Genomic DNA, 72,089 nt, shown 5'->3' on the forward strand with positions numbered 1-72,089 from the left:
CTAGTTCTTGCAATTGCAAATAAGCACCCCAAGCTCCAAATTGGGGCCCAGAAGTGGTTTTCACCAGTCACCAAATGACAAATAATGTTGCTGCATTTTTCATCTCCATGCTTTGAGATCAACACAAAAATCCTTTGGGCCTTGTTAAGCCTCAGATTTGCTCCATGCAAACTAGAGGGTTAAGATTTGCTTGAAAGGATTGGTGTACTTATACAAGGCTGGTTCCTTGTAAAATTAAATTATTTGAAAAGGTTGGAGCCTAATTTTGTAAAAGACGACTGGAATCTACACTATTTCTTTCAATAATAAAATTACTTTTTATTTTGGCATAAATTATGCTTCTAAATAAGGAAAATCTTAACTGGCTAATAAACAATTGAAAAAAATATTGTTTCACTCCCCCCCCCCCCCCCCCCCCCCCCCCACCACCCACCACCCCCCCCCCCCCCCCCCCCCCCCCCCCCCCCACCCCCCCCCACCCACCCCCCCCCCCAAAAGAGTCGATTCCTTCAAGCATAGCTTAATAGTTGGAAGGTAGATCCTAGAAACACAAATGGAAAAGTCAAAAAGGAAAACCTCCAAACCCTTTGAATATATATCCTCCTCAATAATGAAATCAAATGTCAATCAGGTTGGCAAAGCTCCCTTGTTCGATGGAACAAACTATGTGTCATGGAGCAAAAGAATGTAGTTCTATGTGGGTCAATGTTCTTCGGCCAAAAACCTCTGGGAAAAACTACAAAAGCTTTATGGAGAATTTGTCTTCATGTCTGTTGAGCCAAAACCAAAGTATGTGGAACAAGAACAAAAAAAATGATTAGGAATCAAAGGAGATAGATGAAAACACCAAAAGCATAAGAGACTATGAAGATGAAGAAGACTCTAAAGCAAAGGCTAAAGTAGAGCTTGTGGTTGCTCTAGAAGAAATAAATAGATTGAGAAAAGATAATAAAGAACTTTAGGAGCAGATGCAAGATGTTGAAGAAAAGAATCATGACCTTGATAATACAAAGGAAGAAGTTATCCTCCTAAGACTCCAATTAGAGGAAGCAAAAAAGAAAGAAGAAATTCTGACAAACCATCTTAAGCAAAGATCCGAGGATTTGAACAAGATTGAAGAAAAATTTGATCAGTAAGAAAGGAGACACGGAGAAGAAGTCATCCCTTTGAAAATTCAGCTAGAAGAAACAAAGAGAGTAGAAGAAATGATGAAGGACCAGCTGATGAAGAAAGAAGAAGATTGAGAGAGGATTGGAGAAGAAATTATCGCGTTGAGAAATGAAGTTGACAAGCTATGCAAGAATCTGAAGAGCACACAAGTGTTAGATAATAACCTCAGTTGCTAGAGGTCACCATTTGACAAATCAGGTCTTGGCTATATAGGTGAGACTTCATGCAAAGATATTAAAGCCCCAAGTCACCTAAAAGCAAAATCAAGGTAAAACCTGAAATTCGTATCCTTCAAAGCTCCAGTGATAGTGAAAGTGGGAAAAAAAATCAAGACTAATTTGAAAGAACCACTCCACCAAGAACCTATGCAAATTCTCTCAAGGCAAGTAGTAGTAAGGAAGCTATGCAAAGTCTAAGCCTTCTCCAAGGCAAAACAACTTCGTCAGATCGTTAAGAGAATGCTACTCATCCAGGTACCTAAGGATATTTTCTGGTTATTGTTATTCATGCACTAATTTCCGTCATAAGGCAAGAAATTGTAGAGCGCACTATGGCAATGATTATAAAGGTTATCATTAAAATCCTAGAAGTAAGTTTGCAGTCATACAAGATAGAGTTGCTAATGGTTATGATAGTAGAAATTACAACTCAACTACTCCATTTTTCAAGCTCAATATAGAATGTTATCAATGTCACAATTTTGGTCATATAGCACGGGACTGTAGAAGTGGCATGAAGTGGGTTCCTAAGCAAATCAAAGAACAAACGTTATCTAAAAATTCCACCAAAATTTGGAGAAGAAAACAAGTAGAGCCAAAGACAAAAAACCATGAGTTAGCTTTGCATGTTCAAGATCCAAGTCTAAATTAAGGAAGCTCATCACTACCATGTAACATTGCCATGATGAAAGAATGCCAAATGGATGTCATTCCTATCAAGAAAATGATTATCTTAATATGGAGACATAGCTGGCATGGGCTCAGATTTGTTTGGATCCTATGTTGAAGCTTCCCATGCCATCTCAAAAGTGAAGTCTTCCCTACGATATGGGGATTCTACTCATCAGAAACTAGAAAAAATAATGATATAATTATATAGCTTAAATCGATAACATGACAACAACAATTGTACTCGGCATTTCTTAAGAGTGAAATGGCTCATTTGTTAGTTGATGGTTCAACTCTAGCTGCTCTAACAATATTGAAAAAGTTATGTGACCATCTTGGACTATTGACAAAAAGGGCAACTAATGACATAGCAGAAGGAATGGAATCTATAATTAAAGAAATAGTTATTGCTGAGGAAGAAGATGATGTTCAAATTAATTGGAAATTAATTAGAGGGGATTATCATGGAAGAGATGGATATACAAGTGAAGATATTGTTACATGATCTTGGATGAAAGGCACATCATCAAAAATCCCAATACTCAATGTGCCACAAACCTTCGAGAGATTCCTAGCGCCTATTATTGTCAGTAGCACACCTATTCAAAACAACTTAAAACAAATGTGGGCTTTATTTGACTTTTGTTGCCTAAAACTATAGGGAGATAAAAAGGATTTCAAGATAAGTGATGTTGATAATGTTGATGACCCTAGCATGACAACCAAAGAAGAAGAAAAAAAATCGAAGCATATGCCCAAGGGAAGCTCAAGAAGGTTATAGTGACTGAAATGAAGGAGATAATACAGATAGGGGGAGCACAAGTCAAGAAGTGTTGTAAATATGCAGTCAATGGGAAAGACATTGTTACGTGAAGCACCCCATCTGAAGGTTGAAAGTTAGATTTATTTGTTTTGCAAATTTTTATAAGTCTATGTTATATTTTGAGTGCAAGAGGTTCTCCATTTCTAGTAACATATATAAGATAGCATAGGAGAAAGGGTTTATGGTTTCAAGACAGACAACTCCTACGCTTTGAAAGTAACTCGTGAAGGAATTAAGCAGAGAGGCAGAGCAACTCACCATGGTTTTGGATGAGCAGACAAACAAGCTCTTTAGAATCCAACGAACCATTCTTCATATGCTCAATGACAGAGATTATCTCATGAGTGATTTCGAGATCAACATGACCAAGAGTAGTTCCTCAATAAGTTCGGAAAAGACCCAAAGGAGGAAGATCTTGTTATTAATAAAGCCAAGCGCAACAATCCTTCTCGACAGATATTTGTCTTCTTTCTAGTAGAGGCCAAAGTGGGAGTGAAGACGATCAAAACATATGTGGAACGCATGAAATTTGAGGGTGTGTTTCGAGCTATACTGGTGGTGTAGTAGGCCTTCACAACTTTTGCAAGGCAGAGTCTCCAGGAGTTCTCAAGAAAATTTCATTTGGAAGTTTTCTAGACCTGTACACGCTAAGTCGATGATGGGTTCCCAAGGATTCAAATCCTTGCAGGAGAATGTTCAAAGGCCCTTCAACAATGAGAAATCGGATCTCCATTCTGCCTCCTCTTAAGGACTGGAGTTGACTCAACCTCACTCTAGTTTAGTTCACTTCACTTCAGTTCAGTTCAATGCGCATGAGCGTGCATGAGGCTACCTTGTTGAGTTATCCTTAATAAAGTGGAAAAAGTGCATGGCTCATTCCACTCAAAGCACATGGGGAGTTGAACTAGAACATATGGACCTCTCTCTTAATTCAACTTTGTAGAAGAAAATGCATGAGGTCACATTTCTTCACTCCACTTCATTCAAGGCACATGGGAGAGTTGAACTTGGGCTTGTTTGAGTTCACTCCACTCCTTGTCACTTCTAACAAGGTGCATCTTTATCGTTATGTATCTTGTACCTTGTCTCGATGAGTAAACAATCTTTTGACAAATACAAAGACAAAGTTTGACCATGTTTTTCTTCTAGCTTTTTGGCTCATGGACACAATATTTCATGTTCTATACAACAATGTTACACTTGTCATTATTGGCAATCTATCGTGAGAGGTCCAAAATTTATATTATCGACAATATAGGGGAAAATATAAGAAATTATCAAGAAACTTGAAAATTTTACAAAAAATAATTTATTTTTTTCATTTTTTTATTCTTTTAAAGCAACATCGACATCAAACAAACACAGTCACACTAATATGAAAATAAAACTACAATATAAGATGTCAAGTGGTACATCAATCATTGCTAGTAGACACTGAAATATGATATTTGTCCTAAATCCTAACATTTTTTCAGTGTTTTTATTCTTTTAAAGCAAACATCAACATCAAACAAACACATTTTCACACAAATATGAAAATAAAACTACAATATAAAATGTATAAGATGTAGATATTGATGTCTGAAATACAATATTTGTCATTTTGTCTTAGCTCCTCAGTCATAAGTTCTGACAAGATAATAGTTAAAGATTAATACAAAATCACATTAAAACAAAAATAAATGTATCTCATGAGATGACCATCATGAAGCATCTAGATTCTAGATAATATAACAATAATCTGATAATAATACTACACTGAGAAGGTGAGGCCAACAATTAGGTTTCCCTAGCCCTTGAGATGAATGTGGTTCCCATGAAATTCCTTAATTATTCCCTCTAATCTCTCTTTCTAGTAGTATCAAGAATTGAGTTCTTTGCAATAAGGATAATGTTTGGGGTAGCTATAGGGAAAATGTCCACATCATGCTCTGGGATTTTGGAAAGGTGGTATTTCAAGCGAGTGATTCCACCAAACATTTCCATTCCACAAAGCTTACACCTCATCTTTGTTCTATTGTCATCCTCACTTTGCTCACCATACTCCCACATTTGGTCCAATGGTTTCCCATTTTGTAGAGCTTTCGTTAAATTTTCAAGTTTTGGACCTACCACACAAAACAAATGTAGAAATTCAAAAGAGGGTAAAAAGAGGCAAACTCTAAATTTATAGCATATACTAATCTTGGAAAAGAAATATTTTATTTACATAAATGGATATGGTATATTGGAGTAAATCCCCACTCCAAAAATACCAGTGTTCCACGGGGTCGCGTCCCCCCACTTGGAGGTCGAGTTTCCTAGCTCCCTCGCGCTCCAGGGACTTGGGGACGAGAGGGGGATGTTTCTCCATGCTCCCAAAAAACAAGATACGGGAGGAAACTTGAAAGGGGTCGTTTCCTCCAATTGGGGTCCTTTCCTAGGCGAAAGGGGCCTTAAGGGCTCTTGAGGGGTCGTTTCCCTATGAAAAATTTGCAAATTTTTTTTATGAAACAAAAAAATCATAATTTTTAATATTTGTGGGCCGACAGGGAAGGGTTTACATTATGTTCATTTCACATTTCATTTTCAGTTTTCTCCTTCGTTGAACTGAACACTGTCACCATCGCCAAGCAGCCTTCTGTCTACTCCTTCGTTGAAAAAAACGCTGTCGTTGATGTATCAGACTTGACCTTTATATTATTCAATCTTCAATGTTCATAGTTGGAAGTGGAACATAAATATGGTTTAAAGTTTAAACATTTATAATTGTATAATTTATTTTCATTGTGTAATGTTAGTAAGTTAGTAGACTAGTAGTTACACTGTACAGTTACAAAATTACATGTATGATGTATGATTATAATTTATATGATAATGATATGAATGATCATGCTTTTTGTTTTAAATTTGTTTCAGTTATATGATTCATTGATTTATATTTTATATTTGAAAGGTTTTAAGATCCCGACGTCCCCCCATGTTTCCTAAAAATTAGTGGGGAGCTTTTGCATAGGTCGCTCCTGCGTATCCCCGCTCCCTCGCCTCCTCGTCCCCAAAACTTAGTGGAACGATGAAAAATACTCTTTTGATAGCAAAGAAAACTATGGATTTTCCCTTGTTTGCTTGATGAAAAATGGTCACAAGACTCACACAACCCTCAAAACTCAATCTTAGCAGAAGAAAAAAATGAAAATGACCTTTGAAAAAACCAAACTACAACTTATATTCGCGTTTTTTTGTAATAGGCGATAACATCGTGATAATTATGATATTATCGGAATATGTGCAACATTGTTATATAGTGATATAAAGTATTTCCTCTACTTTCATTTTATTAGTCATTTATAGTGCATTTTATTTTTCCTTTCTTACATATTTTGTTGTTTACTAGTTAAAATTGTCACATTTATTTCTAATTAACCAACCATTTTTATCCTTAGTTGTTTTCTTGCATGCCAAGGATCCATATTATGCATTGATTTCTTATGCTACTTTGCAGATTTTTAGATCATTTTCAATGCCTGACAAGCAAGGGACACCCCCCAAGATTGGCAAGAACCAATCCAAATGGAAAGGCAATCAACTAGTGACCTTTGGGATGATTTTCCTATTAGTTATCACTTCACTTTTGTGCTACAAATATTGGAATCAACGTTTTAATGTGGTGCAAATTTGTGTGCTAACAATTTGGCATTGTTTCAAGGAACCAACGTCAATCTTCAGTCATATTTTTTTTATCGGTAAAGACTAAATCTATTAAGTAAAATATAGTACAGTCAGGAATAGCAAAAAACCGGCAGACCGGAAATGATGGATTCATCAACCTCGGTTCCGGATGAAAGATACAATCTCAGAGCTACAGGAAAAGCAAAAAACCGACAGACCGGAAAAGATGGATTCATCAATCTCGGCCTCGGAGGAAAGATACAATCTAGAGCTACATCAGAAGATTCGAGAGCAGAGACTAGCTATCATGCTATTACCCCAGCGGGACAGTAACTACACCACAATGTTTTTTCCCTTTCTTTTTGTTGACTTTTGTCCAGCCATCATGGTGCGAGTGGGCTAGAACTACTTGAAGACTGGAGTTCTCTATCTTCGGGGACTCCTTCTCTGATTCAGAGGAAGAAGTCTCATGGGGACGTTTCTGGGAGCTTGCTGAGACATGGGTATGCTCCATATTTTCCGAGGGCGGGTCCATCGGCTGAGGCGTCTGATCTGGTTCTGACTCGCTTTCCTCCTTTTCCATACTTGGGGAACTTGAGCTACCAGCTGGCGGCGGTGGACAGGGAGCCCAACGCTTGGGCTTGGAATGTGCGAAGAAGCTCTTTTTCGTGCTTGCTGTCAGCGATGGGCAGGAGCTATGCAGGTGCCCTGTTAGGTGACAATGGCGGCATCGGAAGGCAGTGTTTTCGTACTCTAGAAGCTGGGTCCAGACAAAGTCCTTGATCTTGAGATTGATGTACTCCGGCAGTCCCTTGCTTAAATCAAGCTCCACACAAACTCTGGCGTATGTATAGAGACCCTGCCGCTCTCTCTTGCAATCTCCTATTAAAAAGCTACCCAAGGCATTGCCTATTTCCCTGTATACTTCTGTGCGCCACAGGTGAACTGGGAGATTTGGAAGTCTGATCCATACAGGGGCTTTAGTGATGACTGCTGAAGCTGGGTCAAAGTCTGGAAACCATGGAGTTAGGAAGAGGCCAGCTGAACCCATGAACCAAGGGCCTTCGTCAAGGGCATTGTAGCAGCGCTCGAGGTCATCGAACAATACTATGAAGTATCCCTTTGCACAGAAGAAAACCTTGCAGCGGTCAGTCCAGTTGTCCTTGATCCAGTCATACAGATCCTTTGAGCGCGGCCAGAGCCCATTGAATCTGCAGATGATGGCCCTTTCAGCAAATTTTTGGGTGTCGTCTTCAAGATCAGGGTAAGAGATCTCAACAGAGGGAACTTCCTCCAATTTGTCAACCATAAAAGGCTTGGGTTTGGGAGGTTCTGGGGTTGCGGGCTTCTCAGGGCGAACAACAGCTTTGTAGGAGTTTGGAGGAGCAGAAGAGGATTGCCCTGCTGCTCCTCCTCTCAAACGAAAGGAAAACACTAGAGAGCTATTGCTCTTTATACTGTAAGAAGAGAGAGGAAGAGGATCTTCGAGCTGTTTACCTTGGAAGATAAGTCTTTGAAGGGCTGAGGGGATCCCAAGCCTGTGCTCCAGGTTTGCTTTGAGATTTTGAACCAGATCTGTAGGGTTTACCCATTGCATGACGGTTTTGCCAGAGATCTGTGTTATTTGAATCTGAAAGGGGGTAGAGGACTCTTCAGAAGATTTCTGGAGCAGCTTGGGGCCTGAGTCTTTTGAGTCTTCCGCTTCTTGACACAGGGGGGGCTGCAGGAGAGCAGAAGTCTTCTGCCTGAAATATTTTTTACCCCAACTCGGATCTGCCGTAAAGGGATCTGTGGATCCTCTGTAAAAGCGCTGCGTCAGGGTGAAAGAAGACCAGATCTGCGTAGCCGAGAGCAGAGAAATCCTTGAACATCGCGGATCCAGGTCCATATTCCCTCCACAAACTTGATCTTCGACCTTGTCATTTGAAATCAACCCTGGCTCATGAGATCGGATCCTTTCCTTGCTAAAATGGGGCATGGCCACCATGCGTCTCTGTTTTCCATAGATGCAGACGGATCTGCCAGGCTTGTGCAATTCGTTCGCAGAGGGGAGCGCATCAAGACAGGTCTGGGTGAGGATCGGTTGTTTTATATTGAGAACCTCTGGATTAAAGGCTGGTGCCGCCTTGAGGGATTCGATCTGCGCCCTGAAGAAAGGGTAGCACTGCGAGCTCTTCTTGCTGTATCTTGAAACGTTTGAATCCTTTCCCTTAGTGAATCCGTCCCAAGGCGAGAGGGAAGATTCAAGCATAGAGTGGCCAGCGTTCAGGCTTCTGGCCGTTCGTGAGCAGGGCAGACCTTCCAGAGCTGCGGCAGCGCTGACTGTGGAAACCCTAAAGCCGTGAGACGCATCCATCGCTCCGCTCTCAACTCGTTCAATCTTCAGTCATATTAATGACATGGGTGATTTGTTTTAATTGCTATATTTTATTTTTTACTCATCTAGCTACTCCATCTAGTGTAGAATCGGATCATATTGGCTAACAAGAGGAAATTCTCATGAGGAACCAATGTCAATATTAAGTCATTCTAATGACATTGGTGATTTTTTTAATTTCTATGCAACTCCATCTGATGTAGCATCAGATCATATTTTCTAACAAGAGGAAATCTATTCTAGAACACAATATGGATCACCACCTGACAACATCCATTTGCAACTCCATTGCAGAAAGATCATGATTGATCATGGATGTTGAATACATACAATTCATGTGGGATAAAGTTTGGAGTTTTCTCACATTAAGAAGAGAAAAGGTGAAATTGAGTATCATGTCAGATTCATCAATACATATGATAAGAACCCCTTGCATTCTGACCAAAAAATCATTATGGTGGATTATACTTTTGCTTGTGATTCAATGTATTGCACCCTCTTTTGGAGTCAAAACCCAACAAATTTAGGGTAAGCTTTCTTGGTCACCTGAAGAGTACAAAAATTCTTGGAGGCCGCCAAACAATTGCAACAACTTCTTGTTTGTTAATTTTTGGTATGTTCTATGCTTAAGAGCAATTTACTTCGATTTTCTTATTAGCCCAATATCAATATGCAGTTTAGCAATCACATCAGCATGATAGTAAAATGTAGATAGAACATAAGCATAAACAATAGAAAGACAAGAGGACACAAGATGTGGCACCAACCAAGGAAAAACCCCAATGTGGGGAAACCCTTGATCAATTCTTCTTATATTCTTCAATAGTTCAGTAGAGAGAGAGAGATAGTACAAATATACAAATCTGATATTTTATGACAACAACAACAAACCCTAACCAACAAAGTTAACGCTAGTCAAACAAGCCAGATTTCACCTCCAAATCAGCTCGGTCAAAACCCAGTCAACTCGGCCTCCAACAACAAGATGAAACAATCCAAAAATCTTGATCAAATGTTGGTCAACTATAGTCAAACCTGTGGCCAGCCCTAGGACAGTCAACGCTAGTTAATGCAGGGTCAAAGTTACCTTGAAATTCGTGTCCATAACTGCAGCATACCAAGGAGAAGCTTCCTCACCCAATCTACAGTCAAATCAAGTTAACACAAGTGGTCAGCGCAACAAATAAGTCTTCCTACAGCTTGGTCAAACTGGTCAACGCAACCCTAAACAGAAATGTCCTCCTTCCTTCGCACATGTGAGAGATGTTGCCCAGATCTGCGTACCCAAACAAGTGAGGAGAGACAGATGAGTGAAGATGAGATGATGTCCAAATGAGTTTAGGTCTCCTCCTTGTATATGCAACATTGAGGATAAGATGGGGGTAAAAATACCTATTTTTCTTGCTGGCCAACCTTGACAAATTGTCAATAATACAAATAAATTCATATCTCCATATATACATGTTGGAATCGGATGATCTTTAGATCAATCCTACACCTCTCAAAGAGAGGAATCCAAGAAAAATATCAGCTATCATAAATAAGGTGACCCATATGGAGTTTGGCCCTAGTTGCCAATTTTAACATTGTTGTTGTAGAAGAATATGATGATGAAACCTTGAATCTTATCAAACTTGCATGATAAAGAGAATGGAAGTGACTCGTGCTTGGATAATCATTTACTAATGGTTGCAAAACTCGAGCCATATGTAGAGTTCCAAGAAGATGAAGTTGAAAAGCCAAGTTTAGTAGTAGTGATTTCCTTGGATTTTTCCATTAAAGATGATAAAAAACAACAAAAAGAACAACAAATCAGCCATGTTGATCCGTAAACTGCCATGGATATTCCACTTGAAAGTTTTTCAAAATATATATGATAAACTTATACTGAAACCCAAAATTTATACTATGAGGGTAACAATACAATCAGTCATAAATCATAATAACACAAAGATATGAAATGAGAAACCCTTATTGGAGAAAACCCAGTTGAAAGGTGAGGCCACTCTGATATCTCATTCACTAGTGACTTATGGACTACCAAGAACATTAATCCTCTCTATGTGCTCTCTCTCTATCCACTCTCATTTTCTCTACTCATTTATGGAACAAAATGCACTCGAATATAATGGAACCTCTTCTCCTCCTAGTGGCATGATTATAACATAAATCGATACCCAACAAGTGCTTAAGTTTGACTACTTCAAATCTTAAATAGAATTACAATATTGAGCCTTCTAAAGTCTTCTTTGTTATGATCGTGTGGCTAGCCCCTTTTCCATGAGTAATGGCACTAACATGGAATCCACTTAAATTATGGTGGTCAAAACAGGAAGGGAAACCCCCAAGTGGCATAAAGGGCAATCGAATGGGTAGTAGAAGTAACACCAGGAAACTTCCAAAGAATGGAAGAAGTAGAAAAGAGGGAAGGACAAAAAGTTAGCAGCCACAACACACCAATGTAACAATTCTAGCAACCATTGCAACCGTTGTAACATTGATGGTCACACAAAGGAGAAATGTTGAAAATTACATCTAGAGCTCAACTCGAAAAACCAAAAGAAAGATGTTAAGAAGAAAAATTGCATGGCCACTAATTTGAGCAACCAAGTGGAAAGCAACTCGGACATGGATAAGAAGATTCTTTGTACATTAGTGCAAAAGGGGGTGAATCTTAGTAGCCTTCAATAACAAGAAGAGAACGAAACGAGTAGTCTCTTCCATATAAAGATACAAGTCAAGAAGACAAAAATTGATACTATGCACAAATCAAGATGACAAGTGAACTTCATAGCAACAGATCAAGTCAAGAAACTAGGACTAGAGTTCCATGACCATCCTAACCCATATCCATTAGGATGGGTCAACAAGAAGCAAGAGATAAAGGTAAACAAACGGTGTAGAATCAAATTTGCTATTAGCGTTGATTTTATTGATGAAGTAAAGTTGGATGTATTTCCACGTAATGTATGTGGAGTTGTGTTTGGGAGTCCCTATAAGTACACGCAGGATGTGATCATCTTGCAGAGAGCCAACTAATACCGCCTCATGAAGGAAAAAAATTCCTTCATCACCAACACCCACAAGGGCAAGTCAAAGATCTCATTGGTAAGTGCCAACTAGGCTAAGAAATTGATTTGTTCTAGCAAGAAGTATGCTTTGTTATATCTAAGAGAAAATCAATTTGTAGAAGAGTCAATGAGAGCTAAGTCATCACTAGATGGGTGCACTAAGGAACAAAAACAGCAACTAAAAGAGTTGCTACAAGCATACAAGGGTGTGTCCCACAAGCCTAAAGGGCTACCACCCAAAAGGGAAGTGGAGAACAAGATCCAGATATTATCAGACTCTTCATTGCCAAACATTGGGTTATACAACCAATCCATTATAGAAGCAAATGAGGTGAAGAAGAAGTTGTAGTAGCTACCAGAAAAAGGTGTCATTCGACCAAGTACCTCACCATGTGGGTTACCCATCATAATTGTACCAAAGAAGGATGGGACTTGGCATATGTTTATTGAATAGAGGGAGTTAAACAAACCTACGCTCAAGAAAAGGATAGATGACATGTGGGACCAGTTGTAGGAAGAAAAATACTTCCCCAAGTTGGACTTAAAGTCAGTGTATCACCATGTTCGAGTCAGAAAAGAAGATCATTGGAAGGCTACCATCAAAGCCAAAGAAGCTTTTTATGAGTGTTAGTTATGTCATTCGGCCTATGTAATGCACCAAATATGTTCATGAGATTAAAAATGACATACTGTGCCCTTTTATAAATTCATTTGTTATTGTTTATTTGGATGATATATTGGTATATTATGCTACATGGGAGGAGCACATTTCACATTTGATGTAACTGCTAGAGACATTGAAGAAGTACTAGCCACTGGTAAAGCTCAAGAAATGTGTGTTTGCACAATAGTTTTTGGTGTTTTTAATATATGTGATTGGTGAAGAAGAATTGAAGATAGATCCTACCAAGATGGAGGCCATCATGAAGTGGTTGGTGCCTACCAATGTTTCTTAGGTCAAAAGTTTCATTGGAGCAGCAAAGTACATGAGGAAATTCATAGCCTCGTTTTCAACAATAGCAACCACTCCACACCATAACAGTGAGTGGTAAGAGCTTCCAATGGGGAAAGGGTTAGCAAACAGCCTTTGAGGAGTTCAACAGGAAATTAGTCAAGTATCAATTATGGCATTATCAAACTTGTAATAGCCCTTCAAAGTGGAGACAAATGCAAGTGGATATGCTATGGGAGCAGTGTTGATGCAAGGAGGAAGGCTTGTATGCTATCATTATGAAATATTTCATGGGGTGGTTCTCAACTACCCTACTTATGACAAGGAGCTCTATGCCCTAGTACATGCTATCAAAAAGTGGAAACATTATCTAATGGAAAAGGAGATAGCAATCCACACAATTCACCAACCACTACAGTACTTGCAAGCCCAGAGTAAGCTACAACAAACCAGGTATTACAAGTGGATGGGGTTTTTACAGCAATTTCATTTAGTGATCAAGTATAAGGAGAGCAACACAAACAAGTTGGCTAACATGCTTTCAAGGCCACCCACATCAAAGATCACAGCTACATTATAACCAAGCCACTAGAGCATTTTGTTCCATAGATGAGCAAAGTAGCTGAGAGGACAAAGAGAGAGCAAAGTAGTCTCACCTTCCAACTGATTTTTCTCCCATAAGGGTTTCCCAGATCATATCTTGGTGTTATTATGGTTTATGAGTGATTGTATTTTTACCTTTTCTCTATTTTCCACATTTTATATATAGCATGCATAGGCAAAATATCAGTAACTTAGTAAATCTAGTAATGCAAGGAAAAATTAAACCTCATAGTATAGATTTCAGATTCTTAGTATAATTTTATCAAATTTGTTGTGACGTTTAATGAAATAACACGACACTTGATTGCTCATATTATAACTAGACACTTCATGGATCATACCACCAAGCTTGCAGCAGCCTTCATGGTGGAGATAGATGAGAGTGGGTATGCTATGGAAGCAATCTTGACGCATGTAGGAAGGCTTGTATGCTTCCATTCTGTAGTATTTTGTAGTATATCTATGCCCTCATACAAGTTGTGAAAAAGTAGAAGCACTATCTGCTAGGAAAGGAAATTGTAATCCACACAAAACACCAACCACTATTTTACCTACAAGATAGAGAGTAAGCTACTGAAAACAAACCCTCTTTGTTTGCTCTCAATTTATTCACTCTCAGCTACTCTGCTCATCTATGGAACAAAATGCACTTGAATAGAATGGAACCCCTTTTCTTCCTAGTGGTCTAGTTATAACATAGCTCAATAGCCAACTAGTGGTTAAGTTTGACTCGTTCAACTATTAACTAGAGTCACAATATTGACCCTTCTAGAGTCTTGTCAATCATGATCACATGACTAGCCCCTTCCACGAGTAATGGGGTCGATGACATCCTCTTGAACCATGGTGGTCAGAACAAGAAGTTCAACTTTCAAGTGGCATAATTTTTGCATACGAACTCAAGTTGAGGCCTTTATTGTGCCAGTGGAAAGGTATATGAGTGTAGAACAACCCCAAGGGGTTTGGCAAAAGCGAAAGATTTTGGACCTCAAAAAACTTCGTTAAATGCCTCGAACTACCTCCCAAAGGTTAAAAACCCCAATTCACCAAACTAGGACCCATTGATAAAATAATCGTGTGAGTTGATTCCTCCAATTTTTTCACTCTTAAAGCAGCAAGATGGATGACAAATAATATAATTATCCAATCCATATCATATCCAAAATTTGATCAACAAGAGACCTTGTTAATTCCTGTCCCCACTAGGATTCAAGGACAATCCAATCAAATATCATTATAGTAGGAACAATATTTAATCCAAACAAAAGTTGACTTCTTTCACAATTGCATTCATATTTTATTTTTCAAGAAGATCCTCTACCTAATCATTGTTTGGATATCAGGGTTAATCATGATCCAATTGAGCTGAGGATGATGGAGGTGTTACAATAGGCAGATTCTAAGAGTTTTGGCTCTTATACTTTCATGTTCAATACTATTGAAGAACCATGTTCCAAACAACAACCTTCATAAATTTGCTCAGTAGCAAATACATCACGGCATCTTTCTGACTTATGAGATTTCATGATTGATTGCATTGGAGGGTTGACTATGTTGTTCTTTCTCATCTCATCAATCACTTTGTTGCATGGTTACATAGATCATGTGAGTATAATTATGGCAGCTTTGACAAACCTCCAAAATAAGAGTTCTTGAGTCTGATTTAAGAAATTTAGAGAGAGAGATAGAGCAGTGAAAATTTGGGTTTACAAGTAGTAGTTTTCATCGATCTTAGCATTCAAATTTTCTTTCTGTTGTTTTTGTGCTTTAAGACAGCAAACAAGGTCTTCTATTTTCCAGATTTCCCTTTTTCCAACTAAATTCGTGTCCTAATTTAAAGTGTTAGCCCTTTTTCTTGTTTTGCGTTATTATACTCTTCTTTCCTTGCATAATAAAAAGCCTCTTAAGAGGCAAGCATGCATTATTAGTTTACTGTCCTTCATTAGATCGTTTAATTTGAAGTATGATTATCATGTCACCAATTCATCTTATATGTCCTCATGCTTTTGTCTATGTCACCGTTGAATGAAGACATCAGGTTTCCTTCGTGTGAAAATTGTGTTTGATAGGTGGGTGGTGTTGAAGAGATAATAGGATGAACCTTGAGTCATATTATTTTCTTGTCTCTTCAAATTGTATTCAGTCATTATCCTTAGTCAGTCAACTCCTCATCTAGTCCTAGGGATATGCCACCTTTTTTTCTATTTCTAGATTTTTGTTTTGTGTTAAAGGAAAGGTTTTTCATCAGTGCCTTCCTCGTAGCGGGTCATTCCACATCAACTTCGGCACACTATATAAGAAGTGATCCAAAAGCTTAAGAATTATGATGGTCATAAGCCTCATTTGTGATCATCTTGCATTTTCCAAGGTTGATCATCATATGGTCTTGGTTGAATGAGCATTGTCAATGTTCATTTTCAAAAGATTATTCACACATGCAAGTTGCACTTGTACCTTTGGGCCCATTAGCCTCACTGGAGGTTCTTTCACACCTAGCAAGTCTTTCTGACTAGGTGGCTCTCTCCCATGTTTGACGTCAATGCATTTTCCAGTGGGAGAAGCATACATGATGGATGGATCGTAGGAAGCAATTCCAAATGGGTGTGTATGGGTAAGTCCTTTCAATCAATCAATCGAGGAACCATGCATATTAACTCCATAGCCCAGTTTTACAAATTGGATTTTCACAAGGATCATCATCTATAGCTACAAGTGTAGATATTTTGAGGTCTCAACATCCCTCGAGGGGATCTCCTCCCCTTGAGTAACTAATGTTAAACCTCAAAATTTGCCCCTTAGAAATTGAAGGGTTAAGAACTAGCTCTCAATAAATTAGTGTTCAAAGTCGGCGTTTAGAGCTTGTTATTAGAGTCACCTTCCACATAGGTAAAAGATGGTTCTCCTAGAGATTAGATACAAGAATTTTGTGATTTTAGCTCAGTTAAGAGAAAGAGATTTCACAGCCACTTTCATCAGTTCCAAAAGACACTACTATTTTTAGCAATTAGATTTCAGAGGCTTGCATGTCAGAGGTGATGGCATATTTCAATTGCTTGTGAGCAAATAACTTTGATGAGCTATTTTTGGGCGACATGCGAAACACTACTATTTTTAGCAATTGAGGTTACACAGCTCACATGGTGATTCTGAGCACATATTCAAACTCCTTGTAGAAAATCGAATTCAACAAGCCTAATTTCATTGACATGAAAGGACCTATTTTTAGGTGTGCTACATTTAGCAAGGTTCCCTTAGCAATTCCAGATATTTAAGGGGATTGTTATTTTTGGTATGTTTATTTATAGCAAGTGGTCACCATGTAGGGTGACAAGTGGATGCACTATGTGGCAGTGACATGGAAGCCACACAGTAGTGATGTTGCACATGTGCCATCTCATCTTAGTGCGCCTTGTTGGACTGGAGTTGACCCAACCTCACTCTAGTTCAATTCACTTTAATTCACTTTCGTTGAATGCACATGAGTTTGCATGAGGTTGCCTTGTTGAGTTATACTTAGTTAAGTGGAGAAAGTTCCTAGCTCATTTCCACTTCACTCTACCTCACTCAAAACACATGGGGAATTGAATTAGAATATATGGACCTCTCTCTCTCTCTCTCTCTCTCTTCACTCCACATCATGGAAGAAAACACATGAGATCACTTCTCTTCACTCCACTTCACTCAAGGCACAAGGGAGAGTATGACTTGGACTTGTTTAAGTTCACTCCACTCTTCATCACTTCTAAAGGCACAAGGGTTAGGCACATGAGAACTTCTCCACTTCCACTCACTTCATTACAAGTTAACCAAGGCATATTGCATGAGGGAGACGTCTCCTTTAAGGTGAGGAGAGTTCTATAAAGAGGTCGAATGGCCATTGTTTGGTATAGTTTTCTTGAGTAGTCAACAGAGATTATTTTCCAACATTTCTTTCTTCTTTTCTCTCTATCTATACTCATTGCAGGGCACTTTAATCACGATTTATCTTGCATCTTGTCTCTATGATGTAACCAGTCTTTTGGTGAATAAAAAGACAAAGTTTGACCATGCTATTCTTCAAGCTTCTCGACTCATGGAGATGATATTTCATGTTCTATGCAGTGATATAGATAATTTTCCCTCTACAATCATTTATGTCACATTCTCTTCTTTCTTTCTTTCACATTTTATTGATTACTAATTACAATTCTCACATTCATTTCTAATTAACAAACCATTTTTATCCTTGGGTGTATCATTTCTTGCCAAGGACCCATATTATGTGCCAATTTCCTATGCTAATTTGCAAAGTTTTAGATGATTTTCAATGCATGACAAACTAGGGACACTCCCCGGAAATTGGCAACCACCAATCCACACAAAGAGGCAATCAGCTAGTGACCTTTAAGTTGATTTGTCTACTAGTTACCACTTCATTTTTGTGCTCCAAGTCTTGGAGTCAATGTTTTCTTGTGGTGCAAATTTGTGTACTCACAGACCTGTGGCTTGTAGAATAGTGTAAGGTCTATATCAAATAGAGTTTTACTAGTTACCACTTCATTTTTGTCCTCCAAGTCTTGGAGTCAATGTTTTCTTGTGGTGCAAATTTGTGTACTCACAGACCTATGAGTTGTAGAATAGTGTAAGTTCCATATCAAATAGGGTTTTACTAGTTACCATGTCATTTTTGTGCTTCAAGTCTTTGGAGAATGTTTTCTTGTGGTGCAAATTTGTGTACTCACAAGCTTGTGGCTTGTAGAATAGTGTAAGGTCCATATCAAATAGGGTTTGATCAAGTGGTATTGTTGTTATAGAACCTTTTCATGTAGATGTAACCAAAATTTGTCACTTATCTAGATATGATGCAAAACTTGATGTCAAATCTTCAAGAGCTTCGCATTTTCCCTGTTTTTAAATAAGGATAGCTTTTCATATTAACTAACCATTCCACAAAATTGGTGGCTTTCTCCCATTCTTGTTATTCATAATGAATACATAGAGCAATGGGAGCCACCAAAAGCTTCTATTGTGCAAGTGGTTGAAACTAGTTTTCTAGAATCACTGATTACTCATAGAAGATTTCAACTTCTAAGTCATTCACACAAGGATTATTCCACAAGAAAAATGACCGTCATTTTTCAATTTTTTGCTTCTTGATTTTTGTGAAGAAGAGAGAACATTGATATCATTAGTGTTACCCCTCATATCACATGAGAGGTAAATTTGTAATTTTCATCACATAACAAAATTTTCATGGTAATATACTCGGGTGTTGGTAGACTTGAGGTGTATATCCTATGTCACATGGCTTGAGTTTGACAACAATTAAGTTCGATTCAAATTCAATTTTTTTAATAAGATTCAAATGAGGCTTAATATTAAGTTCAACTTTAGTCGATATAATATATGTTTTATTAAGAGTATGTATTTCCTCTTAAAAGCTCATAGGTTCAACCCAAGCAGGGATAGAGTGTACACCTTACTCGACTTTATCAAGCAACGAAGTCTATTTCTCCCTCCATGTTGTCATGATATTATTCAATTTATATAAGTTGATTAATTTTTTAATTATATAAAAATTAAAATATATTGAAGCTTATATTTATTTCATAAAATTATATTTAAATTTATATATAATACATAAATCATAAAATAAATATTTATATTATATACCATATATATTTATTTAATTAACCACTTCAATAGTCATGCAGCGAAAAGTTAGTGTTTTAAATTAATAATTTAAAGCGCATAACGAAACATTAAACTTCTCTGTCATTCCGCTGGAGGCCATACACCTCTAGACACTACGACTTGATATATGGAAACAAATAGTAGTCATGGACATCAGTGGATTATTCAATGACCCGATATATGCAAACAAATCATGGTCACAGACATGGGTGGATTGTTCAACAAAGTTACATGCAAACATATGGCACCACATTGACCATAGTGCCCCTTTCCCATGTTCTGCGGCATTTTATTTTACAACCAGTAAAACATAGCCTGAATGTCAATTATTTAATAGCAGCTAGGTAAGTCCACAAATTTACCCATTGAAAAATTATGTGGCTCCTCTATGAACATGTGGTGTTGCTACTCAGTATACGCAAACTTGAACAAACCTAATCGAATTTGAACATTTTTTATGTTCGCCGAATTTCAAACCTTATAGTACAAATTCTACAAACCTTGTGACATAGTGTACATCTTCAATTTTTGCTTCGTGACAATTCCTTTTGGTTATGGATCCTCTTACATCGTCATTGTGTTGCATGAGATGTTGCACATTGGTTTAGTGGTTTTGTCTTGATACCTAGTTCTCTCTTCATAGTTATACTTAATGCTAATATGAGTAGTTGTGACATACTCCTTCAATGCTATGATAATTGTGGACGGTCCATACTCTTCTTTTCATATTGCATGCCTTGTTTTGATGGATCAATGTGTCTGATGATGGTACTTGCTTCACATAAGCTATCTTGGCATTATTGGTATTGTTCCTTGCATGCTTGTATGGAGATCTAACCACTAATATAATATGATGACATATTAATCGCCCTAGTCCTTGAAGTGTTTATTATGCTCCTATAATGATGTTTGATGCAATAGACAATTACTCCTATAGAGCACTCACCCTTTTGCCATTCATGCTGCTTGATGTTTGTAATGGAGCACCCTAAGGTTTCGAGGTTGATTTGGCATCATTTTGGCACACCTTCATAATGATCATTGGGGAGTCCTTCACTCCTCCCACTAATGATTTCATGTCACATACATTGCAATTTTTGAGAAGCTATAGCCTAGGGCATTATGTCATTTGTGTTGGAGAATCAAGTAGGACAATTATTAAAACTAGTGTTGTTAAAATCGCGATATTATCGTTTTTTCGTGATTTTTTCCGAAAAAAAGATAAAATCACGAGTAGTACTCAGACCTTTTATTTTATAGGTGATTTTTTCGGGAAAAAATCGTGGGGAAGAAATATTTTTTTTAATTTTTATTTTTATTTTTTTTGAGGAGGAGGTGACTCAAGCTACCCCTAGAGGATGTGGTCTACCTCCTGTAGCTCCTAGTTCTTCAGCTTCTAGAGCACAACAGACTCCATAATCTACTGCGGCCTGCCAACTCCACCGACATCTACATCTAAAGGGGCGAAGGAAATCAATAGTATTAGACTTTAGTTATTTGGTTCATTTCATTGTATATGAGATTATGAATCATGATATGAGATACATTATTATATTTTTTGTTGATATTTTGAGGCTGAGTTGGGACTCAGGAGTCAGGACTTACTATTTAGGACATGATTCACTGTTATGTGTGATTTTAGCACTAGAAATGATATTAAACATCTTACATATTAGTTATTTTATCGTATTTATGTGTCAATGTATTTATTTTATGTTGTAGATGGTTTAGATATTAAAAAAATTGAAAAAAAATGAATATCTTTGTACCAAACGATTTTTTCCCGATTATTATGGATTTTTTCCCGATTATTACGATTTTTTTCGATTTTTCCCTGGCGCTGATATTATGCCGATAACGATTAGTGCAACATTGATTAAAACAATTATCCCTTCCTTAATAATTTCCTGTGAACTTTAGTTAACTTCTTATTGTTCTTTATTAGATTCTCTTTATCAAACAATTATTAAGACCATAAACCATGAAGATCATAAAAGACAATGGACAAAAGAAGTAGGCTCCAAGCCAAGGCAAAAACCTCCAAGGGGAAAACCTAGAAAGAATTTCTTCTCTTCTTATAGAATCAGATTAAATGAGAAATCCAAGATCCAAACTCTAAGACCAAGACCTCCCTCCAAGCACCAAGTCAGCCCTCCACCAAGTCCTTAAGCAAGTCAAACTCAACGAAAGTCAAACCTCCAAAATTTTGCTCCAGTCAAAATTTTCAGCCCTCTACCTTAAGTTTGATTTTCGAACCTGGAATTTTCAGCCTACCAGCAACAGTAAAAACCCTAGTTTTGCACGTGTGAGAGAGAGTGAGCACAAAAATGAGTTTTTTCTCTAGAGGTCATATAGTCCTCTCCTAGGCTGAATTTTCACTAGTAGACCGACTTGGTCTTGGAGGTCATTTTGGCTTTCTAGACTCAAAAATAATTTCTCTTTCTTGTTCCAAATTACCCAATTGGGTCTTATACATATGGCAAAGACTCTCTTGACTCAACAAAACCTAGGAGCATGAAGAATATGCTTGACCTAGATGAAAAATCAATGAGCATGAAACCCATGCTTAAAATAATAATTTTTTTCTTCTTTTTACAAATATACACAATGTCATAAGTACAAAGGAAATTATTAACACTGAATCTAGTTACATTCTCCAAAAACATATTTTGGGGGTTGCAACAAGTGCCTTGGGCATTGTCACATGCATTGAGAACTATGAATCTACCTAGAGTGGTGTAGGAGAGTTGTCACAAATTTCTTACATTGTGATCTCTCCTCATTCATTAGATATGTCCCAATTTAGATGGATATCAACATTTTGGCACATGGTTTAGGTGATTTTTAGCTTTTATGGATAAGGATTGATGACATAGCACTGCTTGATGAGAGCACCCTAGCCTAAGGCGTTTGAGGTGTCTATCATAGCCTTATGGCGACATTTGATGAGATAGTAATTTTCATGGATCACTCCACCTTTTCATGATTTTTCAAGTTTCTATGCTACAATCGAAAGGGTCAGCCCACTCCATGTTGTACAATGAGACTCTATTGATAGAGTGTGAGGCTTGTTGAAAAGTGTAACTAGGTTCGGTCTTCATAATGACATGTAATTATGATTTTATATAATGAGATGTAAATAAGAAAAAAAAATTATTATATTGACTTGCTTCATGGGTTTCACGAGCAAAGGGATTTTATTTTTGAGTAAAGACTCCCATTGAGAGTCTTTAGGATTTATTTGTCATCTAGTCATAAAATATTAGAGTCATTGTCATGTAATCAAGTCATGTTACACTTTGTAAAAGGTCAATATTGTCTATGTAAAGTATCCTCCAAGAACTTGTCATCTATCCTCTTCAAGTCGGCCTACAAACAATGGAAGAACATGTTAGATGAAGTCGGCCTAACTCCAACAATCAAGTCAGCCTAAAGATCATGTGGAAAGGTGTACAAATAGATGTACTCAGCCTCCATTCAAAGCAAGCAACTAGACTTGCCTTATACAAGACAGAAGTGGGAAAAGAAGTGCGAAGAAAGGTGCGAAGAGAGGGAAACAAAAGAAGTTTATTTTGGGCATACGAAAAGGAATTCTTTTGAGCATATGAAGAAGGATTCTCTCATGGGATCTACGAAGTAGAGTTTCTTCTGGAAGAGTGAAGAAAGGTATCTTCTGGGATAGTGCAAAGAAGGATATCTTCTGGAGCAGCAAGAAAGGATTCTTTTGGGAAGGTCGAAGGAAAAGACCTAGAGACCGAGATTCTCTAGGGGAAGCCGAGAAGGAGTAGTGAGAAGGATGGAGACTGAGTTTCTCTAGAAGGAGCCAAGGAGAGCAGTTCAAGATCAAGAAGAAAGACGTAAAGCATCAAGGTTAGTGACAAGGTTCTTGAGAGGATACTAGAGTCAAGGGTCTGTGTCATGGTCTTGGTACTTATCAATTGAAGATCTAGAAGCAGAATTTTGATCAAGTTTTCATCCCAAGAGGTTAGAGGTTTTGGCCTAGTTGAGAAGCCTACATACTGTGTCACTTGTCTTTTATTGTACACATTGGTAATTGTCTTGATGAGCAGAACACATTATTAAGCTAACAAAGAGAAGACTATAAGTTAAGTAGTAAAAGTACATCATAAGCAATTATCAAACAAAGAAATTGTTAACTTTGAATGCCCTAGATTTCTCAACAAGGCTTCATTGTTATATTTTGATGATATAGATTACACTTTACAATGGACATATACTTCATTCCCTACACACACATATGGAAGCATTTCTTACGAATCAAGGCTATTTTATTAATAGAGAGGGGTCATTCGATGCATGTGGAGTTTGGGTTCACTATTGACATAGGCCTTGGTTCATGGCATTACTCTATGGTACTCAACCCCATTCTATGAGATCCACTTGATTTATGAATGGTCTTTACACTTTGGATCCATACATACCATTTGAGGATTTTATTGCACATAATTTAAGGGCGGCTACACCTTCGAGCTTGAGTTTGGCACACTTATTTTGAGCACTCCATCATTTCAGCCCTCTCTACACTTTTTGTCTGTGAAAATGAGGACATCCATTTGATGAGGTTGTTTGTACATGTCTCCATGTTACTTTATTGAGGGCATCCTACTCTCTTGATACTATATTCACACGTGGGATACATCTCTTAAAGGGCGCACATGTGGAGAGACACTCATTTACTATTTTTGGAGGTTGTTATATGGTCAATCCCTCATCTAAAGGAGGTACCCTTCTCTCTAGCTCTATCCTTGGAGGTGGTTGTAACTAAGTCCATTATTTTGCTATTGGAGTTAGTTACTTGAGAGCCTTGTTACATTGTTTTCCGTGTATATTTTATTTTAACATCTTGGAGGAAATTGTGAATCTCGACAACTCATTGCAACTTTTAGTAAGCAAGTTGATTGAGAGGGTTAGTTCATTATTATTCCTTGGAGGACTAGAGGATCTAGGAAAGCAAATATTTTTTTATTGTAAAAATAGATAGAGTTGAAACCTATAGAAGGGTTTACTCTCTCCATTTGTAAGGCATGAATGGAAAATCTCCCAAATAGATAGAGTTGAAACCTATAGAAGGGTTTACTGATACTCTCTCCATTTGTAAGGCATGAATGGAAAATCTCCCAAGCTTTGGAATAAAATTGCTTCATCTTTTGTTTAGGTTAATGTGAAATGGATGTACAACTTTGTTTGTGTGTGACAAATATTCTTGGTGCATATTAGTAGCTTGCATTGCAGGTTTGGATTGTCAAAGGCGATTTGGGAGCCACAAAGGAGTAGTCTTGCTACATTGGAAGAGGTATTATTATACTATCTTTATCATCTTATCTAAAAGAGAAGAAACTTAGAACGTCCTTTATGAGTGAATGCATAGTTTTCATCTTTAGATAAGGTCACTCTTGGTTCAATTTGGTAGTGGAGTTCACCATAGAGTCCCTTCTATTCCATCAACTTTTGATAGCTTGTTTGCCATATCAAGGGCAGCTAGAAGCTTGTAGTTTATAGCCAACCAACCCCTAGAGCTCTTAAACATTGCTCTTTGAAGTTGCATACGCAACCCCATAGCCCAAACAAAATTAGGCACCAGTCTTCTCTTTCATCCACCACATTTTAAATTACTATTTTTGTTTTTTTAACTCCTTTGCTTCCACTTCATAATACAACATTGCAAGTTTAATTAACCATTAGGCTTCCCTCCCAAGCTAGAGCTCATCTAGTCTAAGAGAGAGGTAAGGTTACTGAGGCGAAAAAAGGTAGCTCGTTTAAGTTCGCCTTGGAGTCTCATAACTTCTGCATAAGGACTTCTGCACCAAGGGAGGACCTAGGAGGCAACAATTAGCACAAAGGGGGGGATTGGAAACAATGTTTGCTTAGGATAAAGAGATTTAGATGGATTCTCCAAATAGCACCAATTGATTCTACACAATTTTATTAGAAGAACATCAGAATCCTAAGTCTAATTTTATTGATTTTTTCACAAATATATGCCCCAAAAAACTTCCACTTGCAACGGGTTAAATATAATCTTCAGATACAAAATCTAGATATAGTAGTATTTCAAATTTCAATGTCTGAGTTTTTGCAAAAACCTTTGCTTTCTTTTGCCCTAGGTCTCAGCTTTCTTTCCACCAGCATGCTAAAATACATGGACAATTGTTAGGCATATAGAGAACCTATTGAGCTATTAATTCTTAGGGTTCAAATTTACTCTATGTCCAAAAATTTAATCTGGAGTGATTACCCATCTACAAAACTGCACGACTGTAACCCCTAGCAAAGAAGTATAACCTTGTCCAAACCACACCCCATAGATGACCTGGCACAAGACCAACTAGTGCAAAACCAACTACAGCAAGGCCAACCAATGTACAATCAACAAAATCAAGTGTAGGATCCTCCAAGTTGTAGCTCCATTGAACATGCAATTCCAAGACCCTCCACTAGTAGGCCCTATAAAAGGGGCAAAGGTCATTAATGCATCCATATTTTAGTTTAATTTGTAATTTTCTTTTAAACTCTTCAATTTTAACTCAACCCTAGGCAACTATTGATGGTTAATGTATGATGTATGTGATTAGACAACCTATATACGATAATTAAATACCTTCTTTTAATATTTATGTCACAATGTAATTATCAAATTATTTAAGTTTGTGTTTTTATTTAGTTGAAAAATATTACTTAATGCATCTTTTATTGGTCGACAATTTTTTGTTGACTCTTCCCAATTTTCATTTTTCAAATCCCTACCAAGTTGTTTGTGAGTGAGATTTCTATAACAATACTCAAAATCTTTAGGCACAAGTTGCAATCTATTGACTTCTAAATCCATTTTAAGAAAAGTATTAACCACACAAATATGTCAACTTTCAAGTTACTCCCAAAGTCTTTACACCATGTTTAGGGGTGCTCAATGAGATTTGGGATGCATCATTAGAGGAAATTTCAGCCTAAAAGTGCCCATGAAATTTTCATGTACATGATATGTAAGCCAATCAAAATCCTTTAAATTTAAAAAGAGGTACATGTAAATATTTTGGAGGGAAAAGAAGAAAACTACTTTTTTAATTGTATTTTTGGCTTATCCCCCTATAATTTTACTCAAATTTCAAGTGTAGACACTTGTTGGATGTAGAATTTAATTTCGCATGCAACAAGTGTCTACACTTGAAATTTGAGTAAACCTATAAGGAGATAATCCAAAAATACAATTAAAAAAAAAATAGTTTTCTTCTTTTCCCTCCAAAATTCATAACTCTTATTTTATTATTTTTCCTTAGGAAGCCACTTTTGGGCTGATAGTTCCTTTAATAGATGTATGTTAAGCCCTTGGATGGTTCTAGATGGATTTGCACATGGGAGATGGCTTGTGATGGATTTGCACATTGGATATTGTTTAATTGATTGATTGATTGACCTTAGTTGCGTGATTTCTTAGCGTTCTTTCTTGTGGCTTCGAAGTTCCCTTAATAGCTTGATTGACATCGCTTCATGATGGCCACATGGAGATGTTGCTCACTTGAAGAATGTTTTCCTTAAGAGAAGGAGCATATTACATCTTTGAGGAGAGCATCAAGTGCTAGACAACATGTGGTAGCTTGAATTCCTATATGGAGGCTCGAGTTGGCTTGGGGAAACTTGGTTGTGATGGTGTTCATGCAAGGGGAGTGGAGCTAGCGAAGTACATGGCTTAGGAGGAATGATGGACACACCTTGTGTAGCTACATCATCTTCAACCCCGTATTTTGTATGACACCACCTTGGAGCTTGAGATTTGTGCACTTGGAGTGGAGTGCTCCAATTTTGTGTGCTTACATGTGTTTATTGTACGTTGCATGTATGGGCATCAGCCTACATTGTATTGTTGGTCTCCCTTACCTCCCATATACATGGAGGATGGAGAGATTCCTTGACATTCATTATTGTACTAATCAATGTTATTCACTATTGTTTTAGAGACTAAGTTGCACAATATTGGGAAACAGACACATTTTCAAAGTGGAAACACATTGAAGATGTGAACCCACAAAAATTTGGAAATGAGGAAACATAATATATATATATATATATATATATATCTATATATATATATATATATATATATATATATATATATATAGACACACACACACACACACAAAGAAAGAAAAAAAATCAACCAAACACCAAATTGGTGTATGAGACACCTTTATTTGTGGCATGAGGGACCTACCTCCATGCAACAATTTGATTTTGCAAAGTCTAATAAGGTGTGCATGCTTTATCCCCCTCTAGATTTGAACCTGTGACCTCCTAGGATGAAACATGTTCTTAACCATGAATATATATATATATATATATATATATCTATATATATATATATATCTATATATATATATATATATATATATATATATATATATATATATATATATATATATCTATATCTATATCTATATATATATATATATATATATAACATCTAATTTTCTAAATAGCACATTATATTGAAACTTGGAAAGAAAGCATTATGAATAAACGAGCAAGAACACCTAAATGACAAGCAATGTTCCATAATTTCTTATATTGGGATCTTGATCAGTAGTATCATCCTTTGCATCTACCTTAATCCTTGAGGCACATTAATCAACACCAAGCAATTTTGATGAAACTACCTAATCCAACCTTTAAAATATGATATAAAAAGCTTAACATACCGAATCGATGATTTTGGTTTGAGCCACAATAGAGAAGTCAAAAGATCAATATCACCAACATCAAGGTATATAAAGTGGTTGTTGCTCTTAATTAGATGTCAATCACGTGCCCTTATACATGATAGAATCTAATGAAAATGTCGCAATTCTACCAATCCTGAAATCTTGAAAATTGTTAAGTATGTTGAATTTTGAATGGGATATGAAATTCTACTTTCTCCACATTACCATTAATTACCCATATTTTTGGTGCAAATTGAGAGTGAAACCATCTTTTAAAGAAGTATTCTTAGATGCTTCTAAATGTCTCATCAATTCATAAGTAACCTTTAATGAAGCATTAAAACCAAAAATGTGGGTCCCAACAATCAAATTGCGGCGAAGTCTAACAATTTTTTTCTAGAAACATGTTTCACTCTTTATGAAACACATTTTCACGCATGAAATGCATTTGATATGGATTGAAAAAATTTCAAACACACTTTAGTCATGTTTCAATGTTTCAATGAAGAAGCCTTAGTAGTATGAGGGGATGTGTTTCCTGCAACTTAGATTAGAGATGTGACTAAGAGGAGCACACTACTCATTCTCTCTCTTATATCTTCATTTATATCTGGTTTCTCTCTCTCATGGAGTTGTTAGGGTTTCTTGATCTTCTCACAACATCTTGAAGTCTACAATTAGGGTTTCAACCCTTGGAGTATTGAGATTAGAGTTTTGAGATTAAACCCTAAAGGTTTATTTGGTGAAGAAGAAGAGAAGGAAAAGATGTCTCACCTTGGAGGACTTGTTTGAGTGCTTAATGGATGTTGGAGTTGTTTGGTTGAGCTAGAGGTTTTTGTCTTCACCAGCTAGGGTGTTAGAGAGCTAGTGGATTGCACTAGCCTTGCAATAAGTCTATGGTATGTACTAATAGAACTACTTCATCTTACGCATATTAATGAAGTCCTCAGTTATTCAATAGTTGTGTAAATTGCAGATTTGATTTTCTGCCATCTATGTTTTTTATGGTTTGTAATTTCCAACTATCTAAACTTCCTAATTTGACATAGCAGAAATTATGATTAGAACTAAACCATTCATTTAGCCAACAAAGCTCAAAAATGTGAACTGGACCAAAACCTTGTTGAAAATGTAGCGTTGGAAGGCCTTTTCGCTTGTGCCTTAGCCAGTGAAGACCATGAATATATCTTTCTCTAACATGACTATGACTTCAGTTACGATGAGTTGATTTCCAGTTTACTAGATTGGTCATCATGTTTTCATGTGTAGTGTTGCAGCTTCAATTAAGTGGAGTCTTCTTCAGTTAGACTACAAGATGAGGTGACAATGACAAGTTCAGTTAGAACGAGTTAAGACTTCAGTGTTGATTGGAAAGAGAATGAGTTAAGACTTTAGTGTTTATTGGAGAAAGAACAAATTGAATTCTCAGTTAACTTGTAATCACAAATGAAGGAAACTCAAGTAAACTACTAATCAAAAAGGCCTCCTTTCATGGTTCGAATTCTATCTATAAAGAAAACAATGAAGACACATTCATAGATGATTCTTTGTCTGTAGACTGCGCATAATTGAGGAGCAATTGTGCTCTAGGAAATAGAAGATTGTGCATAAGGAAATAGGGCTAAGTGCACAAGGAAATAGGAGCCCAAGTGTGCTAGTAAATAGGAGCTTGTGCACAAGGATTTAGGAGCCTAGCCCACAAGGATTGTGGAGCTAAGGAGATCGGGATTTGCAGCGCAGGTCAGGGCTATTGAAAAGGGTAACGATTGTGTGCAGGGCCTAGATTAAGTAGTGATCAAGGCAGGCCGAAATCAATTGTAGAAGCTGAGATTAGCGAGGAGAATACTAGCACTTTATCAGAGACAGAATGTTGACTACAGTAGTAGCGTGAATTGTAATAGATCCATTTGCTCAAGAAAAATCAATAAATACCACAACAAAGAAAGCATATTTTCACTTTTGGGTTTCCCGGGTCAAACAAGAGTGTCAATTTTGTGTGCGTGTATTTTTATCTCTAATGTTTTTTCGTTGCTTATAGACTGTTAAAAGACTCTAAATCTTGGTGAAAGTAAATTTGGTTTCAATTTTCAATTGCATTGTTTTTAGTAATTCATCTAAGTAGTTGCAAAGATTCAAGAAAATTAAAATGGAATCAAAGCAGACTTCTACACAAAGACCAGCACTGAAATTGTTCGGTCAGTGAAGGGCACAGTGCAATCAGCAAGCTTGCGCTAGAATTTTGAAGAGCTATTTTTGTATAAGTCATATGGCATTCCAAGGATTAAGGGCAGGTCACTATTTAGAGGGAGCTTCTAACTTTTGTTGGTGGAGGGGACAGATCGCAGTGGTGTTGGAAGATAATGGGGTGCTAGAATTTGTTGGGAATCAAATAGTTCCACCTGTAGATCCCCAACAGTTGATCCAACATAACAAGAATGACACCAAGGCCAAGAGGATCATTCTTGAGTGGGTTAAAGACCATATTATCCCTCATCTCCATGGGAAGAACACTACATATGAGAGGTAGAAATTCATCTTGGATTTGTGTCAAGGTTCCAGTGATGCTAGGAAGCTTGCATTGAAGAACAAGCTAAGAAATATCCCAATGAGAAAAGGTGATCCCATCATTGCTTACCTTTCTAAGCTCATTTAGGTTCAGGATGAGCTAGTTGGTGTTGAAAATGTAGCGAGTAAAGGTCTTCTGGCTTATGCCCTAGCAAGTGAAGAGCTCAATTTGTCTTTCTCTCATAATGAGTGCGAGCTCATGAGTTAGACTTCAGTTACAATAATTTGATTTCTAGTTTATTGGAATAATCATGAAGATGGCATGCGTAGAGTTGGAGCTTCAGTTAAGTAAAGTCTTCATCAGTTTGACTACAAAACGAGGTGGCAATTACAAGTTCAGATAGAGCAAGTTAGTCTTTAGTCTTGATTGAAGAGAGAATGAGTTAATACTCCAAGTGTTGATTGGAGAGAGAATCAATTAGACCTCCAAATATTCTGCTATAAATTGATGTCATCCTCCCACAATAACTGCAACTGAAGAGTACAACTTGTGAATCTTGAATGGATCCACCAAGCGAAGAGATGGGTTCTCGCCTACTCTCACTTAATCACCCAAGGGATTTCATCCTGGGGCTACTAAGGTAGAGAACTAGATTCTCCACTCCACACCATGACAAATGCTCAAATCAAAATGTCTCCAAACGACCTCCTCCTCCTCTTTTATAGATCTGATGGATAGATCTCCAAGCCTCTAGAAGCATCTTATTTTATTATTATTTTAGTAGCTCCTCGATTTAATTTATCTCAAGTGACTTTTTAATTTTATTTTATTTCACTTAAGTCACTTTTGGGTCTTTTCCTCCAATTAATTATTTTTCCTTAATTAAATGACTAATTAAAGTCATTTTTAATTAAGGAAAATTATAAATAGCCCACCATACTCTCTCCGACCACTAGAAGTCACTTCTCAACATCCAATCTTGTAGATCTTCTCGTTTTGGTTCCAACGAGCTATTACACTGAGGTGTTCCATCAATTAATCTTCCTAGAATGCCACCTTGAGCATAATTAATTAAGTTAGGCCCCATAATAATGTTACATTTTTTAAAGTTGTCGAAATGCAATGGAACGAAATGCAAGTTGTGCAGATGATGGAATATGCCAAGCGAATGCCATCAGATCCCATAAAAACTCCTCAAAACTCCCTCGGGACCCCTGATGATGTAATCCTGCTCCTACGGCCTAGCCATCACATACCCTAGAAACCCATCTTGGTTGTACTATAGAGGAAAATAAAAATGGGGACATGACAAATCCTCCCGCCCCAAGATTGCTTGCCCTCAAGCAATCCACACCTGTCCACTATAGAGGCATCTGCAAACTGATACCAGGATCCCATATGAACCACCAGTCCACATCATACCTCCAAGCAATCCAAACATGACTAGATTCCTCAATACTTGGATCCCAAGTCCATCTTTGACTTATCCCGCTACCAGTAGATCCACTTGGATCCCAATGCCATGGACAATCATCGCCCAAATCCCATGGCCCTAACTATGCTCTATCTCTAGCCATAGATGCTACTCCATTAGTAGAATACCAGCTCACCACCTCTCTCTAGTCCAACCCTTAGCATAGACCAAGGTTAACCCCACTATGTCGATGTTGTGAAGAAATGTTGATGGACACCCAACCTATGTCCTGTTGCCAACTTGGGCATGTCGTGTCCCCTATCTCTAAGGGCCCCTGCTAGACCACACTCTTGACTAAGAATGACACTCCATCAATAGGATACCAACTCATCATCTCTCGCCAATCTACCCCGTGGAAAGAATCAATGTATGGACACCTATGTAGGGAACAAATCTATTATGTTGTCGTTGGTCCATGCTCAACCCATGTTGCTCTGTCTAGTCCATCAACAAAATATGTCCAAGAAATCCAACCCCTCTTCCTATAATGGGCCAAAGTGGGCAAGTTGTGTTGCAAGCCCTGTCTATGTACTCTTGGAGAGGGTTGCTGCCTAAAAAATGTTGCAGCTTTGTTGCCTATCACTGCATCTGTTTGCACCTCATCAATGGGTAGACCCAAAGATGGATGCTCCACCATCTCCCTCATCTGATAGGGATCTCCATTCTCCTCCAGTCTACCAACCTCTTGCAAAACTATCTTGTTAGACTCCAACACCCCTTGATGACAAGTGTCTGCAAGTACTACAACCCTGCTAGATGTTTGTGCATATGTCTGCTCCTCATCAATGCCTAGTGCAAAAGATGGTTTCTCATCCTCCTCTATCATGGGTTCAACATGAACCTCAGACTGGCTCTCCACAAAAGGCTCATCATGCATACTGTGCATATCATCGTCCTCAGTTGACTCATACTCCACCATATGTTGCTCACGTTGAACTGCCATTGGTGACTCATCACCCTGAATGTCTCCCATAGGGTCCATTGATTGTTCACTATACACACCGGAATATAAATCTGGCCTACTTTCAACAACTCCACATGACTATTGATGCTCCCCAGGGGCATCCTTGTATGACCCCATGGACTCATACAAAGAAGAATCCTCATCCTGAAAGCCAAAGGGAATCTCCTCCTGCTCTACCTCTTCCGTCTCCTCCACATCACTCAAGAATGAGTGGTCAGGTCCCCAAGGTTCCTTGCAGATGAAGAAAAGACCCTTCCTCCTCAATTCATTCTTGCTTCATGGTTGGTCACCACAAGTCCACTGCAACTCCACCTGGGTCAGTTGTCTTCTCGATAGCCCAATGTTTTGCTCAACTAACCTTTCGGCTAGTTCATAAGCAGCAGGTGAAACCAACTGTTCCTCCCTCCAAATGGCCAAAAATCTAGATTGTAACTCCCTGCAAATGGCATCACGTCCTCCCATGCATGAAGACAAAATGGACTACATGTGTGCTATGACCATGTCAGGATGATGTTTCCTAATGCTAAAGAAGCATTGAAACATCTATAAGATCAAATCATCACACTCCAGCTCAAACATGAGGTCATAAGATCTAACCAAGGCCATGAATTCTAGAATCTCTAGCCTCTTCCCAAAGGTAGGGCACTCACTGTTATCCAAATCTTGAAAGGTCTCCACTATCAGTTTGAAGACTCTCCTCATAATGTCATCACTGTAAGGGGGTATAGGTGTGGTCAACATCATGATACCACTGAGACAAGAGGCAACTGGAAGTTTGACTCCTATGCAAGGGTGCTCCAAATACTTGTGTTGTACTAAGGCAAGCATGGTTGGTTTCAGAGCCCAAATCAAGCTCTTCCCATCTGACTAATCCACCTTGGAGAGGAGTGAAGCAAGTTATTCTAGTTTGAGAAGGGTTTTTACTGTAAACCCCATGCATCTGAAATATGTCCCAAGTGCATAGATTTTGTATTCCAACTCATGTTATTTATGTGGCTGCTCTTGCTATAGCATAGAAAGTATCCCCTTGGAAAAGGATTTGTTAATTTCTGCTACTAGTTTATTAAGGGAATTTATGAAAGTTTGATCCATGTTTTCGCTGAGTAATGACAATTACATCAAGAAGTACACAATAGTGACAAGTTGACTCAATACATAGACCTCTCACATTAAGACATACTCATCCCTCACAAGTCACACTAAACAATTACATAGAGGTCCAAATATAATATGAATACCTAATGTAGACTCACAATACTCTCTCACTGACTCAGAAAAATATTAAAAGCTTTCTTTGAGAAATTTCATCAAATAGTTAGCAAGCAATACTTTTGTCAAACAATTTGCAGATAAAGTGGAAACACTTGTAACATAAATAAATATGATACCACACTACATGCATGCAAAACCAAGGTGAAACGAAGTAGACCAAAGTGTTGGAAATGACCCAAACAGGTAGCATGTGCTACCTAGAAAATATAGTTATTGCTAATGAAGAAGAATTGGAGTTTTTGTTTCCTCAAAACTGCTCGAGAAATTCTCAAAATTTAACCTGGAGCTCCTCACACCATAGCCATAAAACCCAAAAATGGTTTGGCTTAACTACAAGCTAAGATCAAGCCCACCAAGTGGTGTGAATTACACAGTTTACCAATAAAACAAATTGTTGAAGAAATGTTGATTTACAGCCTGAATGCTGCCCAAAAAATTCTGGAATTTTAACCACAGTCTCCTCTCAAAAAATCCAAAAAAATCATGGGCAAATTCTAACTGACCTGGAAAGCCCCAATTCGTGCAAATTCGCATATCTGTCCAACTCTACAAACTGCTCCAAATAAGATAAATTTGTACTACAATGCTCCAACTCATTAGAAGCAAACCCACAATAAATTCAACTACTGCAAAATAATTCGACCCAACAAGAGAAATTTGGCACAACAAGATATAGTCAGTCTGGCAGAATAATTTTGGCCCATCAAGAGACATTCAACACAGTAAAATAATTTTGATCCAACAAGATAAATTTGGCCCAGCAAAATAATCTCAATCTAGAAAGATAAATTTGGCCCGACAAAATAATTTTGGCCCAGCAAAATAATTTTGGCCCAGTAAGATGAATTCAGCCTAGAAAAATAATTTAAGCCTAGTAGAATACTTTCAGCCCTGCAATAAATCTGGTCCAACAATTTTTTTTTGACACACCTGCAACAATTATCCTCCGACAAATAGATTAAAAATTTTAATACACAAACTTGGCTCCCTTATTCTTCAGGAACAATATGACACTAAGGCAAATTTGATTTTAACCCACAACTAACCAAAATCATGCTATGATACCACTGTAATGTTCCAAATTATAAATTCGCAAAAAATTGCTTCAAAAATTAATGCTGCAAATTTCTTAAACAAATTTCACAAATCAATCCAAAAATTGACGGCAAACTGTAAATATATAAACTGCAATCTCATAATAGGCAATAAATACATGAAGGAAATATCAGCTTTATTTACCATAATATAATAATAGAGTTATACGCTAACTCAATAGCTGAGACGATAGCCTAGAAGACCTCCAAATATTCTGCTACCAATTGATGTTGGCCTCCCATAATAATTGCAACTGAAGAGTACAACTAGTGAATTATGAGTGGATCCACCAAGGGAAGAGATGGGTTCTCTCACCCACTCTCACTAAATTACCTAAGGGATTTCGTCTTGGGGCTACTAAGGTAGAAAACTAGATTCTCCACTCCACACCAAAGACAAATGCTCAAATTAAGATGTTTCCAAATGACCTCCTCCTCCTCTTTTATAGATCTGATCGGTAGATCTCCAAGCCTATAGAAGCATCTTATTTTATTATAATTCCAGAAGCTCCTCCATTAACTTTATCTTAAGTGACTTTTAAATTTTATTTTATTTCACTTCACCTACTCTTGGGTCTTTTCCTCCAATTAATTATTTTTGCTTAATTAAATGACTAATTAAAGTCATTTTTAATTAAGGAAAATGGTAAATCGCCCACCATACTCTCTTCAGCCATTGGAAGTCACTTCTCAACATCCCATCCTGTAGATCTTCTCGTTCTAGTTCCAATGAGCTATGACACTGAGGTGTTCCATAAAATAATCTTCCTAGAATGCCACCTTGAGCATAATTATTTTAGGCCCCATAATAATGTTATTTTTTTAGAAGTTGCCGAAATGCAATAGAACGAAAGGCAAGTTGTGCAACGGATGGAATATGCCAAGCGAATGCCATCAGATCCCATAAAAACTCCTCAAAACTCCCCCAAGGCCCCTGATGATGTAATCTTGCTCTTGTGGCCTAGCCATCACATACCTTGGAAACCAATCTTGGTTGTACTATGGAGGAAAATAAAAATTTGGACATGACAACATATGAGATATTTAAGGCCATCTTAGAGCTGTATCAGGGTTCCAATGATGCCATAAAGCTTGCTCTTGAGGAGAAGCTAAGTATCCTGATGAGAAAAGTAGAGCAAATCATCACATATCTTTCAAAGTTCACTCAAGTTCAAGATGAGCTAGGTGGAGTGGGCATGACTATAATAGACAATGACCTTGTGAGTTTTGCACTTATGGAACTTCATAAGTCTTGGGAGAATTTTCAAGATGCAATCAATGGCAAAGAGCATATTCCCATGAAGGAAAGGTTTTGGTCAAATTGTGTCCAAGAAGAAATCTAGAGAGGGACAAGAGCTGGGAGATCAACTCCGACACAGGAGTAGGAACTTTGCCCTCGCAGGCAAGGTAGCAAAGCCAAGGGCAAGAAGGGCTAAGGAGAGGTTGAGTCTAATCAAAAGGGCGAGAAGAAGAAGAAAGATCTAAGTAAGATCAAGTGCTTCCATTGCCATGAATTTGGGCACTATGCCACTAAGTGTCCTAATAAGAAGAAAGAGTCATGTAAGGAACATGTGGTTGCATCAACTAAGGTAGATTTCTTAGTTTGAGAAAGAGTTTTCATTCATAGCTTGCATGGCAGAGAGAAATGTATGGTATATTGATTTAGGAGCATATTTCCACATGACCATCAACAAGGAGTATTTCAACCACCTGAAGGAGAAGGTCATCCAGTTTCATATTGAGCTAGGAGAAGATGTCAAGTACACAACTAAGGATATTGGTACTATCCATTTTGAGAGGGAGTTAGGTAGTACTCTCCATCTCATAGATGTCCTCTATGTTCCAAGCCTGAAGCAAAACCTTGTTTCAGTAGCTACCCTCGAGGATGAGGGTTATGATGTAATCTTCAGCAAAGGTAAGGCTTACCTCAAGAATTTAGCTTATAGTTGTAAGAAGCACATAGGTGTGAGGATAAAGTATTTGTAGCTGCTACATGTTAAGACATGCATAGCCTTGGGCAGCAGAGTAGGAAGTGCGCAGAGTAGAGAAATGAGGGTTGATAAGAGCAGAGCTCTAAGGGAGTCCTTATAGCAAGATAAAGTTAGAGCTCCTAAGAAGGAACCTTAGCTAACATCACAATTTGAGTCTCGGCTAGTTGACAAGTGGGTTGACTAGCAAGATGACGACGAGAAGGGATCAGGGCAAGTGGAGGCAATCACTTACTCAGTGACTCCCAGTACAAGGAGAGTTCAAGCTAGGTAGGCAGATGAGTTGCTTAGGGAGGATTAGGAGAGAGTTGGACCTCCCGATACCACATTTAGACAAGGTAAGCAGCCACAGAGGTACATCGGGTATATGGCACTGATGATTGAGTTGATAGACTCAAAGCCTTCTTGTTTTGAGAACGCAGCCTCTCAACAATATTGGCAAAGATGCCATGATGGAGGAAGCTTCCTCCATCATGGAGAAAGATGTCTAGAAGATTGTTCCACGCCCAAAGGGAAAATCAGAACTAGGCTCAGATAGGGTGTACAAGGTGAAGCATGGAGCAAATGAAAGTGTGGAGAAGTACAAGACCAGTGTCTTAGATGCAAGAACAATGTTAGTTGTTGAGAGAGAGCAAGTGGCAAGGCAGACTAATTCTTCAAGTACTTCTAGGAGCCTCAGCTGGTCTAATGTGACATTGTTAGATGCTCAGTATCAAAATCCTAGGAGCATGGTTGGAAGGAACAGGGCTTCAGATCAGATTTTGCAACAAGAAGCAAGAAAGTCTTTTAGTTCAAAGGCAGTAGCTATAGTAGTAGATAGCTTGGTGGTGTTGGAGACAGATCCAAGTGGAGGATGTTCTTCCAGAAGTACCTTCCTCGCTAAGGGGGGGTGTTGAAAATGTAGTGAGTAAAGGTCTTTTGGCTTGTGTCTTAAACAATGATCACCTTGATTTGTCTTTCTCTCGGTATGAGTGCGAGCTCAAAAGTTAGACTTTAGTGACAATGAGTTGATGTCCAGTTTACTGGAATAATCTTCAATATAGCATGCATAGAGTTGGAGCTTCAATTAAGTGGAGTCTTCATCAGTTTGACTATAGAATAAGGTGGCAGTTACAAGATCAGTTAGAGCGAGTCAGTCTTCAATCTTGATTGAAGGAAAAACGAGTTAATACTCCAAGTGTGGATTGGAGAGAGAATTAGTTAGACTCTCACTTAACTCGTCAATCAAAAATTGAGTTTCTAAATTGAGCTAGGCCCCTTACATGCTCGAAATAGCTCTATAAAGAGGAGGACAAAGGCACTGGAAATTGTAAGTTTTGTTCACAAGGTTTGTGAGATTATCCTTGATTGTGGAGAGCACAGAGAGCTTGTGTCTTAAGGAATAGGAGATCGCAATTGCGCAAGTATTTATGAGAATGTGTGTAGAGCTTGTGTCCTAAAGAGTAGGAAGTCACAAGTGCACAATATACAAGGAGGAATTGCACTACAAGATAGGAGCCAAATCTGCGCAAGGAAATAGGAGCAAATTTGTGCTAGGATTTAGGGGCCTCATGTGCACTAAGAAATAGGGACCTAGTGCACAAGGGTTCAGGAGGCTTCTAGTGCACAAATATCAAGGAAAAAAGAGTAGGGTTTGCAGAGCAAGTCAAGGAGGAGGCAGGGGAACAACTGCGTGCTAGAGAGATAATAGGGAGCAGTTATCAAGGCAAGTCGAGATCAATTGTATCCGTTGAGATTTATGAGAAGCAGAACACTCTCTCAAAGATAGATTGCTTTGTAATAGATCCAATTTCTTAAGAACAATCAATAAAATACCACAACCAAGGACACAAGTTTTCCCTGTTGAGTTTCCTGAGTAAACAAGTGTGTCAATTTGCGTGATTGTGTTTTTATCTCTAGTGTTTTATTCTACTACTTATAAATTGTTGAGAAACTTTGTATCTTGGGGAAAGTAAATTTGGTTTGAGTATTTAGTTGCCTTGTTTTCAGTCATTCATCTAAGTAGTTGCAGAGATTCATAAAAATTTAATAGCTAGAGTGGGCGACATTGTGACAGACAATGGCCTTGTGAGTCTTGCACTACGGAGACTTCATTAGTCTTGGTAGAATTTCCAGGATGCAATCAATGACAAAGAGAATCTTCCCAGTTAGGAAAGGTTGTGGTCAGACTGCGTCCAAGAAGAAATCAAGAGAGGAACAAGAGCTGGAAGATCAGCAAAGATAGAGAACGAGAAGAACTTTGCCTTGGAAGGCAAAGGTAGCAAAGTCAAGGGCCAGAAGGGCCAAGGAAAGGTCGAGTCCAATCAAAAGGGCGATAAGAAGAAGAAAGATATGAGCAAGATCAAATGCTTCCATTGCCATCAGTTCAAGCACTATGCTACTAAGTGTCCTAATCAAAAGAAGGGGTCCAATAAGGACCATGTGGCTACATCAGCTGAGGTAGATGCGCTCTCTACTAATAGCTTGCATGGCAAGCTCAGTAGGTAGCAACATAAGGTACATTGATTATGGATAATCCTTATATTAAAATCTAACGTACTTATGGTCAACATTTTTCATAAAAAAACATGGAGAAGAAATCATCTACAAGTCGGCTCAATCACCTCTACAAGTTGGCTCCATAAGAGGTCATCATGTTGGCCCTACTAGGGCTAATTAGCCCTCATTTGACGCTTATTAATAAGTGATCATTGGCATCATTTTTTCCATCATCAAGCTCAACGATTCGGTTTGCAATTACAAGAGAATTCAAACTTCTATTACAAGCTTACTCACATGTGTGAAGAAGTTTTTCAAGGGATTTTTTTACTATAGTTTGACCTCCTTCAAGGGTTCGTTGACACAGTGACTTGGGATCAGTTTTTATCTCTGTTTTGTGGATGCTCTTGTGGCCAAAAAATTGCAGGGAGACTCGCTCTATGTTCTGACTTATTTCTGAAGTTGACCGAGCTTTGTTTGGGTATATACTCTAGGCTATTCATTGGTAATTACAGTGGTGTCTTCGGCCTTCTTTGACAGTAGCTTCAAGGCTACAAATCAGCCTTCTTATTTAGACCTTCTTGTTGAACAAAAGTGACATCTCTCTCATTATATGAACAAACTTGGATAGGTACCTTATTGTTAATCATTTTGGAATTGTTGAAACATTTTTTATGTACTATTGATGGACAAAATCTCTCTCATAAGGAAAGAATTTTGGGTTTTCCCTTGAGTGGGCTTTGCCCTAGCTGTGAGCCTAATCTTGGTGTCTCTTGTCTATTGTTCATTGTCTACTGTGATTTCTATTTACTGCTCTTGTTGAAGAGTCATTGGTTGAATTTTTTCATGTATATCTACTTGTTGATGAAAGGATAAAGAAGTAACTGTATATATCAATAGAAGTAGTTATCAAATTGTGAAAAACTATTCTAGTCTTTGCATCACTAGAATTTCAACATGGTATCAAAGCTTTGGTGAAGGAAAAGAGTAGAGAAATCATCTTTAGAAGCACTTGAAGATCACCTGAAGAACATCTTGAAGAGCATTTGAAAAGTTTTTGGGTTTTGTCCTACATTTTCACCATGAATTCTTCATTCATGAAGACTGAAAGCAAACTTGAAGGAGCCACTAACTACAAGGCTTGGAAGGCTAGGGTTGAGATCATTCTTGAAAGGAACAAAGTCTTAGGAATTGTCACAAGTAAAGTCACTGAACCATCTGATCAAACAAGAAAGGAGAAGTATCATGAAGACGACATTTTGGCAAGAAGCATTCTATTGGATTCTGTTAGGGATCATTTGATTCCCTATATTGTTGAACATAAGACTGTTAAGGCTATGTATGATGCCATCATTGGATTATACACCATTAATAATGTGAATCAATCCATCAATCTAAGTGGTTAGCTTCGTAACATCAAGATGACAAAGACTGGCATTGGCATCATATTTTGCCAAAATATCTCAAATTAGAGACCAGATCAAAGCCATTGATGAAAAAGTATCTGATAAGGAATTGGCAGTTGTTGCTTTGGTGGTATCCCTAGATCTTGGGACCCATTTGCTTCAGGTATTAGTGCAAGAGAGAATGCTCCAACTTTTGATAAGTTATGGGCAGCATGTACTCAAGAAGAGTCAAGACTCTATTCTAGAGGAGACATTGAATATCAAAGTGTAGAAGCATTTGCAGCTCATGTTAAGTGAAACAAAAAGAAGAATTTTTTTTTTAGCAAATTCCAAAAAGTATTGGTAAAAGACAAGGTCCTAAATCTAAAGAAATTTCAACCCCCACTCTGGTTATCAGTTTTCCTTATCACCCCATGCATTTAGATTTAAATCCAAGCATGATAAAAATTCTAAAATTTGGAAATGACAATATTTTCTGAAAACAAAAATTTAGAGATTTCACAACTATTGAAATTGCAGAAATAAAACATAGCAAAATTATGACAGCCACACACAGAAAGTAACACAGCGAGTTTTGGTCAATGTGACTGTGGAAAAACCCCCTACAACTCTTGGGGAAAACTAGTTTGAGAGATCTTCTTTATTTCTGAAAATGCTTTTACAGAGAAACTAAAATATACAGTAAAAATTCCAACGACCACAAATTACAACTTATCTCGATTTTCGTGCTCGAACTCCACCTTGAAAATCATGCCAATCAGCAAACATCCAAAACAAAAAATTTTCCAGCAATAAAACAACATTAAATGTTGTACGACCTACCTTGAAAAATGTACCCAGAACTTGTTGTACATGCTGTACTGATCATACAGATTTCAACAGTATGATTTCCTCGAAATTTGTGCCCTTATTGTTGTCCCTCTTCCTCGATTTCTGTGTTGTCCCTCTTCCTCAATATTTGTGTCTTTCTGTTGACGTACAGTTTTTCCTTGGGATGCATGCCAATAAATGTTGCTGCCCAGATTTGCTGAAATGTATTCTTGCTGCTCTACTTCACTTCCTCACTGCTCAGAAATTTTCTTTTTGCTCTCTCTTCTCTTTCTCTCAAATGCTCATGAAAGAATAAATGATATTTTTCCTCTTCTCTTCTCCTTTTACTCTATAAATGACCTCTTGGGTTACCCTAAGATCTAATGGCTGAGATTCATTTAGATCTAGGGATGAGAATAAATGTGCATTTAATTCTCACTTTCTATTTTTTTAACTCACCCACTTAAATAAAGACCCACTCAGCCTTTTATTTCCATAGTCACTTTTTCACTTTCTAATTCTTCATTGACTTTAATAAAATCACCTTTAAATTAGAATGTAAATTTACCACTTATAAAGTCACTTTTAAATTAGAATGTAACTTTAACACTTATAAAGTCACTTTTAAATTAAATTGACTTTACCACTTATAAAGTCACTTTAGGAGAAAAGTACAAATAAATTTGGACACTTTTCCCTAGGCCAAAGATCAAAGACTTAGGGAACCACTTGTCCTCTGGTACACAAATTTTAACACTCTCTCTTACCAAGGAAAGTGTTCCTAACCACTCCCATCTTGTCTTTGAAGTAGACATGCTTACCTCGTGGTAAGACTTTGGTGAAAATGTCTGCTACCTACTCATTTGTGGAAATGTACTCAAGCTTGAAAGCTCCCTTTTGGACATAGTCTCTAATGAAATGATACTTGATCTCAATATGCTTTGACCTGTCATGAAAAACTGGATTCTCTGTGATTTTTATGCAGCTCTGATTATCAAAGTAAATTACCGAAGGTCTCAATTCCTAACCAAATAGACCAAACAACATCTTGCGAAGCCATATGGCCTCACAACTAGCCAAACTAGCAGCCATATACTCTATCTCAGCTGAGCTCAATGCAACTGACTGTTGTTTCTGGTTGATCCACGACACAACTACTGAACCCAACCCAAAACAACACCCTGAAGTACTCTTCCTATCTGAAGCACAACCTGAACAATCTGAATCCATGTACCCTGCCAGTCTCACTCCATCACCCTATCTATAATCTAGACCAAAATCCACATTCCCCTGCAAGTAATGAATAATGTGTTTTGCAACCACCCAGTGCACTCTCCTAGGCTCACACATGAACTGACTCATAGTGTTAACTGCAAAACATATATATGGTCGAGTGTTGACCAAATACATCAAACAACCAATCAGCTATCTGTATAGAGTAGGATCCACCAACTCGGAATCAAAAGTGTGAAGCTTCTTCCAGTTAGTGATCATAGGTGTAGACATGGGTTTGTAGTCCTCCATGTGAAATCCACTAAGAATATCCACAATGTACTTCCCTTGTCCTAGGAAGAAATGCCCCTCCTCCTACCACACCTCCAATCCCAGAAAATAATGCATCAAGCTGATATCCTTCATCTCAAACTCTGAAGCAAGATCTCTCTTGTAGCCCTCAATGAGTCTCTCTGCAGCAGTGATGATCAAGTCATCAACATACAACACCAGAATGAGAGGCTCCTCACCCACCAAATGAAGTATAGGTTTGAATCAGTGTCACTCTTTGTGAAACCCAACTACTGCAAGTATGTATCAATCCTTGAGTACCAAGCTCTAGGAGCTTGCTTCAGGCCATAGAGTGCCTTTTTCAATCTGCATACATGGGACTCCTTCCCATGCACCTCAAAGCCCTGCGGTTGCTCAATATAAACCTCCTCCTGAGTGAAGCCATTGAGAAATGCGGTCTTCACATCCATCTGGTGGATCTTCCAACCCATCTCTGCCATAATCAATATAATGGAGAAAATAGATGTATACCGAGCTACAGGAGCGAAGGTCTCCTCATAGTAAACTCCCTCTACCTGTGAGAACCCTCTCGCCACAAATCAAGCTTTGAACTTCTCGATGCTGCCATCTGCAGCATGCTTTATCTTGTAGAGCCATCTCGAAGTAACAATTGATTTACCTTTAGGCCTTGACACTACCTTCCAAACATCATTCTTCATAATAGAAGAATACTCCTCCATCATGGCCTCTCTCGAGACCTACTAGTATGCTGACTCCTCATAACTAGAAGGCTCAGAGTCAACAATGCTTGTTACCAATGCCACGTAACTACAAAACCGCTTAGGTGGTTTACTCTCTCTAACCTGTCTCTTTGGCCTAACAATTGATGTGGCCTAGCGCAAGGTATCTTGAACCCACTTGAGCTTCCTCTTCCCTGAGCATACTTCTTCCACCAGCTTGAAAGAATCCTCATCACCATCAGAAGCATGAACTCCTGAAGGCCTGCCAACTGACCTCATGCCTGAATTTGTGCCTGTAGATGCTAAAGTACCGTGTGAACTGTCCATTAGTGGACTACCTTATGAACTGCTCTGCAAACTGCCCTACATGTTGCCCAAAGAACCACCCACTTGACTCTGAGAGCCACTGCTCACTGATGGACTTGACAGTGTAATCGATGTACCTCCTGATCCCTGTGACTAACTCGGTTGCTCCTGAGGGTCTGGTGACTCTAGATGCTACTCTCATGACCTCCTGAAAGCTCTCTCCTCCTCGAACTTCACATCCCGCTTGACAACCACTTTCCTCTGCATAGGAATATAAATCCAATAAGCTTTCGAGGTCTTGCTATAACCCACAAAGATTCCCTTGTCTGCAGTGGGCTCTAGCTTGGTCCTGTTCTCCTTGGGGACATAGGAATATGTAAGGCACCCAAAGATACGAAAGTGCCCAACATCAGGCTTCTTCCCAGAAAAAGCCTCCTCCGGAGTCACATTCCCAAAGGCATGATGTGGACTCCTATTCTGCAAGTACACAACAGTGTTGCAGGCCTCTACCCACAAAAGTAAAGGTAACCCCTAATCTTGAAGCATGGCTTTGGTAGCCCTTGCAATGGATCTGTTCTTCCTCTCTGCAACCCCATTCTGTTAGGGGTAGTAAGGAACTGTGAACTCCCTTCTAATGCCTACCTCAACACAAAAATCAACAAACTCACCAAGGGTGTCATGCGGAAAGAGTCGACGGTGCGGACACAACCGACCTCCCTAGAAGTCTAAGACTTTCTAGTGACAAACAAGACAAACGAGAGCAATCCTTCTCTAAATATGCATTACAATATGAGAAATCAAGTGTTTAGATCTTACCTGTAACCCAACGCTGTTGTAGTAGTCCAGCTTCGTTGATTCGGATGAGCTCCTCCTTCTCTTCGAAACCTGCATTCACCAACAGTCAAACAATTAAATAACACCTGAATATCACACAAAATAAAACATATTTAACATATAGACCAAGGAGTATATGAAACAACTCATAAATAACAAATTGTTGAGAAGAATGGACTAATTTGTATTAAAGGTAACAAAAGGAACCATTACAACCTGAGCCTTGGTGTTGTGCAAGCTCCTCCCAGGGTCCACAAGAGTTCTCCTTTACTCTGATCAGCTCACCCACCTCCCAATGGAAACAAGTAAAGATGGTAATCTCTCCTCACAAGCTCTCACAAGGAAGTCCTAATTCCAGCAGCATCTACCCTTAGGAATGTTCAGCTTTCAGCCTCCCCTCCCTCTGGCCCAATGCCTGTATTTATAGTGCTTTGGAGGAAGTTAATTAGTTCCACCATGAATGGGATAAGCCCCTCTTTCAATGGGATAGCTCCCCTCTTCATGGGATAAGTTCCTCTTTCTTTGGGGTGCATGAACCATCTGGAGGCGCTCAATACACGTCAAACCATCTTCTAGAATGCTCTAGATTTGACCACAAGTAACTTTTTTAAGATGAAACTCGCGCCTTTTGACCTTTATAGGAGTACGCACCCACCCCTTTACATACAGAGCATACAAGTACGCAGGTATTGTGAACTTGGGTTGCGTACACGCAGGTAAGGCTAAGAGAAACTGTGTACCAGAGATAATTGACTTTAAATGACTTTTCTCTCTTTCTTGGAGTTTGACATGAAAAGCAGAGGCATGAGACTTGCCAAGGAGGATAGTATGACAGTGGATGGAGCCATACTAACTGCAAATAGTCATGGTGACATTTTTTAGTGTAACAAAGGGTATACTCCCCTCCATTGTCCGACCTAAGGACCTTGATCTTCCTACCTGACTGGGTCTCCACAAAAGCTTTGAACTCTTGAAATTGCTTAAAGAGCTCACTCTTGGTCTTCAAGAAATAAATCCAGGTCTTCCTGGAGTGGTCATCAATGAATAAAACATAGTACTCATAGCCACTCAAGGATACATGAGACATTCAACCACTCACATCGGTATGAATCAAGTCAAGGATCTCGATCGCTCTGCTGTCATTGTTGGGAAAAAAGGATTTGGAAAACTTCCCCATAGTACATCCTTTGCATACATCAAGGTGATCAGAACTGAAATCTGGCACACCAGTGGTGATCTCCCACAATGTACTCAAGGCACCATGATACATGTGCCCCATCCTGCAGTGCCAAATCTCACACAACTCTAAATTGCTAGATTTGTTGTCAGTCCTGTCTCAGGTGTTGCTACTCAATGCCATCAGGGGCTGGAATGAGAACTTGTACACCTTGGCATGGCACACACCAATCTCTCTAGCTGAAGAAGCTAGAGTTCCCCTAGGATATATAATCACCTGCCCTCTCCTGAACAACACATCATACCCTCTGTCCTCAAGTGTTGATATGGATATCAGGTTCTTCTTCATTCTAGGCACATGTAGAACATCTGACACTTTCAAAGGAGGTTTGGGTCCCCTATCAAATGTCAATGTTCCCACACTGACTACTCTAACAATGCTTTCATCACCAAGTACTACCTCCATATCAGTATCACCCTCTGAAAGCTCTAAGAATTACTCTTTGACTCCTGTCATGTAGCGGGAAGCGCCACTGTCAACATACCAAATGCTAGAAGATGCTCTGCTAGTAGCAGGGAGTGCACACTCCCTCTGAAACTATATGGCAGGTGATCCTGCACTAGTTGCCTCACAAGCTATGAACCCAAACTCCTGATCAAAACTCTCTAAGAAGCTCTCTATCTCTGTAGAAGCTGCCATGGGTTTGTTTTTCCCTTTCTTTTTCTTCTTCTCCAGACACACAACAACATAATGTCCCAACTTTTGACAATTGCAACATTTGACTTTGGAATAGTCCTTCTCTTTGTTCTGTTGCTTGCCTTTACCTCTGCCTTTGCCTCCACTGTTGGAAGCTTGCTTCTTTGCTCTACCCTTCTTGCCTCTTGCTAACAATGCCACATTGTCATCCTCCTCCACCTATTTGGTTGCCAACTCATCTCTCACTGGAGTGATCTTTGTGAGGTATGTTGTAGCACTGCCAGTTTTAGCCATTTTAATGACCTTCAGTTTCTCCTTTAAGACCATTTCTCTGTTTTCATTTGAGCTCTGGTAAAGACTGGTCAAGGTTGTCCACATCTCATGTGCATAAGTCTTTCCACTCACACGAGGATTGACATGATCTTTGATTCCTTCCAGAATCAATCTTTTTGCCTTAGCATTCTTTTCGTTAGACTCTGTCAATTGTACAGGATCAACAGGTACTACTATTGGGAACTGTGTGGTATTTACCATAATGCCCCATACTTTTGCTTCCTCAAAGATGCTCTGGATTCTCACCTTCCATGCATTGTAGTTGTTCTGCCCATCCAACCTGTCTTTCACTCTCAAACCCAAAGACATGTTTCATTGTCCTACCAAACTGAAATTTTCAAATTTGTGGTAAAGGTTTCTGTTTTCTGTGTAAAAATTAGCTTGTTTTAATTTTCACTTTGTTGTCCCAAACTACACTTTTCAGCCAACCAAGCTCTGATACCATGAAGAAATTTCAACCCCCACTCTGGTTATCAGTTTTCCTTATCACTCCATGCATTTAGTTTTAAATCCAAGCATGATAAAAATTCTAAAATTTGAAAATGACAATATTTTCTGAAAACACAAATTTAGAGATTTCACAATTGCTGAAATTGCAAAAATAAAACACAGCAAAATTATGACAGCCACACACTAAAAATAACACAGTGAGTTTTGGTCAATGTGACCCTGGAAAAACCCCCTACAACTCTTGGGGAAAATGACTTGAAGAGCTCTTCTTTATTTCTGAAAATGCTTTTACAGAGAAATTGAAATACACAGTAAAAATTCAAGCAACCACAAATTACAACTTATCTCGATTTCCATGCTTGAACTCCACCTTGAAAATTGTGCCAATCAGCAAATAGCCAAAACAGATTTTTTTTCAGAAATAAAACAACATTAAAATAATGTATGGCCTACCTCAAAAAACATGCCCATAACTTGTTGTACAGATTGTACAGATCGTATGAATTTGAGCAGTACGACTACCTTGAAATTTGTGCCCTTGTTGCTGTCCCTCTTCCTCGATTTCTGTGCCTTTCTTCTGCTGTACAGTTTTTCCTTGGGATGCATGCCAATAAATGTTGTTGCCCAAATTCGCTGAAATGTATTCTTGCTGCTCTCCTTCACTTCCTCACTGATCAGAATTTTTTTCTTTGCTCTCTCTTCTCTTTCTCTCAAATGCTCATGAAATAATGAATGATCTTTTTCCTCTTCTCTTCTCCTTTTACTCTCTAAATGACCTCTTGGGTTACCCTAAGATCTAATGATTGAGATTCATTTAGATCTAGGGATGAGAATAAATGTGCATTTAATTCTCACTTTCTATTTTTTTAACTCACCCACTTAAATCCCACTTAGCCTTTTATTTCCATAGTCAGTTTTTCACTTTCTAATTCTTCATTGACTTTAATAAAGTCACCTTTAAATCATAATGTAACTTTAATACTTATAAAGTCACTTTTAAATTAGAATGTAACTTTACCACTTATAAAATCACTTTTAAATTAAATTGACTTTACCACTTATAAAGTCACTTTAGGAGAAAAGTACAAATAAATTTGGACACTTTTCCCTAGGCCAAAGATCAAAGCCTTAGGTAACCACTTGTCCTCTAGTACACAAATTTTAACAAAATCTACTTCAAGAAAGGATTCTTCCTCTCATAGAAGACCTCATCCTCCCTTTCTAGATGGAAGAGATAGAAGAGATAAAAGAGATAAAAGAGATTTGTCAAATATTCAATGTTTTCGTTGTCAAGCTTATCGTCATTATCAAACTCAATGTGCCTGAAGGAATCAAAGAGATGACTATGAAAGGGATGATGATCATAAAAGAAGTAAAATACATCATTCATTTGTTGCTGATCTAGATGAACCATCTTCAAAGAGGCATAGAAGAAGTGAATCTGAATATGAACACTCATTTATTTGTGCTTTTACAAGTTCTATTGAAAATCATGAATTTTGGCTTGTTGCCATCGGTGCCTCTAGGCACATGATTGGAAATCGTGATTATTTATCTAAATTACTTGAAGAAAAATTTCTCTCGAAAGGTCGAGCTTCGAGACAATGGAAAATATGAAGTCAAGGGCATTGGTGTGTCATCTTCTCAATTGAAATTCGGATGTAATGTATCCATTAACAATATTTTATATGTTCTTGGTTTAAAGAAGAATTTGTTGTCCATATCTTCTCTTGAAGACAAAGGGTATATAGTTGCTTTTATTGATGGACAAGTCTTTATATGGAAGAAAAATTCATCTTTGAATCTGCTAAAGTTATTGGGGTACGAATTGGAGGACTATAACGTCTCCTTCATCATTCATTCCAAGCTCTCTTCCACAACATTACAGAACTTAGTGAAGTTTGGCATAGAAGGTACGCACATATCCACTACAAGGCTTTGGGAAGATTGAAAGATTTTGTTAAGGGTGTAATTGAACTTAACACTGATCATGATGGAGTATGCGAAGGATGTGCTCTTAGGAAAAACATTAAAGGAAGATGCACTAGCAATGATAGTAGATCCAATGGAATATTGGATCTTATAAATTTTGATGTTTGTGGGCCCATGATTGACAAAACTTTGGGTGGATGTTTATATTATGTATTTTTCATTGATGATTATTCTCACAAAATCTGGATCTATCTTCTCAAGACCAAGTCTAGAAAATCCACGAAATTTTGATATGCTAATATGAGCAATCTAAATTAAAATTTATTCTCACAAGCTCCACGCACAAATTCATGCTCACCAAAATAATGATTAAACTTGTGCCTTCGTTCCTCCTTTTAAAGGCAATTCGAATGGTTAAATTTAGTGAGTTTCTAATTAAGGAGTTTGCTTTTGTGAATGATTGAGTTAGCATGATTTGACTATTCATGCAACTCGTCCTACCACTTGAAAATCAATCGCTTGTGTTTTTCCTCAATCAACTCACACTAGACAATCAAAAACGTAACTTTCATTTTCAACACATCAATTAATTGCAACCTAACTCATCCTAATTTTTAGGGAAATTCCTAAATTTTAGGAACTCATTCTAATTTATAGGGAATCTCCAAATTTTTAGGAACTTGAGCATGCACAAGAAGGAATTTGAATTTGACTTCTTGAAGTAAGGCACAAATCAAGGAATCACTTTCTCGCTACTATTTCCAATACTCCCTCTTAGCGAGGAAGGTGTTCCTGGAAGAACCTTGTCCATTTGGATCTGTCTCCAACACTACCATGTTTTATGTTACTGCAGTTGCTCCCTCTGAACTAGAAGACTTCTCTGCTTTCTTCTGCGGAACCTGCTTTGAAGACTTGTTCTTTCCCACCATGCTCTGCAAGTCCACCTCTTTAATCATCAATGCCATGTACCCTATGTACCTTTCTGTCTGCTTCTTGATGCTAGGAGACTCAACTCTTTCTAACCTCCCTTAACCAAATCCTCTTCCCACTTAGCTTGAACTCTCCCTATATTGGAAGTCTTTGACCTATGGTCATCGTCATCATCCTGCTGGTCAGCCCAACTACCAACTAGCTTAGACTGAAATTGAGATATTGGGTCAGTCTCCATCTTGGGAACTCTATCCTACTCTCACTCAACCACCACTTCTCTACTCTAAGCACTACCTACCTTGTTTCTCAAGGCTGCACCTATCTCTACCTGCAACTTGTAGAGATTCTTCACCGTCACACCTATCTGTTTCTTACATCTAGAAGCTAAGTGTTGGAGGTACACCTTACCTCTACTGAAGATGATATCACATCCCTTGTCCTCGAGGGTAGCTACTAGAACAATATTTTGCCTCAATTCCTGGAACATAACGGACATCTATAAGATGAAGAGGATTACCTGACTCCCCTTGAAAAACTGACAGTACCAACTCTTCTAGTTGCATATTAATCATCATCTCCTAGCTCAATCTGAAACTGCATGCATGGTTATGGGGGAGCGCCCCCCTTCAAACCCACTCTACTCGAGAGCAGGCCGGGAGAAAATCTCGAGAGCGCGCTACTTGCAAAAAAAAATTGATCCCTGGTTTTTCGGGAGTAGTCGGGGGGCGTTCGCTCCCTGACCACTCTCGTTCGCTCTCAAATTGAATTTTTCTCCCGCCTTAAAAAATTCGCTCTTCATGTGCAAATTTCGCAAGCCATGCTGCAGGAAAGGGAGGGAAAGGAAGGGCCAAAAAACTAAAAGGCCCTCCTCCCCTCCCATTATTCACCATTTGCATTAAGAGAGAGAGCAAGAGAGGGCTTGTGGAATTGGAGCTTGAGTTGAGGAGGAAGATTGAGAGAGATTTAGAGGATTGCTTGGGAGCTTGAGGAGCTTGCAAGGGAGATTGGAGCTTGGGATTAAAGGCTAAAGAGGTAGGATCTTTTCTCTAATCTAGAAATTGTATTTTTTATATTTTCATTGTTAAACGAAAATGTTCTCTTCTCTCTTTCCCATTCCCATTCTATTGCAAACAAGAAGCTATAACTCCACTAAAGTTCAAAACTTCAAACATCACGGTTATTTGGCTTGGCATTCTCTTGATGTTGGTTCCTTTTTTTGTTATTATGGTGTTGGAGAGTAGAAGGAGGAGGGTTGATCATGATGAAGAGGATGAAGAAGTGGGTAATGGTGGATTTGAAAATCTTGGAGAGGAGGAGTACCTTGGTGAAGAGGAAGAGAAGAGTGGAGATGATGAGGGCACAAAAGCAAAAGCATACCAAACCCAATGTGGGAATATGTTTCTAGTTCTGAAGTAGGGAAAGGGGGTGGAACCACTAAATTTACATCCCTCAATTGCAAAAACACTTACACAAGTTCATGCACCAGTGCTAGAAAGCACCTTTGTGGGAAAATTCCATGGGATGGAGGTAACCAAGTAGGAATCAAAACTTGTGTAAATGTGACAACACAACAAAGAGCCAAATACATAAGGGAAGAGGAGGAAGCCTAATATAAATCTAAAAGATCAAAGGGTGACTTTGAATATGATAGCCCACAATCACATAGTCAAAGAACTCCATCAACATCCTCCTGTGGCAATGGATATGGAGGCATATGAACAAACATCCCTTTAAGGCGTTGAACCATATCAGATTTCCTTGAGAAGTGTGTAGGAATGATGTGGATTCAAAAAAATTATGGTTTCTCTATGCATGTGGAATACCATTCAATGTTCTTCGCTCACATTATTGGCATGAAATGGTTTCTGCCATTAGTGATGCCCCTAAAGGATACAAGAGCCCTGGGTATGATAGGGCTAGAACTGTGGTGCAATCTTCCTTTTAGCATATGATTACTCGGAAAAGTTCAAGAACACCATAAACATTGTAGAACCATTACTTCAAACAATTGAACGTATTTTCCCATACAATGTCATCCAAGTCATCACTAATAATGCTTCTAATTGTAAGGCAACAGGAGCAATTCTTGAACATAGATACCCAACATATTTTGGTCTAGGTGTTTGGTTCACACAATGAACCTTTTGATGCATGATATTATTAAGAACAAACACCCTTAATACAAATGGATTGGTGATTTGTACAAGAGAGGCAAGAGAATGATAAAATTTATTACTAATCATAGCAATACCCATGGGCTTTTTCATAGCCACTCAAGTATGGAGTTGTTGAAGATTGCAAAAACTAGATTTGCTAGTTATTACCTCACCTTCAGGTGTCTTTTGAAGGTAAGAGAGTCATCGGCTAGCATGGTATCAAGTCAACATTGGCAGGAATTAAAGGACATGGCTCCAGCCACTGTTGACAAGCAAGGTTTTGAACAAGTGAAGGGCACTACTCTTGATGGTCTGTTTTGGGCACGTGTGAGGGAAGTTTTGCAATTCTCCAAGCCCATTTATAACATGATTTGTTTTGTTGATACAAATGCACCAATGATTGGCGAGGTGTATGAGCATATGGATAACATGTTGGGGCAAATAAAAGATATTGTTCAAGAAAAAGATCCCAACTTGTATGATATTATTCAGAAATGTGTGTGTGCGAGGTCGAATAACTTAATGTTCCACTACATGCCTTGGCATATATCCTTATGCCAAAATACTACTATCCAACTTGGTTGGGAAAACCTGCACCTAGGGGTGAGGTTAGGGCCAAACCCCATACAGATCCAGAAGTACAAGGGGGATATATGAAAGCATTAGACAAGTTGGTCCTTGATAGGGAGGAGTGTGCTATTCTGTGTCTTGAATTAGGCAGATATTTCACTAGCACTGAAACGTTTGGTTCTTTGCATGCAATGTTAGATAGGGACAAATTTGATGTTATCACATGGTGGGACACATATGGCAGGCATGAACTTTTGCCAAAATTGGCAGAAAAAGTGCTCTCACAGGTTGTCAATACTTCTTCTACAGAGAGGTGTTGGAGCACCTACATCTTCATCCATAATGTGAGAAGAAACAGAGTCAATGAAAACTAGACAGAAAGCTTGGTTTATGTGCACTACAACTTGAGGTTGTTGAGTCATAATGTGATTAGGCTCGTGAGGATACATCATATACAACTTGGGACAACAACCCAGAGGAAGATAATTTGGAGGATAGTGCTCTACAACTAGAAGAATTGCAAATAGAACTTTTGAAATATGATGATGAAGAATCACCAGCCACGCCACCCCCACCATCTAGTAGTAGTGCTCAAGTTCCAACATCTTTGTATTTACTGTCACCACCTCATCTACATCCTCACATGGAGGGCATGTGGCTTTGGTTTTGGTCATCCGACTATGCAGGAGGAGACTCCCAATAGTAGTAGACCACCACAACCTTCTCAGAAATTAGAAATTTCTCATGGCGGCAAGAGGAAGCTGTAGATAATAGATTTACTTATCTTTTCTGGTTTCTAGAAGTTTTTATAATTGTTGACTCTTTCATGTTTATTATGATAATTTTTGTAAACAATATATGATAATTTAAGTTTGAAGTTGGAACTTGGCAGTTATAACTCATTGGTAATGAATTATGAATATATTATATGATGCTTCATGAAAGTTGAAACATTTCATTTCAAGTTAGATATTCTTTGTTGTAATGGTTAAAAGTACAACTTTAGTGATCAACGTTGATAAATGTTATATATTGAATTTTGAAAGCTTGAAATTGTAAGATTGATGAATCATGAGATTCAATATGTTGTATGTTATGTAGTTGTGGACGTGGTTGATGAGGATTATAACTTCTAGATGATTGATGTTATATGGTTCAATGAATGTTTTTATGTTTTTTATATCTAATTCATCATTCTACATGTTTTTGTTGATATATTCATCAAGATATATAAAAATATATATTATATAAAAATTTGCTCCTGATTCGCTCCCAAACCGGGAGCATTTGAAAATGTTGCTCCCTACCCCTGCTCACCGCTTTCGTTCCCGCTCCCAAGTAACCTTGACTGCATGTCCTCCTCCTTTAAGTTGTTGAAACTATTCTTGTTCTCGATCATGTGGAAGGATGTTCCTTCAACACATCTAGCAGGTACTTTGCCTCCTCTTTTGTTGATCAATGCAACTTCTGCTACTTCAGAATGACTGCATCTCCAGCTGTCAAATCTGCCACTATCAATCTCTCTTGGCTGCTCCAAGAAGACTAAACATATGCTACTCAAACTATCTGCCCTCCAGTTGATCATTAGTCCATCAATGAGTCAACACATAGGGTCTTCATCAACTGCCCACTTGCTGCTCCTTAGTCCTTCAAGAACACAACACTTTGGGACTTCACACAATCTGCCCACTAGCACTGATATGGCTACTCCATCATCATTTCTCTTATGGACTTCTGGAACTACCCTCTTATCAACCATATGCCTCCTTTCATTAGCTGAACTAGGGCTCCCATTTGAATCTGCCTCCTAACAGCCCATGACTTCTTCCATGAACATTGTACTTGAGGTCTTATGAGGTGATCGATTTTGTTCACTACTCTGATACCATGTAGAAAATCCACAAAATTATGATCCAAACACATATTTGTGCTTCCTATTGTTTGGTCTCACCAACTCGTGCTCACCAAAACAATGATTAAACTTGTGCCTTCATTCCTCCTTTTAAAGGCAATTTGAATGGTTAAAATTAGTGAGTTTCTAATTAAGGAGTTTGCTTTTGTGATTGATTGAGTTAGCATGAGTTAATTGTTCATGCAACTCGTCCTATTTCTAGTCAACCACTTGAAAATCAATCACTTGTGTTTTTCCTCAATCAACTCACACTAGAAAATCAAAAACTCGACTTTCAATTTCAACACATCAATTAACTGCAACCTAACTCATCCCTATGTTTTAGGGACATTCCTAAATTTTAGGAACTCATCCTAATTTTTAGGAACTCAAGCATGCACAAGAAGGAACTCAAATTTGACTCCTTGAATTAAGGCACAAATCAAGGAATCACTTTCTCACTACTATTTTCAACACCAAGGATCAAGTGATTGAAAAGTTTCGTGAATTCAAAGCATAGGTTGAAAATGCTACAAGAAGAAGGATCAAGACTCTAAGGTCCAACAATGGTGGGGAGTATGTATCAAATGAATTAATTGATTTCTACAGGGATGTTGGAATTAAGAGGGAGTTAATAGTTCCCTACTACCCCGAACAAAATGGAACTGCAGAAAGAAAGAATAGAACTATAATGGAAGTTGTCAAAGCTATGCCACATGATCAATAATTGCCAATGTTTCTTTGGGGTGACGTTGAAAGGATTGCTCTCTACGTTCAAAATAGTTGCCCACATCGAATCTTGGACTATAACACTCCTGAAGAAGTCTTTACAGGTGAGAGACCAAATGTTGAACATTAAAGAATCTTTGGTTGTCCAATTTTTGTTCATGTACCCAAAGAGAAAAGGACAAAGTTGGAACCATCTGGAAGAAAGGGGAATTTTGTTGGATATAGTGAGAATTCAAAGGCCTTTAGGGTCTATATTCCAAGGCAACGATATATTGAGACCTGCAAGGATGTTATATTTGATGAGGATGTTGTATTCTGGAAATCTAAGGGTTCACACTTGGAATCCGATGATGAAGTACAAACTGCTCAAAGAATGTGGAACCAAAGCCCCAGGAGCCTGTATCTATGAATGAAGACTCCCATGTAGAAGACATTGATCATGAACTTGTTGAATCTACAAAAGCTCCTATTGTTGAGACAAGAAAGAGACCTGCCTGGTTAAAGAAAACATTGAAGGAAGTTGAAGGTCATGTTGTTGCTCGTGGGACTTTCAAGGAAAGAAAGAAGCCAAAGAAGTACTCTAGTTATACAGCCTTGATGTGCAAGATCATTGAATCTAAGCCATCCTCCTATGAAGATGTTGAAGAGAAAGTATGGAAAGATGTGATGACTGAAGAATATCAATCTATATTGAAGAACGATGTTTGGGAGATCATGCCTAGACCTGAAGGGAAATCCGTTGTATCTTCAAAATGGATCTACAAGATAAAACATGTTGCTGATGTAAGTGTGGAGAAATACAAGGCTAGATTCGTGGCTCGTGGATTCTCCCAAAAAGAGGGAGAGGATTGTGAAGATGCATTTGCTCCTGTTTCCAGGTATGCATCTATTAGATCTATTATTGCTCTTGCATCTATTGCGGGTTGGAAGTTGCATCAAATGGATGTCAAAACAACCTTTCTGAATGGGGTCATTGAAGAAGAGGTCTACATTGAACAACCTCAAGGTTTTGAGGTCCACAATAGAGAGTCTCATATTTGCAAATTTAAGAAGGCCTTGTATGGGTTGAAGCAGGCCCTCGTGCATAGTACTCCCATATTGATGGTTATCTATTGAGTTTGGGCTTCAGGAAGTGTGATGTTGATCTTAATCTATATTTCAAAGTTGTTGATGGTGAACCCCTAATATTATTATTATATGTAGACGATTTGTTTCTAACATGTGCCAAAGTATTTGTTTCAATGCAAGAGGGAGTTGGTTTTTGAATTTGAAATGAAGGACATTGGCCTCATGCATTACTATTTGGGATTGGAAATTTGGCAAAAACCTGAGGGGATCTTTGTGGGCCAAGGCAAGTACATTGTTTCGATTCTTCAAAAATTTGGCATGATGGACTGCAAGTCGATGGACACTCCTATGGTGATAAATTTGAAGAAGATATTGGACAGTGACCCAGAGTTGTTAGATCCTACTATATATCGAAGATTGATTGTCTCGTTGAACCACTTGTGAATACCAAGCCAGATATTTGTTATGCATTTAATACATTGAGTCAATTCTTGGTGGATCCTCGTCGTGTACACTAGGTTGTAGCAAAACACATATTGAGGTACCATTGAGTATGGTTTGATGTATGCTTCTAATGGTGAATGGCAATTATATGGTTTCACTAATGCAGATTGGGTTGGTAGCTCTAATTCTCTGGTTTCACGTTGAACACAACTCGGTCAACTTGTCCCAAACTCCTTGAAAATTGTGCCAATAAATGTGGCCTTCAAAAATTGGATGTATGCCCACAAGAACAAAGTCAACATTAGTAAAAAGCACCCAAGTCAATGTTGGTCAAAAGCACCCAAGTCAACGCTGGTCAAAAGCACCCAAGTCAACACAGTTTTGTTTTTTTGAAATTTTCAACCAACAAACAAACCCATAAATTTGTACTTCTTTCACATGTGCGAAGTAGAATATTGCCTCCAAGCTGTACGAACCAATCAAGAAAGGAGAGAGAGAGAGAGAGATATGTGATGAGATGAGTGATGTCCAAATGAGAGAGATCATTCCTATTTATACATTTTATTGAGGGTGAGGATACACATTTATTGGGCTTCATTAGCCTACATTTGCCTGAGGCCGACCTTGACAATTTGTGCATGAGAGAGAATAAATTCAAAATTCCTTTTTTTTGTCAGAATGAGATGATCTTTATATCAAAATGGACCTCTCAAAAAGAGGAATCCAATGCAAAAATAATCTCCATCATATGAGTTTTCCTAAGGTAGAATTTGGCCCTAGTTGCCAATTTTAACAACTGCCATAGTGCACATTCAACCAGCATGTTGTGTGCAATGGGTGCACACTTGGCAAGTATACCAAGTCATCTTTTCAAGGCCGAGATAGCAAAGCCAAAGGGATTTTGGAGCTGGTACATTTAGATGTATATGAGCCCTTATCTTCTCCACCACTCATGAGCAATAGGTATTGTCACTTTCATAGATGACTATTCTCAAAAAACACGGATCTTCTTTATGAAGGAGGAGGAGGTCTTCTCCAAGTTCATGGAGTTTAAGGCCTTGGTAGAAAACCAAACCAGGAAGAAGATCAAAGCATTAAGTGACAATGGTGGGGAATATGTCTCCAATGCCTTCAAGGACATGTGTGCTAAAGAGGGCATTAGGAGAGAGCTTACAACACCCCATAACCGTCAGGAAGAATGGGGTAGTTGAGAGGAAGAACCACATCATAGTTGGAGCAACCAAGGCCATGTTGCATGACCAGCTGATACCCATGTTCTAGTGGGCAGAGGCATGCAATACTGCAATATTTCTACAAAACAGGGTTCCACACAGAGTGCTTGAACAAGTTACACTGGAGGAGGCTTTCATGTGAAAGAAGCTTGATGTTTCTCACTTTTTCATCTTTGGGACAAAAGTTTACTTCCATGTGTCCAAAGAGAGTAGGAAAAAGCTAGAACCCATAGCTTAAAAGAGATTTTTCGTGGGTTATAGTGAGACATCTCAGGCATGTAGGGTATATATACCATTGCTCAAGAAGATAGTTATCAGGAGAGACGTGAGGTTCGAGGAGGACAGGGATTTGAGGGAATCAGAGCAAGAGCAAGTTGAAGTACTTGAGGAGGAGCTACTCACTCCCAAGTAGAAGCCTCAATGAGTACCACACATTGAGTCTCAGCCAAGTAGCAAGCAAGTCACCCAACAAAATGACTAGGAGTCATAGCAGGATGAGGAGGAGATACTAGGATGAGTGGAGGCAACTACTCAGTCAATGACTCCCACCACAGGGAGAAAGAGAGCCAAGTGGGTCAAGAGGTTGATTCAGGAGGCCTCCTAGCTCTATGTTTAGGCAGAGAAAGCAACCATGGAGGTACAACGAATATATGGCAACAATTACTGAGTTGCTAGACATAAAGCCTTCTTGTTATGAGGAGGAAGCCTCTCAACAAGTTTGGTGAAATGCCATGGTGAAGGAATATTCCTCCATCATGAAGGACGATGTTTGGGAGATTATGCCAGTGCCAAAAGGTAAATCAGTAGTAGGCTCACACTAGGTGTATAAGGTGAAGCATGGAGCAGATGGGAGTGTGGAGAAGTACAAGGCCAAGTTTGTGGTCAAGGGCTTCTCGCAGGTTGAAGACATTGACTATGAGGAGACATTCGCTCCAGTGGCACGTTATTCATCCATCAAGATGATTCTGGCACTTGTAGCTTAGATGGGGTGGAAGATCCACCAGATGGATGTGAAGACAACATTCCTTGATAGGATGGTTGAGGAAGAGATTTGTATGGAGCAACCAAAGACACTCAAGCATGTTCGTTGAAGAGAGCTCTTTATGAGCACAAGCAAGCTCCGAGAGCATGGTACACTTGTAGTGATAGCTACCTTCAGGGATTGGGCTTCACTAAGAGTGAGGTAGATGCCAACCTGTACTGCATCACAGTTGGAGGGCTTTTGCTGATTCTAGTGCTCTATGTTTACGATCTTATTTTGACTAGCGCAAACACCTTGATTCAGAATTGCAAGGTAGACCTTGCAAGGGAGTTTGAGTTGAAGGATATAGGGCTTATGCACTATTTCCTCAGGTTGGAGGTATGGTAGGGTGATTGGGAAATCTTCTTCGGGCAAGGGAAGTACAATATAGAGATCCTCAAGAGGTTTCATATGCAAGATTGCAAGCCCATGACCACACCTCTAGTCACAAAATGGAGGAAGGTGGATGCTAGCAAAGTAAAGCAAGTATATGCTACATTGTACAGGCAGCTCATTAAGTCGTTGATGTACTTAGTCAACACATGGCCTGACATATGTTTTGCAGTGAACCTGTTGAAACAGTTCATGATGGACCCTACGAGAGTTCACTGGCTTGCTACGAAGCATGTTTTGAGGTATATCAGAGGCATGGCATATTATGGATTATGGTATAGATAGGTTGATGTAGTGAGACTTTAGGGCTTCACTGATGCAAATCGGGCAGGGAGTTGAACAAATCAGAAGAGTACTTCAGGTTGTGTCTTCGGCATTAAGTCAACAATTACTTCCTGGTTCAGCAAGAAGTAGAGATCAGTTGCACTCAGTTCAACAAAGGCCAAGTACGTGGCTACCAGTTTGGCAACATGTGAAGCTATCTGGATGAGGAAGTTGCTTGTGGTTTTTTTCAGGCAGGAGATGGAGCCCACTATGATACATTGTGACAATCAAAGTTGCATTAAGCTTTCTGAGAATCCATTGTTTCATGATTGCTCCAATCATATCGAGATCAAGTACCATCATCTCAAGGACTATGCCAAAACGGATAGTGAAGCTACTGTACATTCCAACAAAAGAGAAAACAATAGATATCTTGACCAAGGCATTGATAAGAGGTAGTTTCATATATTTTAAAGATAAGTTTGGAGTTCTATAGAATCCCTTCCTCGTTAAGAGGGAGTGTCGAAAATGTAGCGATGGAAGGTCTTTTGGCTTGTGCCTATAGTATACCTAGGGGAGATAATATCGGGTATAAAGGGAGGTACCCAAGGGAATAATGTAATAATGGGATGGGCCATAGTAATAAATAAGGTGGTTAACCCGTATCATGTAAGGGACCACAAGTAGTTAGTAATAATGTAATGGGCCCATGGTATTAGATAGATGGTATTGAGGGAACCATGGTAATGACCCATGGTATTGTATGTATGAGGCCTATATAGAGGCTAGAGACTCTCCATTGAGAGATGTCAAGGAATATTGTATGAACAGGCATATGGCTTATGGAGTGTTCTCCTTCCTTAAGGAGTGAATGTATGGTGTTGCCCTACCTTAAGGGTTTGATATCAATAAAGTGAAGCATTTCTATATTCAGATATTTTTATTTCTTGGATATAATTGTTATTATCTTATATTTCTGGGTCAGATCAATAACAAGTGGTATCAGAGTGCTTTCTTGGGCAAAGTGGCGAATTATTTTTTTTTTAATTTTTTGTAGGAACTTTCTAGGGCGGCAAGTTTGCAGATCATATCTATACGTTTTGGGGCAAAATATAATTTCATATCTATATTATTTGTGAAAAAATAGCCAAGTTCAAAAAAAAATCGGCCAAATCAGAGTCTGGATGAAGGAGATATCACTGATCTAAAAATCAGTAGTGTTTTAGACATTTTTCAGGGCAGCGAATTTGTAGATCAGATTTGTATTAATTGGGGAAAAATCTACAAAATGCAATTATAGATCTAGATTCTTTGTGAAAAAATACCCAAGTTCAAAAAAAAAATCGGCCGAATTGGAGTCTGGATGAGGGAGATATTGGTGATTTAAAAATCAGTTGGGTTGTAGACATTTTTTCGGGTCGGCAGGTTTGCGGCACAGATCTATACATTTTGGTGCACAATCTAAAGAATCTAATTGTAGATCTGGATTATTTGTGAAAAAATACCCAATTTCAAAAAAAAATCAGTTGAATTGGAGCTCGGATGAGGGAGATATGGCTGATTTAAAATTAGATATTTTTTCAGCAATTTTTTTTTGTGACGGCGGGACAGTTGCAGTGCAAATAGGAAATTCTGGTGCCTAGATCATGATTTATACCACATGAGAAGATGTAGAATGGTTGTTCCATTTCCGAAAACAGGTCATAATAGGGATTCTAAGTAATATTGACGGAATTGTGGCCATTTCAAATTTTAGCCAAGTACGTGATTTTTTTTTCCAAACCTTCATGGCTTCTAGCAAGGAATTTTTTACAGGGAATGATAAGGGTCCTACTATTGAAGAATTTATAGAATATCACAAATCTCGATGCAAAAATTTTTGGACAAGTCGCCTGCTATTTAATCTAAAAGATGAGGTTGCTAAATGGTGGGACTCACTTGACAATTCAGTGGTGCGACTTCCTCATGAAAAACTAGAAGAACTTCTTTTAGAAAAATGGTCTCATGCTAGAAAACAAGATAAGGAGAAACATGTGGGGTTATTTCCTACTGGTATATCCTTATTGCAAGTTCATGGATTGATTCAGAAGGAGAAGATCATTGTGTCTATAAATCCTAGTTGCAAGCAAAATCTCATAAATGTCAATTTGGCAAAAAAATTACAAGTGCCAGCGAAACATATGGAGCACACACAGGTTAGTAATGAGCAAGTGCAAGTTTATAAAGATTTGATGATTTCTATGGACAAGTATGTATGGAATTATGCTTTAGATATGGCTAATGAGGACATTGTTTTGGGATACCCTTGGATGGAATCAGTGGGTACTATAAATATTAATGTGCAGAAGAAATTCCTGAAGCTCTGGTATAAAAAGAAGAAAATTACATTACAGGATATTTCCATCAATAAACAGGTAGAGTCCACGCAGGCTGAAGCAAAAGATGTTCTAGGGACTGACATATCAGATGATGAGCCACTGATGGTCAACAACCAAACACAAACGTTAAACCAGGTACCAGAAAAATAGGTAGAGTCCAAAGAGACTAAAGCAGAAAATGTTACATCAGAGGGGGACTCAGTGGTTGAAGTAATATTGAAAGATAAGAAACAACAACAGACACCACAACATGTACCAGATACCCATTAGGCTCCATTAGGTGGTGAATTAAAGAAAGATACATTGTTGGTTAACACTTTAGCATATCACCACCCACATCACTCTGCAAGAAAACAACCAACAAGATGGCAACGAATTAGCCACAAGCACAACAACCCCCGCATGACAGATAGAGAGGAGCGAAGATCCACCTACTACAAATCAACACAGAAGAGTTTCCAAGGTCAACTTCCATGTCAAGCAAGCGAGGCACCAGCGAGATCGAGGGTTCACCTTTCTCTTGGATGGCTAGGTGCACGTGCATGGTACCAGTGGACTACTCTTTTGAGTAGATCTTATTATTTGTGTTCTTCCTATGTTTCGAGGACGAAACATGTTAAGGGGGGTGGAATGTAGTATACCTAGGGGGGATAATATGGGGTACAAAGGGAGGTACCCAAGGGAATAATGTAATAATGGGATGGGCCATAGTAATAAATAAGGTGGGTAACCCGTATCATGTAAGGGACCACCAGTAGTTAGTAATAATGTAATGGGCCCATGGTATTAGATAGATGGTATTGAGGGAACCATGGTAATGACCCATGGTATTGTATGTATGAGGCCTATATAGAGGCTAGAGACTCCTCATTGAGAGATGTCAAGGAATATTATATGAACAGACATATGGCTTGTGGAATGTTCTCCTTCCTTAAGGAGTGAATGTATGGTGTTGCCCTACCATAAGGGTTTGATATCAATAAAGTGAAGCACTTCTATATTCAGATCTTGTTATTTCTTGGGTATAATTGTTATTATCTTATATTTCTGGGTCAGATCTATAACAGTGCCTTAGCACAGTGAAGACCACAAATTTGTGCTTCTCTAGCATGAGAGCAAGTTCATGAGATAGACTTCAATTATAATGAGTTGATTTTCAATTTATTAGAATGGTCATGTTTTCATGCGTAGTGTTGGAACTTCAATTAAGTGGAGTCTTCTTCAGTTAGACTACAAGATGAGGTGGCAGTGACAAGTTCAGTTAGAGTTCAGTTGGAACAATTTAAGACTTCAGTGTTGATTGGAAAGGGAATGAGTTAAGACTTCAATGTTGATTGGAGAGAGAATGAGTTCAGTACTTAGTTAAATCACAATCACAATTTAAGGAAACTTGAGTGAATTGTTAATCGAACTAGGCATCCTTGCATGGTTTGAATTCTATCTATAAAGAGAAGGACGAAGGCACAAATTCATAGATCATTCTTTGTGTGTGGAGTGCACATAATTGACGAGCAATTGTGCGCTAGGAAATAGGAGATTGTGCACAAGGAAATAGGGCTCAAGTGCGCAAGGAAATAGGAGCCCAAGTGCGCTAGGAAATAAGAGCTCGTGCAGAAGGAAATAGGAACTTGTGTGAAAGGATATAGGAGCCTAGTGCGTAAGGATTGTGGAGCTAAGGAGATCAAGATTTGTAGAGAAGATCAAGGCTATTCAACAAGGCAATAATTGTGTGCAGAGTCAAGATCAAGCAGTGATCAAGGCAAGCTAAGATCAATTGTAAAAGCTGAGATTAGCGAGGAGAATCCTAACACTTTCTCAAAGATAAAATGTCAGTTGTCAGTGCATCATGAATTGTAATAGATCCATTTCCTCAAGAGCAATCAATAAAATACCACAAAAAAGAAAGCAAGTTTTCCTTTTTTGGTTTCCTAGGTAAAACAAGCATGTCAATTTTGTGTGCGTGTGTTTTTATCTCTAGTGTTTTTTCATTGTTTATAGATTGTTAAGAGACTTTGTATCTCGATGGAAGTAAATTTGGTTTTAGTTTTCAGTAATTCATCTAAGTAGTTGCAGAGTTTTAAGAAAATTAAAATGGTATCAGAGCAGAGTTCTGCATAAAGACTAGCACCATAATTATTCATTCAGTGAAGGGCGCAAATTAGTCAGCACGCTTGCGCTAGAATTTTGAAGAGAAATTTTTGGATGAGCAGTATGTCCTTCCAAGGACTAAGGAAAAATCAATGTTTAGAGGGAGCCTTTAACTTCTGTTTATGGAGAGAGTGGATCTCAGTGGTGTTGGAAGATAAGGGGGTGCTAGAATATGTGGCGAATCAAATAGTTCCACATGTAGATCCCCAAGAGGTGATCTAGCATAACAAGAATGACACCAAGGCTAAGCGGATCATTCTTGAGGGGTCAAAGACCATATTATCCCTCATCTCCATGGGAAGAAGACAACATACAAGATTTGGAAACTCATCTTGGATTTGTATCAAGGTTTTAGTGATGTCAAGAAGATTGCATTGAAGGACAAGCGAAGACATATCCAATTGAGAAAAGGAGAGCCCATCATTACGTACCTTTCCAGGTCCATTCAAGTTCGGGATAAGTTAGCTAGCGTTGAAAATGTAGCAAGTAAAGGTATTTTGACTTGTGACTTATCCAGTAAAGACCTTGATTTATCTTTCTCTCAATACGAGTGTGAGTTCATGAGTTCGACTTCAGTTACAATGAGTTGATTTCTAGTTTACTGGAATAATCATCAAGATGGCATGCATAGAGTTGGAGCTTCAGTTAAGTGGCGCCTTCATCAATTTGACTATAGAACGAGGTGGCAATTACAAGTTCAGTTAGAGCGAGTTAGTCTTCAGTCTTGATTGAAGGGAAAACAAGTTAATACTCCAACTGTTGATTGGAGAGAGAATCAGTTAGACTCAATTAACTCGTCAATCAAAACTCGAGCTTCTAAATTGAGCTAGGCCCCTTGCATGCTTGAATTGGGTTTATAAAGAGGAGGATGAAGGCATGGGAAATCGTAGATTTTTCTCACAAGGTTTGTGAGACAATACAAGTCACAAGGTTTTTGAGATTATCCTTAATTGTGTCCTAAGGAATAAGAGATCGTAAGTGCGCAAGTATTTAAGAGATTTTGCACAAAGCTCATGTCTTAAGGACTAGGACGTCACAAGTGCGCAAGAGAATAGGAGGAATTGCACTACAAGATAGGAGCCAAATCTGCGAAAGGAAATAGGGGCAAATTTGCACTAGGATTTCAGTGCCTCATGTGCACTGGGAAATAGGGACCTAGTGCACAAGGATTCAAGAGGCTTCCAGTGCACAAAAATCAAGGAAAAGAGAGCAAGTTTTGTAGAGCTAGTCAAGGAGGCAGCAGGAATAATTGCATGCGAGAGATTCGAGATTGAGCAGTGATCAAGGCAAGCTAAGATGAATTGTATTAGCTAAGATTTGTGAGAAGAAGCAAAATACTCTCTCAGAGACGGATTGATTTGTAATAGATCCAATTTCTCAAGAACAATCAATAAAAATACCACAACTAAGAAAGCAGGGCTTCCCTGTTAGGTTTTCGGAGTAAAAAAGCATGTCAATTTGTGTGATTATGTTTTTATCTCAGATGTTTATTTTGCCACTTATAAGCTGTTAATAAACTTTGTATCTTAGTGAAAGGAACATCATATCAAAGCAAAGATCAATTTAAAGACCAGCACCAAATTGACCATTTAGTGGATAGAGTAGATCAAGCACAAGGAAATGCTTTGGATAGTGTATGGCATTCCAAGGACTAAGGTTGAATCAGAGTTTAGAGGGAGCCTCGAACTTCTACTCATGGAAGGAGCAAATATCAATGTTGTTGGAAGATAATGGGGTGCTCGAGTTTGTGAAGCAGCAAATAGTGCCACCTCAAGATGCCCAACAGTTGATCCAACATAACAAGAATGACACCGAGGCAAGGAGGATCATTCTTGAGGGAATCAAAGACCATATTTTCCCTCATCTCCATTCATTGAACCAGCAGAGCCCAAAAATGTGAATTGGACTAGAACCTTGTTGAAAATGTAGCGATGGAAGGTCTTCTAGCTTGTGCCATAGCCAATGAAGACCACAAATTTGTCTCCCTAGCATGAGTGTGAGTTCATGAGATAAACTTCAGTTACGATGAGTTAATTTCTAGTTTACTGGACTGGTCATCATGTTTTCATGTTGAAACTTATCAAGAACACTTCAGTGTCTTTTTCTCTTGGATTGACTAGAAAATTGGGGCATTAAGAATTGAAATACTATCCACTGCCACTATTGTTTTATTTTGTATTTAATAACAACCTTGAGGCAAATAAATAATTGTGCAACTTCAATCGAGTTTGGGAAATGAGAATGCATGCTTCTAATGAGAGGAATTAAGCATTCAAGACAAGATCCATGATGAAATTGCCCCAGTAAATTGTATCCACCAAAAATACATTTCCTATATTGACTCTCAAGATGTGTCTTGGAGATGTGAGAGATTTTGTTCACGTCAATGTCAAGCATTGCGAATTAATATCAACCAATTGAAAAGCATTGGTAGACCAGTCCCTTTGTTGCAAGTCCTTTCATTGATTTATTTCCTTGGATTTTATAACAGATTCAAGTTTACATTTTTGTGAAATTGAGTTATATATTTTCTTTTAGATGAATCATTACAAGCGCAAATAGTCCATAAATGCACAACTCATTTAGCAACTTGGAACCTCGGAGTTGGGAAGTTGAGGTTCCATTTTGGTGTTTGATATCATGAATATTTCTTTTAATATAAATACATCATGTTGTACATGTGTTCCCAAATACCATCAATCACCCATACTCTTAAAGGATTGGACTAGTGTTTTCTGGTTGTTGTTTTCAAATATTTCTGCTCTTATTGTCTTTCTTCTTTGAGAAATGTCCCTAAGCCAAAACAAATGTAGCTTAAAATGTAATATGCTTCAACCAACTCAAGATTGATTTCATATTTGCTTTGTGAAAGATATGCACTTGAGGGAATTTTGGTGCAACTAAAACAACCATCCCTTTCTCATGACACATTTTGATTACTTTTTTTTCTTTGATTGATAAATGACTGCTTGATAAGAAAGTGGTCTACCTTTGGCTTAGGTGTCACAAGAAATGGGTATCTATTATGCCAAATTCACCCAAGACATGCACAACATCCATAAGCCATCAAGGTCAATGAGACTTCCAACTAGTCACAGATGCAGTAGTTAGCTCTGGTAGCAGCACGAAAGTGGAAACATCTATACCTGCAAGGTCTAAGCACTGAAAGTGTTTGAATTGACCTCTATAAGCTTGATGATTATTTTGTTTATGGATTGTGGTGCAAAAAAATGGCATATGGTTAAGCTCTGTTCAAGAAAATGAGCTCATAAATCAATTGGGTTTCCTTCAACTAAAAGCCTCTTCTAAAGATAGCATGCTTGATATTTGAATGCTAAATAAATGAAGTGTAGATAATGCAATAGTCACAGATCATCATTTCCATTGAGGTAATAAAAATAAAGTAGAAAGATAGATTCCACGTGTTCTAGCCCTAGTTACCATACACGAGGCGGTAGCCTCTGTTTCTCGAAAAAAACACTTTAGAAATGTGATGGCACAGGAAATGCCATTTTCTATGTTTGTTTTCGATTTGACTTTCAGCGTTCAAAAATTTATTTTGCGTTTCCTTTTTGGAAGGTGGCTTGGGCTGCCTATCTTCGACCATGCACATGATGCACCCGAGGATAATCGTACAAAGACGAATACCTCACTAATTTCTTGGAGAGCATGTTTCATTGCAAATTGTCAAACAAAGTGTTTATGTATGTATGTATGTATCTGTTTTTATACATACATACATACATACATACATACATAAACGCTCTGTTTGACAATTTGCAATGAAACATGCTCTCCAAGAAATTAGTGAGGTCTTCGTCTTTGTACGATTATCCTCAGGTGCATCTTGTGCATGGTTGAAGATAGGCAGCCCAAGCCACCTTCCAAAAAGGAAATGCAAAATAAATTTTTGAATGCTGAAAATCCAATCGAAAACATACATAGAAAATGGCATTTCTCGTGCCATCGCATTTCTAAAGCATTTTTTTCGAGAAACAGAGGCTACCGCCCCGTGTATGGTAACTAGGGCTAGAACACGTGGAATCTATCTTTCTACTTTATTTTTATTACCTCAATGGAAATGATGATTTGTGACTATTGCATTATCTACACTTCATTTATTTAGCATTCAAATATCAAGCATGCTATCTTTAGAAGAGGCATTTAGTTTAAGGAAACCCAATTGATTTATGAGCTCATTTTCTTGAATAGAGCTTAACGATATGCCATTTTTTGCACCACAATCCATAAACAAAGTAATCATCAGGCTTATAGTGGTCAATTCAAACACTTTCAGTGCTTAGACCTTGCGGGTATAGATGTTGCCACTTTCGTGCTGCTACCAAAGCTAACTACTGCATCTGTGACTGGTTGGAAGTCTCAGTGACCTTGATGGCTTATGGATGTTGTGCATGTCCTGGGTGAATTTGGCATAATAGATACCCATTTCTTGTGACACATAAGCCAAAGGTAGACCACTTTCTTATCAAGGGGTCATTTATAAATCAAAGAAAAAAATGTAATCAAAATGTGTCATAAGAAAGGGATGGTTGTTTTAGTTGCACCAAAATTCTCTCAAGTGTGTCTCTTTCACAAAGCAGAGATGAAATTAGTCTTGAGTTGGTTGAAGCATATTACATTTTATGCTGCATTTATTTTGGCTTGGGGACATTTATTAAAGAAGAAAGACAGTAAGAGCAGAAATATTTGAAAACAACAACCAGAAAATACCAGTCCAATCCTTTACGAGTATGGGTGATTGATGGTATTTGGAAACATGTGTACAACATTATGTGTATATATATATATATTAAAATTTTACTTGGATTTAGATTCAACGCATAGGATGAAGCCCTTAAGATTTCTTGTTTATTTAATTTAATAGGGAAAATAGGGTGGCATCTTGGTTGACTTCCTTGAAAAATAACATCCTTGCATTCCTCTACTAGATCGAATATCATAGAAATCCCACAGTATTATCAATGCACATAATTTTTTATGTATTGCAAAAGATGTGGGTTTCAAGTTTTGAAATGTAAATTGCCATTTCTATTTTTCCCTCAAAGGAAATTTGTCATCCTTTCATTCCTCTACAAGATAGAATATCATCATACTCCATGCAGACGCATGAAAAATTATATCTATTTTTTCAATGTCCCTTGCCATTTATAACTTGGTCCAACCATGCCTTGAATTTTTGCAATGAACCTGTTTTTTTCTTGGGCCCAGTTGTCACAGATGGAGATGAGGTTCCCTTTAGATTTTTCTTCTTTGTAGTTGATGCAAGTTTCAAGGAAATATTGGACTGATTTTAGTGCCAACATTGTTCACTAATTCAAGGGGATTGTACCACTTAATAAGTTCAGAGTCCGACATGCAAGATGCTTGACATTATTTATCAAAATAAACTTTTGAAATGAATAGTAAGGTGATTATTACAATTTCATTTATCTAGATAATGAATGTTTTGTTTTATGTTTTTCATATTTTGGTTATTTTTCTCTCTCGTTTCTTGAATGTGAAACCTTCAATCTCCATTTCTCGTCCCGTTGTCATTTCTCGTCTTGTTCCCTGTTTCTCATTTCTGGTAGCACAGGTTCCAGCCACCCAAATAAATTATTGAGTCAGTGCGGTGCATGATTATCACTGATTAAAAATATTAAATTTACATCGACAAATGACGTTTTGCAAACCCCTTGAAAACAAAGGGAACTCTCTCAAATATAAAAATATTTGAAAACAAGGGCACTCTCTCAAATATAAAAATATTTGTGGGTCTGGACTCTGTACGCCTAATTTTCAATTTTCAATAAATATTTTATAGCTTTGTAGTTGTCCTCTGCATATTTAAAAGCATAAATGAGCCTTCAAAGATGTCCAGGGCATTGCCCACTTCAGAAGATAATAAAAATTCAAATCGCCTCTAGGGAAATTTTATTAACTTCCGGTATGTTTCACAATCAATATGGATTAAAATGAACGAAATTTGGTATATATCATGGCCTAAAATTACAGTTTGGGGGCTATTAACAACCATCATGGCCTAAAATTACAGTTTAGGGTTATTGACAACTTCATGGCCTAAAATTAGGGCTTCGGATCTACAGGCATACATAAAGACCTGAGGTTACAGTTAGTCCTTCATTCAGAATCGGATTTTAGCGAGAACCCTGATCTGCCCCTCGGTACCCACCATACCAATACAACTTTCTCTTTGAGGAACCCCAAATCCAAAACCCTGAAAACCCTAGACTAGCTGCAGTTTATATCAAATCAAATGCAATCACTGAGAAAATATAAAACAAAAATCATCTGACCTCAACAACCGATAAACCTACAGTAGCGGTCTTCAAGAGCTCAAAATGCTTGTTGCCTCTACAGAGCAAATACTCGATGTAGGTGAAATCCTTTTTACCTACGGACTTTGCATTTTTTCTGAACTCTGCCGATACAATTTGCTCTACTCTGCATCGCTCGGGGAAATCTTTGGATCGGGCTGCTCACAAGAATCCTCTGTATAAACTCAAAACCTGCCTTTGCATTCCCTAGAGCCTTTGCGCAGGCGCCATCAATGACAGATTCTATAAATTATGGTGGCGAAGGCTAGAAGCTCTGTAAAACCAGCCACCGACCAAGATTTCATTAAAGCCGAGAGAGGAATTGGGATAGCAACCGAGTTTTCATTCAATCTCAGCGAGGATGGGGATGAATACGAGATAATGGTTAAATACACATAATGTCGGTTCTAATTCTTTCCTAGTTATTTTATTTATTATTTTGTAATGTATTTTTTAAGTTAAAATAAATATTTATTAAAAAATATCATTATATTTATTTGATGAAGGATTAATTATTTTTTTAGATTTTTATATATTAGTTAAAATTTTATTTATTAAACCTTGAATTAGGGTGTAATTGTTGTCATGATTAATGTGTTTAAAGTATTCGCTTTGAGGGAACAACAACGTCTCGAGCCTGCCCCTT

The sequence above is a fragment of the Pinus tabuliformis genome, chromosome X, assembly GCF_031772625.1.
Source record: "Pinus tabuliformis cultivar Carrire ecotype Pingquan chromosome X, CPIR1, whole genome shotgun sequence".
In the NCBI taxonomy this organism is placed as follows: Eukaryota; Viridiplantae; Streptophyta; class Pinopsida; order Pinales; family Pinaceae; genus Pinus; species Pinus tabuliformis.